The sequence below is a fragment of the Syngnathoides biaculeatus genome, chromosome 10, assembly GCF_019802595.1.
Source record: "Syngnathoides biaculeatus isolate LvHL_M chromosome 10, ASM1980259v1, whole genome shotgun sequence".
In the NCBI taxonomy this organism is placed as follows: Eukaryota; Metazoa; Chordata; class Actinopteri; order Syngnathiformes; family Syngnathidae; genus Syngnathoides; species Syngnathoides biaculeatus.
In genome coordinates this window covers 14877292-14947999 of record NC_084649.1, presented here as the reverse complement: position 1 = coordinate 14947999, position 70708 = coordinate 14877292, and the positions used below count along the sequence as shown (strand labels likewise).

Genomic DNA, 70708 nt, shown 5'->3' with positions numbered 1-70708 from the left:
CTCTACGTGTCCTGCAGTTTACTGGCAACCAGTTCAGTGTCAATACCTTGCTCTGCTCAAAAGTCAGCAGGGATAGGCTTCAACGTTCCTGCGATCCTATTTAGGATAAGATTTATAGAAAATGAACAGATTAGATACTTTATCTCAATGTCCTCCTTATAAAAGAAAGTTTCTAAAGTTTCTCGTTCACTAGCTATAATCACTTGCTGTTGTGTCCTTGTCTAATCTCTCATCTAAAATCGAATGTCTGTCCTAACTCCCATGGAGGTGCCACAAGGGTCAAGGTTCAGTCCCCAATTCTTGCAATGCATTCTGTCTTACTGCATCACATCATAGTCACAAACGTCATCAAACAGCCACAATAGAAACTGTCATCTAAATTTACAAACACACAATCCATCCATCCATCCATTTTCTTTGCCGCTTATCCTCACAAGGGTCGCGGGGAGCGCTGGAGCCTATCCCAGATGTCAACGGGCAGGAGGCGGCGTACACCCTGAACTGGTTGCCAGCCAATCGCAGGGCACATGGAGACAAACAGCTGCACTCACAATCATACCTAGGGACAATTTAGAGTGTCCAATTAATGTTGCATGTTTTTGGGATGTGGGATGAAACCGGAGTGCCCGGAGGAAACCCACGCAGGCACGGGGAGAACATGCAAACTCCACACAGACGGGTCTGGGATAGAACCCGGGACCTCAGAACCATGAGGCCAACGTTTTACCAGCTGCACCACCGTGCCGCCACAAACAATCCAGATAATGGATTGAAAAAAATATTATCACCACCATTGTGAAATCATACAAACTGCATTTTACCTTTCAAAACTATACATTTTAGTTGACAAACTTTTTTTAAATGTCTGAATAACCCAGTGTCATAATATCAAAAGATTTAGAGAAACTGTGGAAATCTCATAATCCGCAAGGCCAAAAAGCAACATTGATTGCCCAAGACCTTCGATCCCTCAGGCGGCACTGAATTAAAAACCCGCATCATTGTGTAAACGATATTTGTACGTGGGCTCAGGAACACTTCAGAAAACTATTTGTAAGTTAAAACTGTTCATCGCTACAAGTAAAAATGCAAATTAAAACTCTACCATGCAACGTGAAAGCCAGACTGCATGCTGTATCAACAATGCCCAGAAATGGTGCCCGCCGGCTTCTCTGAGGAGGAGCTCATTCAAGATGGACGGATGAAATGTGGAAAAGTATTCAGTGGGCTGACAAATCCACATTTTAAATTGTTTTTGGAGATCATGGATGCTGTGTCCTCTGGGCCAAAGAAGAAAAGGATCGCCCAGAATGTTTACAGGGCAAAGTTCAAAAGACAGCATCTGAAATGGTATTGTGAAGGCGCCATTAACGCTGAAAGGTACTGTACGTACAGGTTTTGAAGGCACATATGCTGCCATCCAAACAAGGGCTCTTTCAGGAACATCCCTGCTGCAGGTTAATGCCAAGAATGTTTTGAAGTAAAAGAGTGCGAGGACTAGACTGGGCTGCCAGCACTCTCATTGAAAAATGTGTTATGAACCACAAAATACAACAAAAGAGCTCCCTGATTGTTCAGCAACTAAGGTCGTACGTCAAGTAAAAATGTGTGTGTGGGGCGTGAAATACACCTACAAAGCTGCAATCATTAAGTGTCCTCAGTTCCCGACGCTTATTGAGTGTTGTTAAAGGTGATGTAACACACTGGTAAACATGCCTGGATCCCATCATTTTGGGGCTATGATGGAAGCATCAAATTCTAAGTTTGTAAATATTTTTTCGGGGGAAAAAAATAACATTTAATAGTTTCATTATTTTCGTGTGTGTGTGTTTGTACTGTATTCAATTGAATAAAGCTTCGGAGGTATTTGTAAATCATGGCATTCTGTTTTATTTACATTTTGCACAATGTCCCAGCTTCATTGGAATTGCTTCTTGCCTTTGGTAGTGGAAACATTGCTTAGCTTTAAACAAACACCTAATCGATCAAAAGTGGAAGTTGTGACTCTTGAAAATGCTGATTTTTTTTTTCCCCTCTCCCCCTTATGCAGTTCTGTTATTTTATGTAAGCAACACACTATGATAATAAATGTCCTCCGGTACGCCGGCGATGTTTTCACTCCTCGGGTATGATGACAGTATGGTGTTGCTTGTTTGGGTGTGATGCGTTCAAAGGCCGTGAGGGTGCACAAGCAAGCAACCGGTGCGCGCGCGGCGCCCCCTAGCGCCTGTGTCGTGCAGCCCCCGTTCGGTGGGGCGTGCAGTTGGCTTCCAACACCTACATATGCTGTTGCGCTGCAATCTTGCTGCCCATTGGCAGTTTTAGCGGGGAGGATGCCGGAGCTCCTCTGTTTTGCTGCACTTTTATCCACTTTTTTTTTTCCCGCCACAGTCAGTTTATTTTTGCTTGACAGTGATTTTTTTTTTTTTTTACATCAGTGAACACAAGTGAGTTTTAGTTTCTTTTATTTTATTTATTTATTTTTTTTTAAACGTTGCTGGTGTTTGGGTTTTCTGATGTCGGGAAGCAGATTTCTGGGCCACCGCCTTCTAAATTGCGCTCACTGAACCGCGCGCAAAACATGTTTGGAGGACCTTTGGTGTGACGCACGGACTGCGCCAATGGAGAGCTTTGCGAATCAAAGCGACTTGTGGCCGGCGAACGACTCGTGGTCCTCCGAGCCCAACCAGACGAACCCCCTGAAGAGGAACGAGGAGGTGGCCAAGGTGGAGGTGAGCGTCCTCGCCCTGATTCTCTTCCTGGCGCTCGCCGGCAACCTGTGCGTCCTGGCGGCCATCCACAGCGCCAAGCACAGCCAGTCGCGCATGTACTACTTCATGAAGCACCTGAGCATCGCCGACCTGGTGGTGGCCGTCTTCCAGGTCCTGCCGCAACTCATCTGGGACATCACCTTCCGCTTCTACGGGCCGGATCTGGTGTGCCGGCTGGTCAAGTACCTGCAGGTGGTGGGAATGTTCGCCTCCACCTACATGCTGGTGCTCATGTCCGTGGACAGGTGCCTGGCCATCTGCCAGCCTCTGCGCTCCTTGCACAGGAGGAAGGACCGCTTCTACGTGGTGTTCTCCTGGAGCCTGAGCATGCTCCTCAGCGTGCCCCAAATGTTCATCTTCTCCCTCCGCGAGGTGGGCTCGCCCGGCTCCGGTGTGTACGACTGCTGGGGCGACTTCATCATGCCGTGGGGAGCCAAGGCGTACATCACGTGGATCAGCCTGACCATCTACATTATCCCGGTGGGAATCCTGAGCGCGTGCTACGGTCTGATCAGTTTCAAGATATGGCAGAACTTCAAGCTGAAGACCAGGCGGGAGCAGTGCATCAGCCTGACGCCCAAAAGCGACAAAGGGGGCAGCGCCCTGGCGCGGGTCAGCAGCGTCAAGCTCATCTCCAAAGCCAAGATGACCACCGTCAAGATGACTTTTGTCATCGTGCTGGCTTACATCGTGTGCTGGACCCCCTTTTTCTCCGTGCAGATGTGGTCCGCCTGGGACCCTGCCGCCCCACGCGAGGGTGAGTCATAATCACTTTCCTTTTATTTTTGCCATTCTTTCAAGTCTGAGTGTCAAAGAAAGCCAACGTGTATATTTTACGGGAGAAAATCTCACGCGCACCACCAAGCAAGTCTCACGAAATTTAAATCAATATGTACATTACAGTATTTACCAACAAATGTATGAAATCTGAGTCTGTTGTGGCAAAGTGTGTATATAGGAAATCTGATGATACAAATCCAAACATCATGTTTAAGTTAAAAAAAAAAAAGTAGCCTACTGTGAACTGAAATATTATTGATCTCAAATCATAAATGTACTTGTTTACTCATGAACACAACTTTGTATGAATAACAACAGCTCAATTCAAATGTTTCCAAACTACGGCTTCAGGGCCATTTGTATGCTCCAGACCATTTTTAGTGGCCTGCGATTTGTATTGTACCCCCCCAAAACAACAACAACAACAAACAAACAAACAAAAAAAAACCATAACATTTGAGATAGCCTGCAACACTATTAGGTGTGGGTGTTAAAAGTTGCATGTGTCTCGGGGGTGTTACAACACCCACATTCCCCAAAGGGTGCAACACCCCTTACAGTTGCTACGAGTGACACCCCCGCACTGCATTCCAATTTGTAAATGCTCTCATGGACCTTGGTACTCAGACTTAGACTGCATTACACATGTCCCCTAATCTTTGATATTTCCACATTAAGTTATACTTTTTACAACGGACTATAGTTTGACGAAACTTTTGATACTGATGTTAATTATTTATCATTTCATTTCTTTATGTCACACCGTTTTGGATGTGGTATGGATACTGTAGAATTGGCAATGTAATTACCTTGTACTGCAAATACTATTTTTTGCAAAGAATTAAATTCAAACTACAACATTTTTTTGCTTTATAATGCCTCTTGAAATAAAAATTAACTTAGTTTGACGGCAACCGTCTTCTTTCACTTCCTACTCTGTCTCAAGGTCTGATTAATGACAAATTCTGATCCTCATGTAAACACTGCTTCAGATTTATTTTGGACCTGAATATAGAGATCTGGGCGGCAGGGTGCACGGCTGTTTAACACACTTGCCTCACAGTTCTAAGGACCCGGGTTCAAATCCTTTCTCTTCCTGAATTGCTACACACAGTCAGGAAACAACAACAACGGACAATTCTGGAACTAATAGACTTTGCCAATGGCATCTTAAGTGACACTTGAGATTTTTTGGGTCATGCATAAAGGTTGGAGAAAACTATAATCTGCTATTTCACCATCCAATTCCAAAGCCCTGTAAAAGATTATTATTTATTTATTTATTTATTTTGTCTGAAGTGTGTCCCAGTGCACAAAGCAAAGTTGACAAAGGCAGGCTTGGCTGCGTTTTATTTCGTTATCTGTTTGGCCGTCTATGCGTGCATTTTCACTCCTTGTTTTGTTTTCCAAAACGCGGCGAGTGTACCTTTTAGAATGCACAAGGCGCCCTCTCCCACGGCTCCCGTGTCGCCCATTCTGCTGCACAGTGTCAGACGGCTAATCATTAATCAAATTAGTGTGCGCGACCGCACGCCCACAAGCTTTATGTGTGCCCTCCGGGGCCGTATTGGAGCGCCTCGTTGACATTTAACAGCAATAAGCTGCAAAACGTGACATGCACTGTACGGTCCCCACGGTCATCGGTGTGCTGGACGCGGGCCACACCCAAAGTGCCACAGACGGCTGTCCGTTGGGAAGGTTGACACTTGGTGTTATGTCAACAAGTGAGCAGACCGTGATCAATATTTTACAAAGGGCTGTCGGTGTTTGGAAATAAACACTTCATTAGGTAAAACTAATTGATGAGATCCAGTCGTGAAGTTAAAAAAAAAATCACCTTTGAACAGGTAAGAAGGCTCTTTTTTTTTTTTTTTAATATAATCATTTAGGAATACAGTAAAAGGTTTCCCAAAAATTACTATACAAATTTTTTTTGGTATTGGGTGTCAATTGGATCCATAGAGCTGAGGCTTTCCAGTTCTTCTCAGTGTAAAAAAAAATTAAAAAAAAATCTCTTACCGATTGAAATTGGAGCAGCGTCGCACAATTGCTGCCTGGCATGAAGTTTTCCTGTTCCCGACTGCAGTACAGCAGTTTGAGAAGTTATTATGGACGCCCACACTGCTCCAAACACAAAGTACAGTTTACACGACTTATGGCAAGTTTCTCAATACTCTGCTACTCCCACCACTGATGAAAACAACAAAACCTCAAGAGCAGGCATTCCTGCAAAGCTAGGGGAAAGTCTAGCTACTGGGCTGCAATGGAACTCCGTATCAACAAAATATTCATTCAGCAGATGATTTATTTATATATATATCTTTATAAGCGGCATCAGCTGGTAAAGCATTCACCTCACAGTTCTGAGGTCCTGGGTTCAATCCTGGACCTGCCTGTGTGGAGTTTGCATGTCCTCCCGGTGCCTAAGTGGGTTTTCTACGAGCACTCCGGTTTCCTCCCACATCCCCAAAAACATGCAACATTAATTGGACACTCTAAATTGCCCCAAGGTGTGATTGTGAGTGCGACCGTTGTCTGTCTCCATGTGCCCTGGGATTGGCTGGCAACCAGTTCAGGGTGCACTCTCCCGCCTCCTGCCCGTTGACAGCTGGAATAGGCTCCAGCGTGCCCCATGACCTTTGTGAGGATAAGTGGAAAAGAAAATGGATATCTATATAACTCAGGTTCTTCAAAGGCTTCAACTGAAAGATTTTGATGCTCAATAAAAAAGAACAGAATTTCCAAGGGATCCTGCAAATGCCTGCTCTAAGACTCTGGAGTTAACAAATGTTTCACTGTCAAAAAGAGATCCCGTTTCAAGAAACCTGCCATAATTTGTACTCTGCGTTGGTGCATTTACCAGCCATGACGTTGCAGCGAGGGATAGATTTTCTTTATTTTTTTTGCCAGACATCCATTTTGCAATGCTACACCAGTGTTAAATGTTGAGCCATAGGCAAGGCAATAATATGCTTTCAAAAACTGCAAAGTCTAAGCTGTCAAATGCTGATGAGCAATGGCCTAATGTATGTTTGAATGATATGTAAAGTAGAAAAATTGAGAAATGTACTCTTTCATTCCTTTGGGAACACGCTGTGTGTTTCTCGTCGTGGTTTGCAGTTGTGGTGTAAAGCTACATTGCCTGAAACTGAGAGATATTCCATATAATTTGTCCCTCCTGCGTGGCTGACTAACAAAGCCTGTTCAGTTGTGTATATGGTCTGGACGTTTTGTTATTGTCTCACCACAAAGAGGAGCTATCTGTCTTGCTGATAACGGTATTTCCTAAAGCCGCATGAGAATAAAAGGTTTAGAAGAGAGTTGAATAATCTGTAGATCGGCCAAAACAAAAAGGTCAGGAAGTGTCATGGCAAGGAGACGGTAAACAAACTTTGATGGGGAAAATGATTCACCTTTTCTTTTTTTGTGCGTCCCATCTCTGTGAAAGGTTCCACGTGACTGTACGACTGCCATCCTTGACTCTCAAGCCACATTATTTGCTTTGGAGTGCGGTGTGGCGCCTTTTAGAGGAGCAACTTGGCAAACAGATTTTTTTATTTTTTTAATTATTATTCTCATGTCTGGATCCGTACAGGAAGGAGTCTGATGGCTTTCGTCCACGTGAATAATCCTCGGAAAAGGCCGCAATTGTCGGATCCACGTGCTAGTGTTTGCGTACCTTAGATAGGCCGGAGTGCAAGCTGCCTTTGTGTAGATCACTATCCATTAGACTGACACTAATGTCAACTCAGACAGACAGCAGACGGCACTCAACAACAAACCGGAGATTTTGTGTTCACGCGAATATCAATACAGTAGAATATTGTAGAACAGTTCATTCATTTTAGATTCTGTAGTGTATATCATGTGATTTTATATCTATATATTATACAACCTACTGCTTTAACACAAGCAACACTTCTGCTTAGTCATAAATACGACTACTAGCAACCAAACACAAAGGCGCCTGACTACAAAAAGAAAACAAACAATGGCGGAAGAAAGAAAAAGAGGCGTACGACGTGTGTTTCTCGAGACATCTCAGGAGGAAGAACGATGGAGAAAAATAAAGCAAAAACAGAAGACGCCCAAGAAGAAAAAAAATGTTATTCATCACGGCTCATTGAGAAAATATGAGTGTCTCTCTCACTGCTTTTTTCTGGGATCCGGGAGCAAGTTCAGAGAACTCGCGTTGGGCTGAGAGCGCATCTGGTAGCTCCACAGCAACTGTTCTGGAGGCTTAGTAGCAATAATCCAGATAGGGATCCGGATCTCCATCCCCAAGGCCTGCATCTTGCAAACTCCATGTTTGAAGAAAGAACGGGGAGAGGGGACAGGCGGTGGCTCAGCTGGGCTGAGCTGAGGTCACCTGGAGCCAGCCAGAGGGGAAAACCAAGAGAAGGGAGAAACAAAAAAGGAAGAGGAGGCGGGAGTCAGAGGTTAAATACCCAGGGGGACTGAAAAAGGAATGGAGGAAACCGGTGTGATGGTCTGAGCGCTCCCCTGTGCTGAAAAGTCCCCTTGTGATTAATGCGCATGCTTTACTAACAGGGGAACTCTGGGTACGTAGTAGACGGTTACTGGGAACCGCTCTCATAGTTCCCCTTCTACTACATAGAGCAAGCTAACATACGTTATATCCTAACCATAACCCAAACCTAGCCTTAAAACAAAAGAATACACATATCTGTACGTTCGCTGTGTTCGTCTTTCTGAGACGTCCATAGCGAACATGAACGCTCGGCGACAAGTTGTCGAATGGCACACGTTGAAGCATGGATGCGGATGTTTCAGACTGGTCAGAAGTTTACAAAATATATGCGCATGCGCATTAATCACAAGGAGACTTTTCAGCACCGGGAGCGCTCAGACCATCACACCGGACAAGACTATGCCCATCGGCTTGAATTGAATCCACAAATTTTGCCGTACAAGTGGTGTAACAATCATACCTTCATATAAAATACTCCCTCTTTGTTCTCTTCTTCTCAAGCGTATGGAATGATTGTTTACATTTTAGTCTTGGCAAATCAGATGTTCATGATTCAATCACATTTGATGCTATTTTACGCTTCAAATCAAGACAAACAGTCTTGAAAGTCCTGCAGCTGCACCTGTAATGTTGACACACTGACACAGACATCAAGGCATACATTTGGGACTTTGGGAATAATCAAAATGGACATTTTTATCTGAAGACAGAAACCATTCTGGGGTTGCAGCACTCTCGAACCCCCAGCACGCGGTGCCTCGCGTTGATATTTGAGTATTCAGCAAATAGTTCATTGCTGCATTTGCCTTCCGTTGTCGATCTGCTAGGTCCCCCGGGGAGATGGTCCCATCTTATGGCTGCTCTCAGTTCAAACAAAGAAAAGTACACTTTGATGACTGTGAGCCAAGATTTTGAGTGGACCTGCAAATAAATTTTCGGGTTCACTTGACATACGCCAGGCATCGTTTTAGTGGCGTCTCACAGAAGGATCACAGGAAAGAATGCAGTTTATCAAGTTGTGGGGGACGTTTTGGCAACTGGTTCAGAGTCACTCGAGGTTAGACTCCTCATAATCTCAAGTCATCATCCTATCAATCATATTGGGACACTTCTGTGTGAACTTTTATATTCTTTCAATGCACAAGCAATATGCAAGGTCCATAAAAGAATCTCTGGACAAGTTTGGTGTGGAGAAGAACTCGAGAGAAATACAATCGGTATGAACTATGACGGAGATTATACACAACCATCTGCTTTTATGACTGTGACTATGACTTCATATTTTTGTAATATTTCACCTCTATTAGGCGTAATGCCACCGTGCCCCAATACTTTCTATTTGCCATCTGAATTGTGTGCAGGTGACATGCAACACGGTGCACTTCATAATCTTTTTCAGCGATGTTTCACTAAGCGTCACTTGACTCACTTTTGCAATATCCTCTTCCAGCCGCTCCAATTGTTAAGAGCTGAAATGCTGGGTGAAAATGGCCCCTCACCTTCATGTTTCATCTATTCTTTGGCTTGGCTTCCACGGAGGAGCACATCATCATTACGGATTTGAGAAAATGATCAGCAGGCAGTAATTGCAAGTGCAAAAAACGCCCCATTAGCTGACACCTGCGATTTAACATTTAGCCTGTGTGGCTGGCTTTCATTGCGACAGAAAAGCGCTGGAAGCTGAACGCCAGGCCCAGATGCGCCATTTCCAAGATATTGGCGCTTAAAAAAATTTAAAATTAAAAATCTCACCCACCTGAGCATGCTGACTAACCCTGGCTGTGCTATTGATTTGCATTCAGCTCTTAATGGCCACCGAGCACAATGAGTTCCAGCTCGCAAGACTTGCTAAATGTCAACGCTTTTTTTTTTTTCCTTTTTTAATCTTTTGTTTCCCTTAATGTCACAAAGGATTCGGAAAAAAAAAAACAGTAAATGAATGGTTGAAACCGAACTGTGAGGATTTTGTTTTATTGTTTTTCGGGGCAGGGCCTCACGATCAGGGCTGGCTTTGTAATAGATGAACCCCCCACGACAGATTCATTTCCATTTGGCTTTCGGTTAATCACTCCCTGTGAAACCTTTCGAGGAGCGTATCATTATTTAAATGAGTTGATGTTGCCAGAGTTATTTTATCAGTGGCATTGTTTCATAAAAGACAATAATATGCACGCAGACAACGCAAATCATTCAGAATTTAATCAAACTTGGCAACTGAAGTAAGACATTTATCATCTTCCATAGGCAGGAGAGGAGAGCTACTATATTTTGTTTTTTCTCTCGACGCCACACAATTTCCCAGCCATTTGTTGCAGAATGTGTGGCGAGCATGAGGCCAATGGAAATCCATCCTTTCCTTTTCTGGACTGCTTATCCCCACGAGGATCAGGGGCGTGCTGGAGCCCCGCCAATGGAAATGTTGATTGATAACAGAGTCTCAACGCCTGTGAGATATAAACACAATCGGATAAAATAATACAAGATAAAGATATTTATTTGCGTTTGGGAATGTTTGCAAAGGTGCAAACGCAGCAAGGTTTTGGATGCAGCAAAAATGAAAATGCTGGAGGCTTGAATTGCACAGAGTGTAATAGTATGTATGTAGGATTCAATACTATGTACAATGTGTACTGTGTACTATGTGTACATATATGTATGTATGTACATATGTGTGTGTACTATGTACTATGTAGTATTGAATGGACTTATTTAAGTTTGATTCTACGATGGTGACTGCACAAAGCTCCGCTTTTGTGAAATGGAGAAATATTTTTTAAATATAATTCCACATATTATTCTCATTTAAAATCACAACAGTTCTATAGAATTCTAGATCAGATGTTTCAATGTGCAGCACGATAAATAACTGGTTAGCACACCTGCCTCGCATTTGTGGGACTCTCGCTCAAATCTGGACTTGCCTGTGCGGCGCTTCCATATTCCCTCCGTGCCTGTGTGGATTTTCTCCGGGCACCCAGATTTCCTCCCACATCCCCAAAACATGCAACATTAATTGGAAATTCTAAATTGCCATTATACGTTATTGTGAGTGTGAATGGCTGTTTGTTTCTACGTGCCCTGCGATTGGCTGGCAAGCAGTTCAGGGTGTACCGCGCCTCCTGCCCGAAGATAACTGGGATAGGCTTCAGCACACCCACAACCTTTGTGAGGATAAGCGGCTAAGAAAATGGATGGATGAAAAGATGGATGAACCCTATTTTAGAGTGAGTACTCTGATGACAATCATCCTGGAAATATGTGATATTAGAATGGTGAAAAATGAGCTACAGTAATTACCATCCATCCATCTTCTTAGGTGCTTATCCTCACGAGAGTCGCGGGAGTGCTGAGGCCTATCCCAGCTGTCAACGGGCAAGAGGTGGGGTACACCCTGAACTGGTTGCCAGCCAATCGCAGGACACATCGAGATAAACGGCCGCACTCATAATCACACCTAGGGGCAATTTAGAGTGTCCAATTAATGTTGCATGTTTTTGGGATGTGGGAGGAAACCGAAGTGCCCGGAGCAAACCCACGCAGGCACGGAGAGAACATGCAAACTCCCCACAGGCGGGGCCGGGATCGAACCCGGGTCCTCAGAACTGTGAGGCCAACGCTTTGCAGCTGTGCCACCGTGCCACCCCTGTAATTATCATGTGGGTCATAATGATGGTATAATTGTTACCCAACCTGTGTGTATGCCCCAAAAAGTTCTTACTCAGGGTGAATCTGCTTCTGTTTAGTCCGACACAAAGCTATCATTCTGTTGTATGAATGGCAACAGGCTGAAACATCTGCCTTTCACTATACATCACTGATATCAATAAATGAACAAAGATCTATTATTTGTAGTAGATGAAAAAACATTTGGGGAATGAATTGAATGATATTGGATAAGATTCCTTTTGGTTGGGGTCGCTGGACCATGCTCTGTTCTGATTTTTGAACTTACAAATTTGGGTTTGTGCTGCACACATACAATTTTGTCATAAACCCAGGACATCCTGTACTTGCAAGGAAGAAAACGCACGCCGAACAGGAGCCCCTTCCCCCCTGTCCCCTCAGAGAGGATTCATCACTGATTCTTGACATGGCATTTCAACATTTTCATCACTTTTTTTTTTTTCATATATATTGCTTTCTGTGCCCTTACACGTCAATTGTGCTGCACACATTACAGGAACGCTGCAGAGAGGCTTCCAAAGACGAGGAGGGAAATCACAAAGGTTAAATATGGGTTAGAAGACAATTAAGGAGAACCCGAACACATTTGTCAAATGCCACATGAAGGACAAAATTAATTGACACCGTGTAAATGTCATCCAGCAAGATCTGATGTATGGTTTTACTTATCTGCAAGGAATTTTATGTATAATTAAGTTTATATCATGAGGATTTGTTTCTTTCCATAGTCCCTTCGTCTTTTGCATTCTCAAGATTGAGGTCATAGTTATTATTGCAGGTGTCTATACGTTTACATTTTTTTTTCACATGTGTAAATCTATATAAATAGCATTTATTGATCAGTTTCTACTTCTCTGTAAATGGCAGAGCAGTACTGTATATCAACCATAATTGTTAGAGGGGGAAAAAAATCCTTGAAAGAGCTTTCCTACATTACATTGAAGAAGTCCGTTGCTTGGAATTCCTCAGTGTTCACTATGTGCATAAATATTGTAAATATTCAATATATTTACGCTTGTTCATGATCACAGACAAAAATAAATGACTCTTAGTAAGTCAATTGCAGACCACGTGATATTCAATGAGAATAATTTTGAGTGGACCTTTGTTGACTTTTCTGTGCGCAAGTAAAAAAAAATCAGGTCCAAAGATTTCCAGATGATCTTTTTGTCGACAGCACAGGTGTCAAACTCAAGGCCCGGGGCCCACCACATGATTTTGTGTGGCCCGTGGAGGCAAATCATCTGTGTCAATTTCCATGATTCCTGTGAAAATCTGGACCAAAATTTTTAATTGTCATGTAAATTATAATGTTGACATATTATCAGCCTTTTTGTGTTGCCAAACATGAATAATGGCTGGAAAAAACTCATTACTCTTGATTTGTGATTCCCAAACTAGTTCATAAATTTTGGGTCTAAATATGATGCGGCAATTAAAAATCTTTATGGTTTCAGTCATAATGCCGCACTGAGGAAAAACGGAACTACAATGTGGGCCGCGACAAAAATGAGTTTGACACCGCTGGTCTACAGAATTTTAGTCTTCAGCAACATTGTCCCGGTACGTTTGTCCAGCGTGACCAGGTGCATCATCAGTATTTTATAGAATGGAATGGAACATCAGAAGAATGAAAATCCTGATTATTTACAAAGTTATCACAGTTGAGTACATATGTTGTTTTTAAGGTTACAGGTTTGGTTTGATTTCAATAGCGTAAGGGACCCAAAATTTCCACAAGTATTCTCGTGACTGGCGTAAATCCGTGCAGAGGCAGGTTATGCATATTTTAAAGAGGGCACTCTGCGCCATAGTGGCCATAGCCAACTTCAAACCTGCCCAATCAAAGCGTCTCCTCTCATTCCCTTTAAATCTGACACGATGCCAGTTTCACGTCGAGACTTCTCAGTCAGTCTCGGACGGTCTTGTCAATTTGTCAGTCGGTCTCTCTTTTGCACCTCCCAATTGATGTTTCCTGTTCTGCAGCGATGCCCTTCATCATCTCCATGCTGCTGGCCAGCCTCAACAGCTGCTGCAACCCGTGGATCTACATGTGCTTCGCAGGCCACCTCTTCCACGACCTCCGGGAAAACTTGCTGTGCTGCTCGGCCCGCTACCTCAAGTCGGCGCAGTGCCGCTGCGAGCGCGACTTGGACTCGGGCCACAAGAGCATCTCGTCCTCATTCGTCATTCGGAGCGCCGGCAGCCAGAGGAGCATCACGCAGACGTCAAGCACGTGAGCGAGCACTCGCCCGACAAATCTACGAAAGCCCGACTGGGCCTGGAGGACGCTCAGAAAAGATAAAAAAAAATCATTATTTAATTTCAAATCCAGCTGTTTAGGATGTAAATAGAGAATGATTTATGGCTCTATGAAATCTTTGAGTGCAATGAATATTTTCAGGGCAATTAAGGACTAAGACAAGCAAATCGACAACAAGCTTGTTTTTAAGTTTTTCTTTGTTTTTATTGAACATTGTATATATGTGTATGCAAACATACATATTCCAAAAATAATCTTTTCTAAACTTAATAATGCTTAGTTGTGAAACAAACTATTAATTGGACATTTCATTCATAGTGATTCAACCAACCCTGTAAATGAAATTGATATGTAAATTACGTAAAAGCTTTCAATTAGAAAAAACTAATTGTTTCTTATTATACAGTATTCATATTGCCTAGCTATTTAAATTGTACTTGTGTCGTCAGTTCATCACGGAAAATTTGGAGGGCGACTGGAGGTTTTTCTCATATTTTGGTGACCTCATTTATAGTGACGAGAAGTCAAAATATTAAGAAGACCTCTCAGAGTGATGCAGTGGAATTCGATACTACAATAATAATTACAATTGGACATCAATTTAATATTGTGTGCATGTACATACTGTATATACTCGGTGTGCAGCCAATGCAAAAGAAAGTACCGCTGACGTTATCAGACCTGTGTGCGCGCACGTGTTATACACGTGTGCCGTATTGTGCTTCACGTTGTTGCATCTGCAGTTGATTCCATTGTCAAATATTTATATAGTGTACCGTGAAAAACTGTCATTTAAGAATGCTCTTATGAAGACAATAAAGTGCTATGTACACTAGGCAAGAGCTGTGTGGAAAAGTACTTAAGGTGGTGTGCTGGAAGCTCGCCGGAGGGATATTTCTCCAACGTTGTCACTCAGTTTCTACCTAGAAAGGTTTTGTAGGGGTTGGACACAGAATATCTTCAAGTGTGCGGCCAGCTGGCCTGAAATAACACAATTCAGGTCAACTATCCATCCATCTTTTTTCTACGCCGCGTATGCTGTTCGGGGAGGGAAGAAGCTGGAGCCTAGCCCAGTGGATTTAGTCCGAGAGGTGGGCGACACCCTGGACTCACTCGCTCACGCGGCGCATTTGGAGGCCATTGCCATCACGCTCAGATCCACACAAGCACACTGAGCGGAAACTGGTCAGGCAAAGGGTATCGCTACACCAAATACTGGGGTTCAATTCCGAGGCTTCCGTTTTTCAGGTCAGCAAACCTCATCGCCTCCCCGTGACTCGTTGTGCAATCAATCTGAACTGCAGCTCATTGATTGTTGCCGCCGTTCATTAGGAGTAATCGTAATGAAAGTTCCCAAAAGGCAATTTCTCCTTTTTCTCTCATTAAATATTGAGCCCAACATATACACTTTGATTTATATGCGAACTAAAACAATCGTTATCTATCTCGGCACAATTGCGGCAAAGTTTTGCCTTTTGTACACGCATTTTTGCTGTCCTCTCACATTGTTGTCTGAAAAACAAAAAAAAACTCAATCAATATTTCATTTTGTTGGGTAGAGAGAGAAGGTGTGGCCCAAGCTTGCTATTTTGCATTAATAAATGCTGCTAGCTGTTAGATAAAATCACCGAAAATGTTTCATTTATTTGGATACAGAATATACACAGTCCTATCTGCCTACTGTATATTGGCCTTTTCTATCGTCTAAAGTCTTGACCTTTATTAAACCTGTAATTACCCAGTTTTTCCCTGAAAAAGAACCAAAAATAATGTATTAATTATTATAGAGTAAATAACCAGACTCAAGCTGACAATTATTATTAAAATACGATAATGATGTTTTTGTTAGCATAGCACAGTGCAGTAGGCCAACAGTATTAATGGAATAAAGAATGATGTAGGAAATTATCTAAAATATAAATACATTCCATATGATGGATTATTTTTCCTATTAGAAATGTGACGAGTAGATCATCTTAACTGTATTGGTTCACTTTTCGTGACCGGGGTTCTGTTAATTGTGCGGATCAGGGCACCCGAGCGCAACTAAAAGAGGGATGTCCGCACTGCTTTGGGGGGGGGGTTCGCAGCCGTCTTCAATCCTGTCCAATCAAAGCGGCTTCTCTCATTACCTTTAAATGTGTCGCACAGTCTTGAACATGGCGAAATGCAACTCTGGGAGCCCAAAGGCCATGAAAATGCAGATACAGAAGTTTTTGCAATCCATCGCAGGTGCGCCGACTACAGAAATGGAGTAAATTTGAAAACACGTCTTCCAAGTCGTTTCCAAATGTAATGTCCAAACACAAGTGCTCTGTTGGACTTCTACAGAATGTCATTAATAAATACTTTATGCTGTATGGGGACAAATATGTTTTAATTTAAGATTTGCGTAAAATATCATCTGGAATGTGACAAAATTAATTATTTTTCGAGCATAAAGTATTGGTTATTACGGAACTGGACTTCTATTCATCTTTGTTGTTGGGGAGGGAGAAAAAAAACTTCCATTCCCACAGATCATTAATCATAATAATCCTTTAGCACTGCCATAATGCATTTTTATGCTGTCTGCACAGTAATAGAAGACAATTTTGCATCAACTCAAATTAAGTGACTGTGGAGACAGGAATATTGACTCTTTATGCAGTGATTCACAACCGCTGTGGGGGCGACGGGGGGTGGGGGGGGGCGGCGATCATCAGGTGTGCAGGAAATTTTCCATTTTTATTTAAGTGGCCAAAAAGATGATTGCTTATTCACTTCAAATAATGTATCTTTGTTGTTCGCGTATAGCGACAGGCAGAATTATTCAAAGCTCTTTCAGTAGATGGCAGAAGGTCCAATTGATCAGTTTATCCACCTTCTGCCATTTACACAACACAATAAATATTATTTTAATATAACGTATTATTTTATATATACTATCAAATATTCCTTTACATGAGTTTTCATGTAAAGGTGATACTGTATTTTAGTTTCATCCAGACATTTCACCTGTAAGATCAGTACGTATATCTTGAACTTTTTTTTGTGAGTACTTTCTACTTTGGCAAACGCTGCTTGAGTCATTCCAAAAGAGGCGAAAGGTGCACAACAGCAGCCTCATGTGGGTAATCGTGATTAACAAAGCAATCAGCTTTGAATCATGGGAAAAGACACAACGCTGACTCATATGGACGCTTGTGTTTAATAATTAAACAACGGCGAATTAGACAAATCCAGTCAGAAGAGATCCTCTGGAACATTTGATTTAACGGGCATTTAATTGGGGGAACAAGCAGATCCAACCGCATTTGTCATTGCGGACGTTTGGAACGTTTTGACATCATACGTGACACGCTTGCATGCACGCTTGTCGACGGCGGCCGCGGCAGCTGCGACAGCCGATTCGCTCCATCTGATGTGAATTATTGTCCTGACGCGTTGTGCACAGAGATCGAGGCGCATCATCGCGGTACCCCCACCCCACCCTACCCCACTGTTTGATAATAAGGCCTCAAGCCGCCTCCTGCAGCTGTCGCTGGTCTTCTGTGGCGAAGGCGCGCTGGGCACGAAGCTTTACGTCAACGTTACGTTGGGATTTCACAAAGGCCTAAGGAACACGTTATTAGTTTTCTCGTGTAAACGGACACTTCAATTATCAGGAGAGTTGAGAAATCCATGCGTTATATTGTATATGTCTGTGTGTGTGTGTGTGTGTGTGTGTGTGTGTGTGTGTGTGGTGTGTGTGTGTGTGTGTGTGTGTGTGTGTTCGTGTCTGTGGGACAGAGCGAGCCCACCCTACAGAGATGCACTTTAAATTAATGATGACACTTTCCACAAATGGTCGCTGTCCAATTAAAAATGCATTTAACCCAAGTTTTGTTTGTTTTCCTCAAAATGAAATAATGCAAAGTACTGATATTTTTCCTGACAGAATGAAAAAAACAGACAGAAAAGGCTTTTTTTTTACATTTTGGGGGTAATTTCTAAGCATTTCTTTCTATATTATTTTCTTCAAATGCAGTCACTCGATAACACTCGCAACAAAGCTGTGCTTTTGGTAGAAAATCTGACTAAATGAGAACAAATCCCTAAAGGATAAGAAAGTGGGGTGCATCAAGGTGGTGCAAATATGTCAACTTTCTCCTAATAACTGTACTTTTATGTACAAAATCTTTGTAAAAGAGGGCGGTGAAGTACATTGTCGCATGGTAAGGCGCCAATGTGGTGTAGAAAAAGATTCCAGATCTCATCTGATCTCACTATTAACAAGCAGTTTTTAGACTTCCTTGCGCAGCGCCACGCGTACGCCGCCGAAGAGCTTGCCCAGGGCTTCGAACAACGGATCGCAGAAGGTCTGAATGCAGAGCAAGTAGATGCGGCTGACGCACTGCGACTCGATCAAGCAGCTCTTGATGCAGGGCATCACGGCCCAGATGTGGCAGAAGGAGATGCAGGCGAACAGGAAGCCCCAGAGCAGCGCCACGGGGATGCCGAAGATGGCCGACAGAATGCGGTAGCACCAGTACTTGGACACGGTGAAGGTGGTGTAGCTCAGCTTCCATACGCCGTCCAGGCTGTGGGTGCCGTCTGGCTCCGCGATGACATCCTCAAATTCCACCTGGTAAGGAAATAAATTTATTGATCAATGTATCCGATTCAAATAATGTACTTATTTTGGTGGTGTCATGGTGGTACCAAGCTATGAGATCCTCAACATCTCAACTGCAGCATTTTTTTGTGGAGGTGAGGGGGAATAAAAGTGTATGTCAACAGAAAGTGATTAGCCACATGACAGATAAACCTAGCATGGCTTGCTACATGCTGTACTCTGACTTGTTTTAGCAGTGTCATGGCGATATCACGCTATAAGATCCTTGGCATCTGAACTATGGTTATTATTTTGTGTTAAATGTGTGTGTAAATGTATAGGGTTGGTGTTATGTGTCAAATGAGGCTTATTACAGACACAAATAGAGATAACATCATGAACAAGCTATGAGGTTTTCCACATTGTTGCCGTGGTAATATTTTTGCCTTATACAGTGAAGAAAATAAGTATTTGAACACCCTGCTATATTGCAAGTTCTCCCGCTTAGTATTCATGGAGGGGTTTGAAATTTTCATCGTAGGTGCATGTCCACTGTGAGAGAGATAATGTAAAAGAAAAAAATCCTGAAATAATAATGGATGATTTTTTAATGATTTATTTGTGTGATACAGCTGCAAATAAGTATTTGAACACCTGAGAAAACCAATGTTAATATTTGGGACAGAAGCCTTTGTTTGCAATTACACAGGTCAAACGTTTCCTGTAGTTGTTCACCAGGTTTGCACACACTGCAGGAAGGATTTTGGCCCACTCCTGCACACAGATCTTCTCAAGATCAGACAGGTTTCTGGGCTGTCGCTGAGAAACACGGAGTTTCAGCTTCCTCCAAATATTTTCTATTGGGTTTAGGTCTGGAGACTGGCTAGGCCACGCCAGAACCTTGATTTGCTTCTTACGGAACCACTCCTTTTCCTGGCTGTGTGCTTCGGGTCACTGTCATGTTGAAAGACCCAGCCACGACCCATCTTCAGTGCGCTGACTGAAGGAAAATCTCACAATACATGGCCGCGGTCATCCTCTCCTTAATACAGTGGAGTCATCCTGTCCCATGTGCAGAAAAACACCCCCAAAGCATGATGCTACCACCCCCGTGCTTCACAGTAGGGATGGTGTTCCTGGGATGGAACTCATCATTCGTCTTTCTCCAAACACAGTTAGTGGAATTATGACCAAAAAGTTCCATTTTGGTCTCATCTGACCGCAAAACTTTCTCCCATGACTCCTCTGTATCATCCAAATGGTCATTGGCAAACTTAAGACTGGCCTTGACATGTGCTTGTTTAAGCAGGGGAACCTTCCCTACCCTGCATGATTTCAAACCATGACGTCCTAGTGTATTACCAACAGTCACCTTGGAAACGGTGGTCCCAGCTCTTTTCAGGTCATTGAGCAAGTCCTGTCGTGTAGCCCTGGGCTGATTCCTCACCTTTCTAAGGATCATTGAGACTCCACGAGGTGATATCTTGCATGGGGCTCCACTCCGTCATGTTTAGCTTCTTCCATTTTCTAATGATTGCTCCAACAGTGGACCTTTTTTCACCAAGCTGCATGGCAATTTCTCCGTAGCCCTTTCCAGCTGTGTGGAGTTGTACAATTTTGTCTCTGGTGTCTTTGGACAGCTCTTTGGTCTTGGCCATGTTACAAGTTTGAGTCTTACTGATTGTATGAGGTGGACAGGTGTCTATATGCAGCTACCGACCCCATACAGGTGCATCTGATTCAGGATAAGACATGGAGTGGAGCTGGACTTTTAAAGACGGACTAACGTGTCTTTGAGGGTCAAAATTCTAGCTGAAAGACAGGTGTTCAAATACTTATTTGCAGCACTATCACACAAATCGTTACAAAAATCATACATTGTAATTTCTGGATTTTTCTTTTTAGATTATCTTTCTCACAGTGGAAATGCACCTACAATGACGATTTCAGAACCTCCATGATTTCTAAGTGGGCGAACTTGCAATATAGCGGGGTGTTTAAATACTTATTTTCTTCACTGTATTCTGATTCAACTGAAAGAATCTTTTGTCTCAGTAGTCGCTTCTGTTTTGGTTAACAATTCAAATGGACTCCGCAGTTAATTGTGTGTCTATAAAGTGAGCTAAGTATAGTTGCCACATGAGTGAGCTATGTCAGTATAGAAAGTAAGTAGTACAGTATCACGTGTGTATGTAAAGGTTACGGTGGAATCTACCAGTTGGTCCATTGGAAAATCTGTCCTGCGTTCCTGGCTGACTGGTGCAGAATGTTAATGAACTTTTCAGACAGGCAGGCAGGCGGCAAGCAGACAGCCAACACATCTCAAAACATTTTGTCTTTGTCTCCCAAACCAGCAGACAGCAGCCGTTCGGGGTGATTGTTTAAAGAAAGCAGTCTGGGCTCATCCTCGGAATAAATTGCTGAATTTTGTTACGCTTTGTCAAGGTCTGAAAGCAATCTGAAGGAGAGAGAATTGCACGAGTTCCCCAAGAAACAAAACTGTCTATGTGGTCATCACAGAAAATCGCTGTAAACAGGGAAAAAAAAAAAAAAAACTGGCTTGGCTTGCATTTTAGAAGTTAGATTGGCAAAAATAGAAACTTTTTATGAGCTATGGACTACATTTCCTTGAATCACAATAGTTTCATAATAGTCATTAATATTTTTGATGAGCTGGGGGGCTCTATGTATGTTCTGAACTCCTCCTTCCATTTTTTAAACTCATTTTTTTTATTTCATTTGAGCAGGTGTTTAGATAAAGGAGGTCTGAATGAATGTGATCAACTTCAGCCGTCGGTTTCTTCAGAAAGGCAACGAGTTGGAATTGAATTAAAAGCGCCTCCGATTCCGTCAGTCAACAATCACAATTATAACCATAATTTGTTAACCATCATGCTCATCCACATTCCCAACATCACTTGATAGTGTGACACTTATACTGCAATCCTAAACATATTTTTCAATTATTCCTGTCTGACAGTGCATTATCACTTTAGTGAATGTTCAAGTGTCCCTCACGCTGGGCCCTGTGAGTAAATATCTTTCCGATATCTTGTGTTTCATGTCCAGAGTTGAAATATGAAGCTGAGCGGACACTCGGCACACGCGACGATTGCAGCAAAATTTCATCACTGCGCGTATATTCAATTGCGTGCTGAAGGCAAACGGTTCCTCCCAGTGATGCCTGCTAACAATCACAGAATCAACAGTTGTCAAATCTAAATAAAACATGGATGGCTCCAGATATCAGTTACACATATAACGCGATTCCAAAAATAAGCGCTAGGTTCTGCACAGGCAATAGCAATACTTCCTGGTCTATTTAAAGAGTTTTGATACAGTACAGCAACGTGTTTTCCTAGCTACAACTTTTTGCATTTTCTTCCCACGCATGTGCTCATTGTGTGCATTGAATTATTCACATTTTTTTCAATCATTTTCCACAAACCTTCACCACGTCCTCATTGATCTGCTTGGGGTCTCTGTTGATGAGGTCGATCTCCTTGGTGTTGCTGTCCTTCAGGATCTTCTCCTCGTTGGTGTTGTACTGGTACTGGTCCGCCATACTTGACGCGATGAAGACAGTGAATGGGAGAGGCGTCAAAGCGCGCACTGCAGGCACAGCGGACCGCTTCTGAAGCCGTGCGTGCCCTGCGTTGACGCTCCCGTTGACACGCCAAGCGGACAGCTGCTGCACGCCCTGGTAAATTTGGAGGCCTGACCTTCCACCCCACATGCACGCACACACACACACACACACATACAATGCAGCGCGCACAGACAGTGAAATGATGCCTTAAAGGAGAGCTCACACTTGTGTCACATTTCACACGGGTTTGCGGGAGGTTGGCTGGGCAGGGTTGGCAGTTTGGCACCAACGTACGCCGCACACTGACACACAAATGCGCCCTCCCACATGTGGAATGCTGTGTTTTGTGGGTTAATTAAATGAGCTGTGCGGTCCAGAACATTTAACAGTAGAGGAGTTCTGGAACTTTCATCTTAGGAACGTGAACTGACCCATTTAAATATTTTCCACGGCACTGAAAATGTATTCAACAGATCATTACATTTATTGTGATTTGGGAAAAGGATCTGGATGCGTGTCATTTCTTTATTCAGTCAAATTATCAAGAGATATACTCAGCATTTCCGACATCAAGTACTCTTGAATCACCTAATCAACTCCCATCCTAACTTCTAAGTAAATATTTTTTTTAACTTGGATAGTATGCCCAGTTGATTATTAGTGTCAGAGAGGTACCGTAATTTCCGGCCCACAAGCCGCGACTTTTTTCACACTCTTTCAACCCTACGGTTTATGTGGTGATGCGTCTAATTTGTGCATTTTTTTCTAACGGTTGCAAGGGGGCACTCGAGAGGAAAAGATAAGAATGAGACCGGTGAAATATATGAGCTGAGGAAGTGTTGCTACTGTGTTATTGGCGTGTCAGTGATATTTACCAGTAAATTTTATTTTAACCGACCTTGATGGTGTTAGCAATATCGCCGTGCTAGCGTTAGCCCTAGCTTTAGTGCGGCGCTAGCGTTAGCGCTGCGCCAGCATGTTGCTGCTGTGTCACTGACGTGTCTAAGTGATATTTACCAGTAAGTTTTATATAAACCGGCCCTGTTAGCGTGAGTGCTAGCGCAGCGCTACCTTTAGCATTATACTCTTTCTGTGCATAGTCTTTGTAAATATCTTGTGTTTCAATGTCGGTTTCAATGTGAGCACTTGCAGCTTTTACACAGCTGCGGCATATGTATGTACCCTATGGTATGTCCTTTGCAAATGTACTCGGTGAGACTTGTAACCAGGTGCGCTCTGAAGGCCGGGAATTACGGTACTAGTTTATTGTTCTGGCTATATGCTAAAGCTACACATTTTAATTTAGGATATCAAAGAAGTCTTTGATGTTATGTCATTACAAAATCAGACAATTCCAAGAAAATCATTTTTCCTATCAAACATCTCCTAAATGTTCACACAACTGTAAAATTACTTTGAAACAGTATCATGCTTTGTATATACAGTGTTCAAAAAGATAAGAAAGAAGCGATAACAGGTGAGTGCAGTAGAACTAACCCTTGACCTCAACCAATTAACCCTTAACCCAGACTCTTCCAATGGTTCAAGTCACATCAATTGCACAGTCAGTGGATCTCACTCGCTGTCCAAACTTGGTCGTGACCACGATCGGCAAAGGCCGCCTCGTTGAATCCGTGATGCAATCTGACAGTTTCCCGGCACCACCTGTTTTGGACTCGTTCACGCAGTTGTTTTCTGCTCACTTTCAAGCTGAATCAAAGCTATATTAGCGCCAGTTGCTGTGAAATAACATGCTTGAAGACATGAGCGATGACTTTGTGATGCCGTCAACTCACATTGGGTCCTGACTGGGTTCACTGGAAATGGCACTATTTACAGTAAAATGTGTCTGGCACTTGTGGATTTCTGAAGTAATATCTTTTTTACCCTTAGTTTTTCATAGATTGTGTTTGATCTTGCGGCATCAAACGATGACCCGATTGGCAGTCCGCTGGTGGGCGTGGTTCTATTTTTGTGTAACTGGTGAATTCGTCAAGTGTCCTCCATACTTTGGGTTGTATCCAATAACATTTTTCTCTAGGCGTCCACCCTTCAGGATCATGAATAAAAATGTATTGTAGATCATTTTTTTTCTTTTTGTTTTATTTGAACAATCGATTGACAAAATTACTACATGGTGACTGTTGCAACCAACGTGTTGCTGTTTGTCACACATATTAAACATATAATGTGAGACTCGAGTGTTTTACGCCGATGGTGAACCCGTTTTCAGCCCAAGTATGTGGTGCATATAGCCTGGCCGGCTATATTAGGCCCGATAGTCCTCCCCAATTATGCAGTTGCTGCGATCAGTCAGAGCTTTCTAGAATAGAATGTTGCATGAAAAAAAAAAAACTCAGATGGGGTAATGCTACTGAGAAAAGAATAGGAAGGGAGTTTAGCAGTTCCCATGGGAACTCGGAAAATAAGGCAGCGAAGGGATTGTTGATTATTGGATATCATGTTCACGCAAATGGCATCGGGGGTATGCATTAGCATTTGCCTCCCTGTTTCCCAGGTGGACTAAACGGGGCGAGGAAAGGGCGGAGGAATGGGATCAGAGTGCATGGATCCGACCCAATTAGACGGGGAGCATTCCTGCTGCGGCGGGCCAGCGAGGAGGGAGATGGACGCAAATAGCTCAGCGGACAGTGAAGGTGGGCAGGCCTCGTCCACTCAGAGTCAAACCGAAGCCACCCGAGCCGGACACACGTCACACGGCCGCGCCGCGCCTAAAAATAGGCCCCCTTTAACTGTGTGATGGAGAGGGGAGCTGTCAGTAATGCAATTTAGTTGTCAAACAACGCGGACCCTTCAAAACAAAATGCCTCTTTGCTTCTTAAGCGGCCCTTCTCGGCATGTTTGAAGCCTTGGCTCGCATTTGCGTCACGCACGCCGACGTGAGCTGCGACAAGCTCAAACACTCTTCGCCTTCTCCTGAGCGCCGGCGACCCAAACGACCCGCCTGTTTCCGTCATTCACTTGCGTAAAGCGTGCAAAGCATAAACAAAATAAAGTGTGTGAAGACAAGAGGAGGGTTGGTCCCGGAAAGGCGGGATGCAGACCCGGCTTGCAATTTGAACAATACAGCAAACCTTGAGATGCGAGGGCCCGATTTAAAAGCTTCTTTTTTTGGATACAAGCCGTTGTTCTGGCCGATTTTTACCTTTGCTCAAAACCCTGAGCTATGACGCTGTTTGGAGGTCGTGAACTTTACTCAACTTACTTACAAAAAAGATGCTGTTTGGCAGTGAACAATTCTTCTTCTTCAAAATAAAAAAGAGGCTCCAAGCTGTCACTCCCAGTTGAAGTTTAACGTTTACTATTAGAAAAGTCCTTTAACATTAGTGCTCTCAAACAATACAAAACTCCATAGACGGGCTAACAAATAGCATCTGTGTTGCGGTGTTATAACTATTTAAGCAAGTAATATTTGAACACAATCAAGCAATACATATAGAAAGAATACACATCAACATTCACAACCATATAGTCCTTATTTTCTGCAAAGTATGACTAATATTACTGCATCTTAGTTGACCAGCTCCATGTATGTCCGTCTGTGTGCTGTAGTACCTCAGATGAAGTGCACACAACAAAAGGAGGACAATTTCCAGTGAAATGAAGCTAACAAATGTAGCATACGCTGTTTGATTATTTATCTTCTACTTGCATTCATCCATTTTCTTTTTCCGCTTATCCTCACGAGGGTCGCGGGGAGTGCTGGAGCCTATCGCAGCTGTCAACAGGCAGGAGACCGGGTACACCGTGAACTGGTCGCCAGCCAATCGCAGGGCACATATAGACAAACGGCCACACTCACAATCACACCTAGGGGCAATTTAGAGTGTCCAATTAATGTTGGATGTTTTTGGGATATGGGAGGGAACCCACGCAGGCACGGGGAGAACATGCAAACTCAACAGTGGGGGGGACACGGGATTGAACTCGGGTCCTCAGAACTGTGAGGCCAACGCTTTTCCATCTGACCCACTGTGCCGCCTATCTTCTACTTAATTGTGTCATTACTGTATATTTTGAAATGTGCATTATTGTGGGAGCTATATTTTTATATTTAACAACAACCAATTTTTTCATGTTGTCATTATTTCTGCATTTATTTTTGGTAGGCTGGAACATCCGGCCATCCATTTTCTGCATCATCAGGGTCACGGCTATGCTGGACCCAATCCCAGGAGGCGGGGCTACACGCTGATTTCACCTCATTAGGTTAGAGTGCTGGTCTTCAATGCTGTCAGAATTTTTCCCTCCTTTTATTGATCGGTGAGGGATAGGGGAAAAAAAATCTGTGCCAGGCTACTACATTCAGAAGTGGGTTGCATTTTACTGAGTTTTTTGTCACGTTATTAAATGTTGATTGACCATTACTACTATGTTTTCTGCATAGTAGTGATGGCTTTCTATAATTGCGACAGGATGATGGTGGAAGTTGAGTGTGTCCCAATTGAAGGCCCCGGTAGCAAACGTTGAGTTGGCCCGGGACTCCTTTCAACTGTAGCTAGTGGGTCAGGGGAGATACAGCAGCTTGTAAGAAAAATTGAAAAACAATATATGCCTAGAGCAGTGGAATGGTGGGGCAGCTGTAAAGAGTTGGCCTCACAGTTCTGAGAACCGAGGTTCGAATCCCAGCCCCGCCTGTGTGGAATTCGCATGTTCTCCCTGTGCCTGGGTTTTCTCTGGGCACTCGGGTTTCCTCCCACATCCCAAAGACATCCACAAATTGAAGACTAAATTGCCCCTAGGTGTGATTGTGAGTGCCCTGGAAAAGTTTCAGGAAATCATTGAAACAGAAAATGCCAACCATGCATTAATTCCCCGATTTTCACAAAGACACACATCGAAGAAAATAATCTTAGTGTGTGTTTTTTTGTGGCCGTTTGGGTTTGGTTCAGTTCCTCCTCGGTAAATACCAGCGTGAGCGCTCATCTGCTTCTGGACGTGCCCTGGGATTGATTGCTTGCCAGTCCAGTTCACGTTTCACCCAAGTGGGCTGGCATAGCCGCTCACAAAGGATAATCAGTGGCAAAAATTGTACAAAATGGATGGCAGGATGTTTGTTTGATAACAATAATCAGTATATTTTCTCCACAGTGAATGTTAATGATCCTCCTCCTCGACGCAACGGAGTAAACAATCCCACAGGACTGTGGCTTCTCATATGTAATCATATTATTTGCCTTTGAAATGCATCTCTTTTGTGTTAATTCATGCACACCCATGCACGATCCAATGAAATCGCGCGTGAGCTGCATGAACGTGGACTTCATAAAGATAATAAAGCTCAGTTTTGATTGACACCTGCAGTAAGGTATTCATTTTACAACCGCAGGAAGTCAGACAGAGAGACACTTGGGAAATCACTCCAAACACGACAATTTAAGGAGAATGAGGTGTGCATATTTATACACATTCTCTTTTACAATTAAATCCCTGTGCCATGTAAAGTATGAATCAGTCGTAAATATTGGAATGCCTAATTTAGTCCAGTTGGGGTCAGCAGTGCGCACAAAATGTAACAAATCCATGGGTTGACCAAACAGGTGGATAGCCTTTTCCTTTTAAAATAGCTTGCAGATTCCATATCGGAGACATATTGATCGTCTTTTAAAAGTAAGTGAACCTCTTGGCTAAGCGGACTCAGGTGTGTGCCCACCTCAGCAAATTTGTTGTCCAATCAGCGGCACGAGATTGGAGGAGTGACTTCGAGCTGCTCTGGCCACTACAAAACACAGCAGGTTGGAATCGTCTCCCGTCGACAATCGTTGCCTGATGTTTCCCGAAGATCTTTCACAAGGCCTGCGATTAAGAATTGTTGACTTGTATATCGATGGAAAAGGTTGTGAAATAACGCTATTGCTTCTCTTCCAAGGAGGGGGACGTCGTGTAAAAACACCCGCAAGATGAGGGCGCAGAATCCTCAGAGGTTAAAAAAAAAAGACCGCTAGAGTGTCTGTTCAAAACTTATAGAAATGAGTGGAACATGCCCATATCTCCTTTGACAAATTACCATGTGTAAAACGTTAAACAAACAAGAATGGGGTTCACGGGAGAACACCAAGGAGAGAGAAAAAACAAACTGCTGCATGTTTTAAGTTTGCTAAAGAGCACTTAGATTTTCCGCGGTGCTACTGGCAAAATATTCTGTGGACAGATGAAACCAAAGTCAAATTGTTTGGGAGGAACACAGGGCCACGTGGGGAGGAAAACTGGAATGCCACACTGACAAACAAACCATCATCCCAACTGGCGAACATGGTGGAGGGAGCATCAGGGCAAATCAGGACCTGGACAGCTTGCTGTCGTAAATGGAAAAATGGATTGATCAAGATATTTTGCAGAAGAACCAGAGGCGAGCTGGCCAACAGTTGAAGCTCATAAGCAGAGAGACAGAGAAGGAAATCAACAACAGAATGGCTTCAGAGGAAGAAAACACATTTTCTGTTATGTTAATATTTGGTACAGTAGCCCTTGTTTGCAATTACAGAGGTCAAACGTTTCCTGTAGTTGTTCACCAGGTTTGCACACACTGCAGGAAGGATTTTGGCCTACACCTCCACAAAGATCTTCTCGAGATCAGACATGTTTCTGGGCTGTCGCTGAGAAACACGGAGTTTCAGCTCTCTCCAAAGATTTCCTATTGAGTTTAGGTCTGTAGACTGGCTAGGCCACACCAGAACCTTAATATGCTTCTTACGGCGCCACTCCTTGGTTTTTCTGGCTGTGTGCTTCGGGTCATTGTCATGTTGAAAGACCCAGCCGCGACCCAGCTTCAATGCTCTGACTAATAGGGAAAGAGGTTGTTCCCTGAAATCTCACACTACATGGCCGCGGTCATCCTCTCCTTAATACAGTGCAGTCATCCTGTCCCATGTGCAGAAAAACACCCCCAAAGCATGATGCTACCACCCCCGTGCTTCACAGTAGGGATGGTGTTCCTGGGATGGAACTCATCATTCGTCTTTCTCCAAACACAGTTAGTGGAATTATGACCAAAAAGTTCCATTTTGATCTCATCTGACCACAAAACCTTCTCCCATGACTCCTCTGTATCATCCAAATGGTCATTGGCAAACTTAAGACTGGCCTTGACATGTGCTTGTTTAAGCAGGGGAACCTTCCCTACCCTGCATGATTTCAAACCATGACGTCCTAGTGTATTACCAACAGTCACCTTGGAAACGGTGGTCCCAGCTCTTTTCAGGTCATTGAGCAAGTCCTGTCGTGTAGCCCTGGGCTGATTCCTCACCTTTCTAAGGATCATTGAGACTCCACGAGGTGATATCTTGCATGGGGCTCCACTCCGTCATGTCTTGCTTCTTCCATTTTCTAATGATTGCGCCAACAGTGGACCTTTTTTCACCAAGCTGCTTGGCAATTTCTCCGTAGCCCTCTCCATTTGTGTGTAGTTGTACAATTTTGTCTCTGGTGTCTTTGGACGGCTCTTTGGTCTTGGCCATGTTACAAGTTTGAGTCTTCCTGATTGTATGGGGTGGACAGGTGTTTTTAAGCAGCTAACGACCTCACACAGGTGCATCTGATTCAGGATAATACTTTTAATGGCGGGCTAACAGGTCTTTGAGGGTCAGAATTCTAGCTGATAGAGAGGTGTTCAAATACTTATTTTCAGCTGCATCATACATTGTCATTTCTGGATTTTTCTTTTTAGATTATCTCTCTCACAGTGGACATGGACCGACGATGAAAATTTCAGACCCCTCCAGGATTTCAATGTGGGAGAACTTGCAATATAGCAGAGTGTTCAAATACGTATTTTCTTCACTGTAAAGAGGAAGGGTGCAACATGGCTGATGTGCAACTACAGGAACTGGAAGGAGGATCAGCAAGTGAAATCCAAGTGTTCAACATTCCTTTTCCTGCCACTGTATGTAGTGAAGTTTGGGCCTTGTTGAATAAAGATCTCATATTCTTTTCTACATGCAGTCTTTCTCCTCAGTGTGTGTTCAATGCACTTCATCAATGCTTCCATCTCACACATGCACCACCCATTTGTCCTTTTCCTGCCACATGTCAAAGGTCCTTCACAGATCGCAATTCCTTTATGATTCTGGTTAAGTTCGTAAGGTTCGCCCTAGAACCAATTTGGGAGTCACTGGACTTGTGGAGGCCGAGCGAAGTGTTCATGTACTGCAGATGGAGGACAACCACTGGTGCTTGTCACCCAAGTGGGACGTAATGTAGCCGTGATGTGTGGCACCAGGTGAACAGGCCTGTCCCCCCATGACGTTCTCCATGGGACGTCTCATTGAGACCTGTTTGAGAAATGGCCATCAGCCTGCAAAAATTCTATACAAGTCCTTCAGCGCCCCACCCCCTCAGTCGGTCTTGAAAATGTACTTTTAGGACCAATAGTTGGTCAGATGATATTACTCCAATTGTAAAGTTTTTACACTGGATCCCAGGAAGCTTTAGAATACATTTTGAAGTTCTGCAACTGGTCTATAAATCACTCACCGGTTTAGCTACTGAAGTACATGAAAGGAATGCTAATTGTATACAAAACCATCTCTGAGATCAGCAAGATCAGGTCAAATAGTTGAGCAGAGTCCAAAACAAGCATGGCAAAGCAGCATTTAGCTATTATGCGGCACACAAATGGAATAAATTGGCAATAGAAGTGACCTAAACCCAAATGTGAATGTTTTTAAATCCAGGTTAAAATCGTTCTTTCCTCATGCTTTTTAATGCATTTCCACTTTTAAATATTTCTTGCGCCGTACAATGTTTTAATTGCACTTCAATATATTTTCCTTTTGTTTTTGTAAACTTTTTTCTTTATTTTTGAATGCTTTTAATCGTGTCAAGCCCATTGAGTTTCCGTGCGTATGAAATGCGTTGTATGAATAAATTTGCTTGTCTTTGCTTAGTGCTAAGAGTTGCAAATTATGCATAAAAAAACGTTACTTGCCTCTTAAATTAAAATCCTTCAGATAAAGAGGCAGGATATAAAAGGTGTTGTTTTCGTGGTGGAGGGTGCCCTCTGGTGGGCATTTAGGATAGCAGTAAAGTATTTTCAAAAAGTTCATGAGTCATTTTCATAAAATGATACTTCAAGGTCAAAGTAACCATTTACCTGAAGTTTAAGTATTGTTTAGTGAGTGAATTCTCCTTCCGCGTGTACATAGAATATTTTGGCACCCAATATTTTTAGCTATGATTGAATTAAGACACATTATGCTGTCTGCTTGTGGTGACTAAAAGTTTTTATTTTTAGGTCAATTAGGATTACTGAATTTTTTTTTCTATGTGGTGAATGCCAGATGGCGGCTCGGTGGATCAGCTGGAAAGCGTTGGCCTCACAGTTCTGAGGTCCCGTGTTCAATCCCAGACCCGCCTGTGTGGAGTTTGCATGTTCTCCCCAAGCCTGCATGGGTTTCCTCCGGGCGCTCCGTTTTCCTCCCACATCCCAAAAACATGCAATATTAATAGGAGACTCTAAATTGCCCCTAGGTGTGATTGTAAGTGCAGCTGTTTGTTTCTATGTGCCCTGCGATTGGGTGGCAACCAATTCAGGGTGTACCCCGCCTCCTGCCTGTGGACAGATGGATGGAGGATAAATGCCAGAATAATGAGGATTTTTTTCATTTTTGTTTTTTTTAGACAAATATATATACTGTACTATAACCGACAATACAGTCATGGTCATGGGGTGCCAATACTTTTGAGCTCGACTGTATCCCCATGTGGCATTTTATGTTTGGTTTTGAGGTTGATGTAATCAGGTCGGGTTCGGGTTTTGGAACACTGTAACCAGCTTTGATTAGAATTCAGTCGACATGTTTAATCGGTCACGTTTTACAAATCAGTGGTTGATTTGGGGGTCCTTTTTAGAATTGCAATTAGGTTAGTGTTAAGTGTTCGGTTTAGGACTGAGTAATGGATGGGACCCGGAGTTTGGACTAGGTTTGGGGGTTAAAATCAATTAAATGCCAACACTTGGGGGGAGAGAACATAGTCACTTGTTGTGGTTCTCTAGTCGTATTCCCTAATACAACAAAAGCTAATCAAGACAGTAAACTAATGTAAAAGTGAAAAAGCCAACATTACATAAAAGATGTGCAAATCTTGGTTGGTGAGAATCGTTTATTTGACGTGGCTGTGACCACAACATGGTCTTCCTTTTATGAAAGACTAATACAAACAGAGGTGGCCATAAACTAGCACTTTGTCGGCCCTCTAAGAGCTTTATCAATGTCCTGTAGTGATTTCCATGATATATTACCATCACTGTACCTCGTAGTACATTGCTATTATATAATCAACCCATTTTCACATGTTGTTGAGACCATCTCAGCATTTAGGCTGCATACAGTTATCCATGCAGACCCAGACTAAGCAGACTTCAACCAGGATCAAACCTAAAGATCCTTGTTGCTATGTGACTCACTGGCTCACTCAATCGCCATGACGACCGCAGTAGATGACATTGGGCGTATCTGTTGCACACAGGAACTCGGTGGCGTTGACTCGGATTCGTGAGCGCTCGCCGCACTCCAGAGCCTGCGTGATGGGATCATTTATTATTCTGTGGGAGTTGTGCTATGCTACTGCTCCTCAAGTTACACCATTACCAGGCAACGATGACACGCAGTACTTGACAAAGCTCAATCAATAACTCTTCAATGGGACAGAAAAGATGGCACTTTAAAGCTGCTCATTTTCCTTCGAATACATTAGTGTCAATTCCTGCGACACATCCCATTACTTGCACTTTTGAAAACATGATTTATACATTTCCATGAATATTTTTGGGACAAATGTGTACATCATCATAATATTTTTGTTAATGGCATCCTTCGCTGTCCTTTATTTGCTGTGCGGTGAGCAGAGGTGTGTCGCTACTGTACAGTGGAAAAATGGCATGAAGAGATACTTTTCATTGACGTCACGCCGACCACGTGTTTTTTGTTTACAACCCCATTTTGGACGGCAAGATCGTGTCTTCATTTCACGGCTAGGAAGCGATAAGTGTATACTGTAATGTTTTGGCTACGGTTATCGTTTGATCTTTTATCTTGAAAGTCCTTTGACAAAACGAACACTGTAACCAGAGGTGATTGAGGCACTTGTGCTGGAGTGAAGAATAAAGAAAGAAGCCAAATGTGAAACTCGAGAGCAAGTATCATCCTGTTATTAGATTGAGCTGTAGTACTTCTCGTATATAGCAAGTGTGGAGTGATTGTGATTATGTCGGCATCAGCGAGGCGCGACAAGACAGGACGATAAGGAAGTGCGCTAGAGAGATTGGCGGGTGGGAAAAGCGAAATAAATATCACCCCCGTTAAAAAGTACAATTGGACTCACGTCTACATTATTCAATAACACAACAGCAAAATCATAACATGGTGTCAGATTGACAGTAGTATAACTATGGACGAACGAAGACGACGGATTGACCACGACGGAGGCCTACGTTCGGTGTTCCAAACACGGGGATGAACTGGGACTCATCCAATTTACCAGATGCGGGGCAGAGATGCAAGCAACATGCCGAACTCATGTTCACAGGACCGCTTAAAACAGAGCTGAAGAGGAAAAGTGCAGTTCCTCGTGCTGTGGATCGGCGGTAATACGTGGGCACTGACCGGAGACGAAGATGAGTTGCTAAAAACTTATTATGAAAAATTCTCTGGTTACCTCACTCCGAAAGCAAACCCCATATTTGCTAGACATACGTTTCACAAGAAGACGCAAGGTAACTGTGAGTCATTTGAGCACTTTGTTGCTGTTGGTTAAAGACTAACTAGACAAACAGCAAAAGTGCAGCTACAGGCTATGGCTAGCGACAGCCAATAGATTCGCGTTATCCACAGCAAATATGGAAAGCAAAGTTTCACTGCGGGAGCTCGGAGGCATATTGACAGCCCAAAGACCTCCGTAAAAATATGAAACAAGTGTGGCGGATACCACAGTAAATTAGCTGAATGCCCAGCAAAAGGTAAACAACGCCTGAAGTGTCACACCCCTTTTTCTGGCCGTTCTTACAACCATAAGCCACACAATGAAATACCATGATGAAAAGGCCGTAAGACGCTTATAAGCAAGCCAATATTCACAAAAAGATCACTAAAACACGCGAGTTGTATTGTAGTTTTGCCATCCAGTGGGCGTCGTAAACAAAAGTCATGTGACTCATGACGTCACGTGAAAAGTATCTATTGCCTCACCATTATTGAAATAAAAATGCTAACATTTACTCCAACCATGAAATAGTTTGTTATAGCCAAAGCACCTATGCCAAAAATTGATAGCACATCCAGTATGTAGTACTGCAATAAATAACAAAAGGCTAGTTGAAGTGTAATAGAAAAATGTAACATCAAAACATGAGACCTAATTGTGATCTTCTGGTATTTGCCCAGGGATCTTAACCCTGTGGTCCATATTGGTTTTGGGACTGGTGTTGACCCAGCTGGAGCGGGTTTCGGCTGTGCTGGTGGTTCTCTGAATGAACTGAAGGAAGTTCTCTTGCAGGGAGCCCTCGTGGCTGGAAACGCCTAAATCCGCGGGCTGGGTCAGGCAGCAGCGGCGAAACTTGACAAGCTCCTCTCTGATCTGCCTGTTCAGCAAACCATAGAAAAACGGGTTCACTGCAAAAGAGGAGAAGGCGAGCCAGTTGACCGCCTCTTCTAAGTCTCCCGGGCTGTGCATGGAGCCGGTCAGAGACATTTGCAGGTGGAAGATGAAGTAGGGCAGCCAGCAAGTCAAGAACTGACCCACAATGAATACCAAGGTGAGGGCCGCCTTGGCCCCGCTGAACGCCCTCTCCGGTGAAAGTCTCTGAGGCAGAGACCGGTTGGTGTTGATCATGGTGGCCTGGCTGCTGATAGAGTCGGACCGATTCTTGTCCGGGTTTGCACTGGCCCACGTCGAGACGGTCGGGACTTGTTGCAAGGCAGCCGAACGAGCAACCTTGTACACGGCGCAGTAAACGGCAAAGATAATCACCGAAGGGACCAGGAAACAGAGAACGCTGTAGAGCACTGCAAATACTCCTCTGAGGCGGCTGTGGCTGGCATGCAGAGAGCAGTGGGCCGCAGCAATTGAGCTTTGGTTTCCGTACGCCGGCCATCCAAACAAAGTGAACAAAGCCAAGAGAACTGACTTGACCCAGATCAGGAGCATGACACCGATGGCTAAATTGATGGTCATCTTGACTTCATAACGCATCGGGTGTACAATGTAGAAGTAGCGTTCAACGCTGATGGCCGTGATCGTAAAAATGGATAAACAGATGAGAAATACATTGAGGAAGAGGTAAACCTGGCACTCCAGGACCGTGAACACGACCGTGCCGAAAAAGGGCGAGCTCGATATGATCCCCAGGGGCATGAGGAGAACGGCGCACAGCAGGTCCACAGCGCAAAGGTGGCACACGAAAGCAAACCTCTTCAGGTGCGGAGCCCGAGCAATGGCCACCATCACCCCAATGTTGGCCAACAGAGCAATCAGGTTTAGTGTCACCATGCAAAATAAGCCAAAGAGGTCTTTGAGCTGAGACTGGGAGCTTGTGACCACACCCACGTCGGAAGGAACTGTTGGATCTTGCTCCCATGGGACAGTTGTCAGATTTGGCTCTGGGTGATTTGAGACAGAAGAAATCATGGGATCAAACCTCTTGGCCATTATTCTTGCATAACTGGATCTGTTTGTATCGGAGAGGTCTTTATGGGTGGATGTCCTGAGATCGAGAGACAAGACAGTTAATCACACAATCAACAAACTGCATTGATTTCAATTTGCTGATCGTCACCGGATTAGCATCTTTTGTGTATGGCGTTATCCATCCATTTTCTGAGCCTCTTATCCACACAAGGGTCACAGGAGTGCTGGATGTAAGAGAAACACTTCTAACTATAAATGCATATGTTGGAAGAAATTCTGTCCTTACAATCAACAATGTGTGATAGTTCCACTGGTTTCTATCCCTCCGAATGTAGTCATCTTAGTTTTATAAGATTAGCTGAAGTACTGCATATACTGGAGTTCATTTTAGGCTTAACCCTTTATTAAAAACTAAGCAAAAATACCCACCCATGACGTTTTGCGTGCTCAGGTCAAACCAGACAGCGTAATTGGAAATCAGCGTGATTACATATTGAATTTCCACATGACTAAGTCGGAGAATCAAGTGCTCTGGGTAAATCCGTCCTTGCGCAAAGTAAATTGCTTGCATCTCTTCCGGACGTCTGACCGAATACGACATGCTGGTGACAGCTTCATGAGGTCCAGATATTTCCAGTTAAGTAGCAGCAGTTGATCTCTGACTCCATCCTGATTTCAGATGATAAATGATGCTTCGTCCGTCTGGTCTGCTCCAGGCTGAGGCTGCCATTCATGACGAGTGCTGTGTACGGCACCGAGTGTCACACATTGTATTGTGCCCCCCCCCCCAGCCCTCAAAGTGACAGTGACACACACTCCAGTGTCTCCAGTCAAGTCCAGTCTTCCCTGGGTCCTACTTCCCACCAAAGTGAGGCAATACCAGCATTTGCAACGCATACCTCAATAGATACTTTTTACGTGACGTCATGAGTCACGTGACTTTTGTTTACGACGCCCACTGGACAGCAAAACTACAATACAACTTGCGTTTTTAGTGATCTTTTAGTGAATACTGGCTTGCTTATAAGCGTGTTACGGCCTTTTCATCATGTTATTTCATTGTGTGTCTTGTGGTTGTAAGAACAGACAGAAAAAAGGGTCTGCCACTTCAGGCATTGTTTACCTTTTGCTGGGCATTCAGCTTATTTACTGTGGTATCCTCCACACTTGTTACATATTTTTACGGAGGTCTTTGGCCTGTCAATATGCATTCTAGCACCCGCAGTGAAACTGTGCTTTCCGGGTTTGTGCTGGATAATGTGAACCTCGTGGCTGTCGCTAGCCATAGCCTTTAGCTGCACTTTTGCTAACTCGTGGGAGCGGGCTATGCAGATAGCTTTTTTCGAGTGTGAGCTCCGGCCCCCGGCTGAGTAACTTTTCGCACACACTTGGTTGGTAGCGAAAAAGTATGCGGTCTCTGACCATCTCATTGCTTGTGAAACTTATATTTAGCAAATACGGGGTTTGCTTTCAGAGCGAGGTAATCAGAGAATTTTTCGTAATACGTTTTTAGCAACCTGTCTTCGTCCCTGGTCAGTGTTCACATATTGCTGACATCCCGTCCTTTATCGCCGATCCACAGCAGGAGGAAACTGCACTTTTCCTCTTCAGCTCTGTTTTTAAGCGGTCCTGTGAACATGAGTTTGGCGTGTTGCTTGAATCTCCGCCACGCATTTGGTAGATTGGATAAGCTGGAATACCGAATGCCTCCTCGTTGTCCTCGATTTTTTTTTTTTTTTGTGAATTTGTTCTTTTTTTTCTCCTGAGTCCGTTTTTTTTTTTTTGTTCCTGTGAGTCCATAGCTATACTACTGGCACTCTCGAGACACCATGTTAGGATCTTGCTGTCGAGTTATTGAATAACGTAGATGTGAGTCGAACTGTACTTTTTAACGTGGGTCATATTTATTTCGCTTTTCCCCCCCAACCTCTGTAACTCACTTCCTTATCGTCCTGTCTTGTCGCGCCTCGCTGACGTCGACATCATCACAATCACTCCACACTTGCTATATACAAGAAGTACGACAGCTCAATCTAATAACAAGATGATACTTGCTCTCGAGTTTCACATTTGGCTTCTTTCTTTATTCTTCACTCCAGCACAAGTGCCTCAATCACCTCTGGTCACAGTGTTCGTTTTGTCAAAGGACTTTCAAGATAAAAAATCAAACGATAACCGTAGCCAAAACATTACAGTATACACTTATCGCTTCCTAGCCATGAAATGAAGACACGATCTTGCCGTCCAAAACGGCGTTGTAAACAAAAAACACGTGGTCGGCGTGACGTCAATGAAAAGTATCTATTGGCTGCAGGAAGCATATAGTAGCTTCTAATCCATTTAAAGGAAATATGGAAACTTCCTTGTGTAATTATAAATTGTATGTATTATCCAGGAGTTTACAGTAATGAGAGTAAAAATGCAAACTAAACACAACAAACAGTGAGCGGGACATATTTATTGGTTTTCGTCATATAGTGCAAATCACACCACGCGGTGCTACAGGAAGCTCCAAAGTCAAATACGATCCGTTCTGCGCGACAAAACCAGTCAAAACAAAACCATGTTTCCCGTTGGAAATAATACAAAGACAATTCGTTACTTCAAGGTTTCAACTGTGGCCACCATAAGACAACAGTATTGCAATACAACGTTTCAATTAGCATTGTAACATTCGTCACTGTCATACAAGTACAAAGAAAAGTAGTTAAACACTAAAATAAAAAAAGCTGACAACACAATGAATAAAGTGTAATGGCCAGTAAAAATGTTGGGAGAGCTTTGCAGGTCAAATTCATGCTTCATGCATGTCATTGTACTTCCAGCTACATGCTATTTACGTTAGCATCCGTTTGGTACAACGAATTTAAATTAATTGCGTTGCTCACTACGTACTAACCGTTCCAGGAAAATCCCGCCTCAACTCAAAATTGTACCACCATTGAGCCGTTTGACTTTGTAGGTTCCACAGTGTTTGTAAAACTTCAATACACAATCAAGGCAAGGAATCAACCCCAAATATTTATTTACAAAAGAGATATTGGGTTTCTTAACAGAAGCAGTTTCTTAGCAGCTCAAAAATAAACATGGTGCTTTATGATTAGTAGTAAGATTGCACTTTTTACCTTCACTTCCTGCACACGTTTTAATTACATTATGCTCTAATTTACAGAATAATTAAGGCAGTTTTCAAGAGGAATCAGAATAGGCATCATAACTATAAAGCACATCAAGTGAACCATTAACAGCATAAGCAGACAAAAGATTATTTCAGGCATCGGTGAAGATTATCGAGTTACCGGTCATAACGTGAAAGGGGAAATCCGCTGGTTTGCATTAACAGTGTATCCAAGAGGTCATGTAATATGTACTCTATTTTGACAATGTGATGTTAAATACTCTCTCATTTAATAGTGATTTGAGAAGATTTTTATCGACAATTACAAATCTTCAGGGGCGCTGCCATTTTCGCGAGTCACATGACCTACGTGCGCGGATGTGACGTGTCACAACAAAGGTTCAAATACATGGGGCACCATTTATGCCCAGCGCTGATTTCTCGGACTTATCCTCATCTGATGAAGAAATAGCAGTATCGGTGGATGGGAAAGACGGAGGAATACTTCCATACACAGCCGTGAGTTGCTTTGCTCATCAAAATCTTCTCAAAACACTATTAAATGAGAGCGGATTTAACATCACAATGTCAAAATAGAGTACGTCTTACATGACATATTAGATACATTGTTAATGCAAACCACTGGATTTCCCCTTGAAATACACCTACACGTTTCATTTACTGTGAGCCAAGCCAAGAGTTTTAGCCAATCAAAGGGCGCATCAATTAAGTAATTTATCTGTTGAACTGGATGAATAGATAGAGGCAAAGCCAGGAATATAAGTGGTCATCGCTTCTCTTTTTAAGGAAAGGGCTTTACCTGGGTTTACATCTTCAGCTCGAGCAGGTAGCGGAGACGACACTGACTCTCTTTGTAGATGAGATACTCACTGTTGCTGAAGTGGCTCTCAGAGTACTGCGGCTGCTTTATAGCCTTACCCTGTGGGACAGCCACCTTCTTGTCCTCAAGGGTGATGAAGATGTCTTTAGAGGGATCTGAAAACGCATACCTTTTTGTATAAACTTGTTTGCGGGAAAAAAATGCAGCTAAGCTCTATTTAAAAAGGTTTCACAACAATATGGAATTTACAATTTAGGAACCAGAGCCATCTTATGCAGGGTATCTAAATGTGCAATTTTTGAAGAAGGGCTGAAATGAATAAATAAGTAAATAAATAAATAGATGAATGAATGAATGAATAAATGAATGAATAAAGGACAACTTGTCACTAATCTGATCACCACATGGGGAAATGGTTCTTTTTTTCTGTATATACTCGTATACTCCATGTCTTCTCTTGCCAGATCATACAATTATGACAATACATGATTGCAAAGAATTCTCTCCTCCAGTATTTTCTAAAAATATATTCTGAACTCAGATATAGATGAAGCACTTGGTAATAACAATCACAGCGGTGAGAAAGTAGCGGGCATAAGATTGAGCATCAAACATAAGACACAATTTAAACAAGCTAATAATGATCATAAATAAATACCGCATTTTCCAGACTATAAGTCGCGTTTTTGTTTTTTTTTTATTCATACTTTGGCCAGGGGTGCAATTTATTCCCTAGAGTGACTTGTATGTGAAATTATTAACACATTATTCCATCCATCCATCCATTTTTTGTCATCTGTTATTTTCACACTGACAACCATATGAGGGCACTCTAGGCCCGTGTATCTGATAACGGATGGAGAGCACAGCTTCCAGGTGAATCAGCCATGCGACTTTCCGGGAAATCATTGATTGGCTCGACAAAGTATGGGTGGGCTTCCGTGACACCAAAACCATCCTGTCAGGATCCAGAAAGGCTGGAATAGGCTAGCTGTAACTGCAACCGATGAGGAGTCTGACCTAAGCGACGTAGAAGAGGAAGCGGCGCGTCCTCTACTGCTGAGGATGAAGATTTCATTGTGTTTTAGTTACCGGATATTTGGAGTAACACGGATGGTTTTGGTAAACTTCTTAGTATGTTATTTATGGTATAGTTGGCGGAATAACTCATAATGTTATGTTAACATAACAGGGATGTTCTCAGTCGTGTCATGTAACATAAGCATACCGTTCAGCCTGTTGTTGCCTCTATTCTATTTTTATTTTTAATTGTTCGTCATTTAAATTTTAAAAGACGTGTCTGTTCTTGGTGTTGGAGTTCGACTTTTATGTTTTTATGGACTTTATGGCTGTTGCGACTTGTACTCTGGAGCGGTTTGTAGTCCGGAAGATACGGTACTTGTAATGATTGTGTTTTCATTTGAATATATAAAAAGAGCCCTGTTGCCAATTTTTTGCATAGTCTACATGTGTGAAGTTGCTGATCATCAAGTGTCACTTGACTCGTATGAGGGCGCTGGGATGCTGAATTGATCACAGTGTGCATGAATGACATCACGTGTGTTAGCTGCAACACCCAATCTGCAGTTTTGTAATTGTTGCTAATTCTCAATAATTATATGCTCTAATACTAATATATGCTGTAGCGACTAGTCACCCTACAGTTACGGGAATTGGAGGAAGTATCTAAATATCATTTGAGGTAAGTGGAGCCAGTAAAAACGAAGGAGGAGGGTAAAGTGAGTTTGGAGCTGAAAAAATGTCAATGGCATCATCAACTACCCGATGTCGAACCCTCGGCGTCGCTTAACCTCTACGCTTTAGCGCTAAAAGTTGTGATGCTGCCCAAGTACCTGGTTCCACTTGACCTCGTGCAACTACAGAATCATATCCAGCGGGAGCCTTTTTCAAGGAACAGTCGTCTTTGGTGATGGTGTGTTCTTTCCCGAGGGCCACTTCGCTCAAAAACATCACACCGGTATTTTTAGACGTGCGCACTAAAAATGAGAAGGGCAATCATATTTGTCATCATTATCGTAACTCCAGTTGGGATTGTGACCAGTCGGCATTTATTGTGCTTTACCGTAACATGCTGACTTGGAGTTTTCAGATGCAAAATAGATACCCCGACCAACGCGCCCCCCTGAATGGGGCATTATCCTGAGACCGCTCTTCAGTATAGCGGCCACCACTGCGATGTTTGTGCCGTGCCACAGCAGACGACGGTTCTCCAGTGCGTCATTCTCCTGAAATCGCTCCCCCTGCAATGCATGTGCAACGGTTAATTCAATCTTCCTTTTTGTAGAAAGACCACCCGAGATACCGCCAAGATCCCACACCTCATTCTGTCTGTCGACTTCCCAAACATTGACAATTTTGGGCTCACAGTGACCCTTTGTTTGTTTTAGGTACGTTTCTATTATCTTGAACATTTTTGTGCCTTTGCCCATCAGAGAGAGGTTGCACTTCAGAGAATTGTAGTCCTGGTCGACGGGGTGAGGAACAGTCTCGATCATCTCTTCCTGTGCCTTCTCCGTCTCTGATTTCAGGGTCTGGGCCAGCTCGATATCAGCCAACACCTGCAAGGGCATTCAACAATTTGGCCGGGGAATCGTTTGAAGACGAGCCAACGGACATTCAAAATAACGAGAAGTTTAAAAAAATAAAATAAAATAAAAATACACACACAGAGTATATTTTACCATCAGCATCTCTTTCTTCTTTTCCACTATGTCGTTGTTGTCGATGGTCGGTGGTCTGCTGCGGCCAAAGTTATGGGGGATTGTTGTGAAGAACTTGGAGGAAAGTTCTTCGAGACGTGGCCTTCCACCTTTTTGAGTCAACGCTGCTTCGATTTCTTCCAGCACCTCGAAGCCCTTTGCAATTTGCATCTTGCTGAGCTTACCCAAAGGCATCTTCTTGACATCTGGATCAAGACACAAAGTCCGCGTTTGAGGTTTTGCCACATTGAGATTACATAGGCCGGATTTTTTACAAATTGCAGATGATGATTTGAACATTCATAGTTTCTATTGAATTACAAATTCCCTAACCCTTATTGTAATTGACAAGGCTTCTGAAAGGCTGATAAAAAAATAGGTGGGAAGTAAAGTCTGACTTTAACATCTGTAATAATGTTCAATCCTTCAAATTTTCCATTCAAAATTTTTATGGTGCCCAAACCGGTCTGTGCGCTGAGTCACACCCACCTAGGTTCATACATTCCATGGCCTCCTTAAACATGTCATTGCTGAAAATGAGCTTGATGAGTTCCTGTGTGGCTGCATTAAGGGTGCAAGGCAGGACGTTTTTCGTGACCTTGACGGTCGTTCCATCAACACTGTCAACCTGACAAATAAGACAACACCGGGTTTGTGTAAAGGCGGATAATGGACCTTTCCGAGCTGTACAATCACTCGTACAATAATAGTAAATCATTGTCTTAACCCCTGGCTTGACACGCCCCTCTTGCTGTCATGTCCCACAAGCAATCCTGGTTATCGGTCATGTGGGTTTTCAAAAGTTAATGTTACGAACAAAATGGTCCTCAGATGCGCTTGGGGAACGTGCAATTCTGATGAAAGATATCCTGCTGGGTTACAAGGGGCCCGCTTGATTCATTTTCCAAAGCCTAAAACACAATTGACGAAGTGGCTACGGTGGATTGAGGCTGGCGGAAGACCGTATGTACAACTAAATGTGGACAACGTCAACAAACACAAGGCTGTATGTTCGAAGGTAAGTGAGGGAGAAGTATCTTCTCTGAGTTTGGTTTCATTATTATCAGTGCCTTATACATTGCAGGAGAACAACTTTCACTTTGTTAGCGTATCACTGACCTGCTGAATAAAGTGTGGATTGTTTTATGCCGAAGAGTCGGGTTAGGGATACGTAAATGCGCCATGTCATGCAAGAGAAATGTCTACTTTCCTACTTATATCACATCGGACTTTTATTACAGACCACTGGGTTCCATTATGAGCCAATTCAAATGAATCCACCCACCCACTCACTTTCTAAAGACTACAATGATATAATTTGTGATCTTTCCAAGTAAAAAGTACCCATCCTGCTTTACATGATCAGTACGAGTCCACAATTTTATCCTGTTTGATTTCAGTATGAAGTTTGTGAGGCGTCAAACTTTTTAGCATCGATCGCCAACGTTTCGCTGCAACTCCGACATTGCGTCCTGCTCCGTCCAAAATCTTAATTTCGTGTGCATATCCTTGCATGAAATAGTTGGGACCTCTCTGTAGAACTCCCTTCGACAAGTCTGACGCATTTGGCAAAAAAACATACCGCAATACTATTTGGAATACGCGATAGAGAATCGACTTCAAACATATTCTGTTCAATCGCCATTTTGGAATCTTGTGGGACATCCTTAGGGGGCGGAGCTTAAGGTCGCTATTGGAAAGGTCCATTGATTTGTTTTCAAAATGTTTCAGTGTTGCTCTGATTGATGAATTATCATCCATAAAAGAAGGTCTACCTTGATCTCCGCATCCTGGTCGCCATCCACCTCGATCAAAGTGTACTTCCCAGCGTGAGACACAAAATTTGCGCGATCACTCCAGTTGTTCTTTGTCTTGTCCTTAAACTTCTTTTCAAAGTCCTTCACGGCGCTGTCAACATCCGAAAACGTATTCAGTTTGGATTGTCCGACCTCGCCCTGAATTGGAATGAAAGGACAATTGGGTTAGCAGATATGAAATGAAAAAGGAACACATAATAATGACGGGATAACTTTCTTGGGTAACTTAACCTTATTTTACTCAAATGCAAGACTTTTGACCCATGTAAACAATATACACTACCACTATACACATTCCATTATGAACATGTAGACCAGAGCTAATACAAGAGCTGTATCAGTTTTGATTCACAGTCACATTAGTCTAAATTCAACAAAGTTTGTAATTGCGCCACATCGTACTGCTGATCTTAGAGAAGTTTTTGCCATGACAAATAAAATACTGTATAATGTAGCACAATTTACCACACTGTAACATAGCAATTATTAAGCATCTTGTTGAAATAAAAAGATCTCAAGTTGGACTGTGTGCGACTCTGACAATCTCTTTTCATCTTTGCCACATCATAGCTTTACTGTGAAGTTAATGATTATATGTAAACAATGTATTTTGATTGAGTTTGAATCCTTCCAGCAACAGTTTGTGCACTTTGTATATTTATCATATCCATAACACATTACTTTTCATTTCATTATTTCTAATGTCGAGCCCTTTGTAGTTTTGTGTAATACGACTATTATGCATACATATCAAAATGTGCATATGAAGGGCTTCATACAGTGTACATATTGGGTCGATTGTGATTCATCCTTTGATCCTTCCAACCATCCAGGTTCTGAGCCACTGATCCTCACAAGGGTCGAGGGCGCGCTGGAGCCCATCCCAGCTATCTTCAGGGCGAGAAGTGCGGTACACCCTGAACTGGTCGCATGCCAATCGCAGAGGACAATCTATCACACTTACGGGCAAATAAATTACACCCAATAAAGTAGTGTATCAATCATATAATCACAACTTCGAGGAGATGGTTGAAATGACAAGACTTCCAAAGAAACTCACCACCCTGCCCCATCTGTTCCATGAGTAGTATTCTTTAGCTCCTTTAATGACTTGAATGACATAAAACTTGTTGTTGTTGTGTCCAATATTTGTCTGATTGAGCATGCAGTCGTAGTCTTCGTGCACCTGGAGGAAAACAACCCGGCATTTGTGGTTTTGCCCTCATGACTGTGCCTTGACATGAGTGAGTGGGTACTGGTCACCTCTGCCATGTTTGACAAGTCACAGTGCTCGTCCACCTTCTTCCTGCCTTTGACTTGAGGCCCCGCAGCCAGGAGGGCCTCTTTCTTAGAGGTGAAGGCATCCTTGGGCTTCGGTACCTCGGGCTCCGTCTTCACCTTCTTGCCGCCCGCCTTGGCTGCAGCAGCCGAGCGTCTCTTTGGTGCCATGAGGATGCTGTTTGTGATCACACAGAGCTGCCATGTTGCTAAAGTGGCCGCGATGTCCGGGCATGTTCAGACATGCCTTGCTAATACAGTAATACAGCCATTGCCATATTATTCAACTGTGTGTGACAAGCGGCTAGCCCTACTCTATAGCTTGTTGTTTGTTTTCCGTATCGTGTACATGTGAAAGATTGACATATTCAGTTACAGCGTTTAAGAATGAATCTGCGTCGCCATAAAGACGTCCCGACTCACCTTTGAACTTCCAATGGAGTCTGACGGGAATGAAGATGGTTTGTTATAAAAGAAGGCACCCACACATATATTTAAGAAAAAAAAAATATTTACAAGTGACAGTTGGAGTTGTCACCGCACCGTCTTGAAGATCTGACTCTCGGAATTCGGGAAGTTTTGCGAGTGTTTACAGTTTCAGGAAGAGGTGGAGCTGGACTGTAAAAGCAGCCAGCCAAATGTGTCCCGGGCTACAGCACCGCCGAGCGGCCATCCCGGAAAGGGCCCGCTTCAGCCCGCCACAGTTTTTCAAAGTGACAGCAGATGTCTGCAAAGGCTTGTTTGAATTCAACAATAAAGATAATCAGTCTGCTTTCGCGAAGGATTCAATGATATATATTAAAAAAAAAAAAAAAAAAGACTAGATAGCGCATATATCAGATATCCGCCATCTTGATAGTCCCAAAACAACCATGCCGACCTACGTTAATCGCCAGTTTCGTGGCTATGAACATGTATTTACATATTCAGTGTTAACACTTGGGACTACATGTCTGTGGAAAGATATTTCTAAATAAAACATACGTGGATGTCCCTTAAAGCCGATCTTACTGGTATGTTTTAAAGTTAAATTCCGGATCATGCTGGAGTATGTTGAGCTGAGTGGCAGCAAGCCTTCAGATTTCCCTTTTTGAAGGTAACATTTTTTTTCTTTTCCTGTTCACTTCTGATAAATCTTGACGTCAGGTCAGGAAACATACATTAAACCCTGCATAACTTGACACTGTTTCGGACCACAACTTTTGTGTCAACTTGGAGTGCAGGTGTCAAACTCAAGGCCCGGGGACCAGATCTGGCCCGGCACATAATTTTAAGCGACTCATCAGTGCCGAGATCTGTGATTCTTTTGTAAATATGTCCCAACATTTCAAATTGTCATATATCATAAATGATCATGTTGAGATTTTTGTTCCCAAACATGAACAATGGTTAAAAAACCCATTACCCCTGATTTCTGATTCCAAAAGTACTTCATAAATGTCATGTGTAAATATGATGAGGCGATTCAGGATTTCTATGGTTTCACCAATTGTAACGACAATGTGGCCCGCGACAAAAATGAGTTTGACACCCCTGATTTAGACAAATGTTGATTTACACGTAACCTTTTCAGTGGTATTATTGGAGACTGGGACCTCACTTTTAATGTTGATTTACGGTATATGTCAGCTAATACTGTGTCGAGTTATGAAGGTTTTATTTCAGTTTCGGGCTTTTTTCAGTTCCACGTTTTTCTGACGACAGTACCAATAGGCTACGGAAACCGATAATTTCTATGAAATCTGAATTGTGGCTCAAAAAACGTGATCTGCCAGTAACTTGGGGCTAGTTTCGGCTCGAACCACATTTAGACCTGTTCTTGGTCTCAGTGAATGATTGAACGGTTCATGTATAATGTCCTACTTAAAAAGTATTTCAGTCATATGAAAACAGTATCTACGTGTTGCAGGATCCATTTCTACAGCTGTTGTCTTATGCTGCCCGACAGAGGTCATTTGCCACAGACACCTGACACTCACATATGATAATACTGACACACGGGATTAGCATCTGGAGTTTTGCTGCAAACTCTCATCCTGTTTTGAAGTGCTGAAATAGTGTGGATATACAAATGGGATTCTGCGGGCGGAATCCCATAAATTTGGTCTACTTTACGCAGTTCCTGGGGCCACCCTGGCGAGATGGGGACCAACTAGCTTCAAGCAATCGACATACAGCTCGATTTATCGACTATTAAATAGCTGTCGATTGCACAGAACACACAAGAAAGGACCCGTTTGGATAAGGATAACTAGGAAATCGGGTGGTAAAATTACCTTGGGATTCAACACACTGAGGTCAGATTTCACACTGAGCAAGTAAATCTGTGATTAAATTGTGAAAATATCTTCATTATTTCACCATATGTGGAGTACTTTTGTGACATTTTTGCTTGGTGTTTTTTTTCCATGAGATTTTTCTCATGTGAAATGCCACCGAAATGATACTAGTGTCCAGATGCTGATTTGGTGCGTTATTGCATCACAAAGTACATAACAGTACTCCAAGAAGCTTGTAAAATGTAGTTTTTAAAATCTAGTTTTATCATGTGTGATTTGCTGTTGTCGATTTGAAGATCACATTGAATTGAAAGAAATAAAACACATACTCGTGAGATCAAATTTGTTTGGAGAACATGCTCGTATGCCCTCATGTTTACACTAACCAGATGGCATTCAAATGGTTTGAACACAAGATGGCAGTGTTAAATTTCTGCTGTGCCAGGCTTCCGTTTCCTCATCAATCTGACTGCATGCTGCAGTTTTTATACTGTCTACCTCAGTAGAGGACGACAATGTCTGCTTGCAATGTTAACACTTGGACTTAAAAGAATAAAAGTGCAACATTTGTACAGCGCAGCACTGTTATTGCATCTTCTCCAGTTGATTTGTGCACATTCATTCTTTTCGGCTGATTCCAGGCTCCAGCACTCCCGCGACCCTTGTTAGGATAAGCAGCTTGGTAAACGGATGGATGGATGATTTGAAAAGTCTATCCATCCCTGTGAAAATGTCAGCGTTAGTGAGTTAAAAAAAAAAAGAAAAAGTACAACTGCATTAATAGAAAGCGTTCTCGTGAGGATACAGCAGGGAAACAAATAATGTGAATGATTCATCTCAAATAAACTACAAATGAATTCTCATATTAATAAAAAAAAACCACATTTTATTTACATAAATTACAAGAAAGCACAAACTGTTCACCAAAATCTACATGGAAAAAAAACATCCTGTATATAATACATTGAACAGATTCACTATTATTGTCGCAGTAGAAACGAGGGCGATACTCTTAAGTGCCATCAATTTACTTTGTAATTGCTTTGAATCAAAAGAACAGAAGAAAATCATTGGGACATTGTACTCACAGCACTTTGAGGACAACAGAGTCAGGACAATGGTCCACTTTAATATCTGAGACACCTGATTGAGGACTAGTGGTTATACTGTACTGTATACTGTAATTGTGTTTACAACGTCTGCTGATCTTCACAAGGAAGAGGTGGTGGAGTCCACCACCTCTCGTCCGTTACACACCGTCGGAACAGCGTTGGAGGCCGGCGCCGACGCTGACGCCGACGCCGATGCTGCCAAACAAAAGACACGGACGCGTGGGTTTAAACAGCTGGACGCACAACGTGCCCCCCACCTGCCGGGAAAGTGTGCCAAGTACCTTGAGAGAAACTGGAAGCCGGGCCGGTGGTGACGCTGAAGCGGGTGGTGGCCACTCTCAGAGTGCTGACGTTCTTCTGTGGCTGGAACAGGATGATGTGGACTTTGGGGGCGAACAGGCAGCCCAGGACAACCGACCCGCTCAGACTGACCGAGATGCACATCGTAGTGGTCTGCACCTACAAACGGGTTCAAAGCCACCTTGTTGGAAGCTGCCATTAAATACACAATACTGCATGACTACCGTACTATCCATCCATCCATTTTCTTTTGCCGCCTATCCTCACGAGGGTGGCGGGGAGTGCCGGAGCCTATCGCAGCCTTGAACGGGCAGGAGGCGGGGCACACCCTAAACTGGTCACCAGCCAATCGCTGCGCACACGGAGACAAACGGTCGCAGTCACAATCACACCTTGGGGCAATTTAGAGTATCCAATTAATGTTGCATGTTTTTGGGATGTGGGAGGAAACCGGAGTGCCCGGAGAAAACCCACACAGGCACGGGGAGAACATGCAAACTCCACACAGGCAGGGCCGGGATCGAACCCGGGTCCTCAGAACTGTGAGGCCAACGCTTTACCTGCCGCCCTACTGTACTTGTCTGTGGTCATTTTATTTTTTTACACAGATTATGTGTAAGATTCAATTGAATGAGAAGCAGTGCACACAATATCACAAATAGTGTCTCGCCCTCGTGTGAAATATTGAGAAACAATAAGTGTGACCTAATTAATCAATCGATTGCACAATAGCGAGGGCAAAGGCTAAATGAGCCGCGCTCAATTCAGGAGGCGCTTAGAATACTGCATTGGAATGACTTTCCGGTGATTTTAATAATTCACAAGTGATGCGTAGGAGGAGGACAGGACCAGGAATCAGCTTTTGCAGTAACGTGTTTTACGAGACATCCGCGGCTGGAGGATGGGGGGGGGGGGGGGGCACGCCATGTAAAGCTATGCCACTTTCACACATTTGAGAGTGTGATTTTATGTCAGGAAAGGAGCACTGCTTTGCACGGTATAAATCGTGTCTTGGGAAGCTGTTGCTCTTTTTACTGTGCTTTGTGCTGTGCGGTTATTGAAAGGCTTTTTCGATGAACCAGCAAGAGAAGGTCTGGCGTGGACCTTGAATTTCATTGCCGGGTGTTTTGTTGGTTTGGCTTTCTATCGCAAGCTCAAAATAAATCTGCCGTGTCTTCAATGATTCATATTTTAGTGATACATTGGCAAACTATGACCAATCAACCAATCCTAGTTTGGCGAAACGAGACTTTTCCCGTGTTTTTAATAACGTTTGGTCAGAGGTTACACTTGAGCCTTCTTTTTTTTTCATGGAGGCGCTGTCTGTCTGTGACTGTTGGCTGTTTAATCACTTGTGTTTGCTGCCAAGATGAGACGAGCAGGCCCGACACACAAGACGAGACCTTTCTGCCTCGGGGTGCCGAGAACAGCTTCAATATTTCATATGATAATCAGATGAGCCATTCGTGGCTCACTGGATTGTATTTAATTTATGTTAACATTTCATGACGGACCACGGTAGAATTTTTTTTTTTTCCCCCCTCGCTGGAGATTTCCGTCCGGGTGTGACAACAATTTGAGAAGGGGTATTAAAATTGGGAAACACAAGTAATGTTTTGACACCACTGACTCGTGATTGATTGCTCAAAGGAGGTTTTCGTATCTTTTCGATGAGGCTGCTCTGGCTGCAAATTCCCCACAATGGCAGCAGGGGCGAAGGGGGATTCTTCATCCGAGCACGTCCACGCGGCCCCAGGACAGAGGGAACATCTGGGATTCTGCATTCTTGTCGTTCACACTCCATTCCACACAGCGATGAGCAGGGACACACTGGGACGTCCAGTTCCCTTTCTGCCTGCCTTCTCTTGGGTTCTGCAGAGGCAATTGTGTCAAGGGATTTCGCTCTCCGCACGTCCCTTCTGACTCCCTAATGCCGCAATGTAGTCGGATCCCAGGGGCAAAGACCCCGACAACTTCCCTCACGAAATTCTCTGGCAGTCTTATCATCTATGGTGCTATTTCAAAATGTTATCAAATGTTTGGTCAGGGCGGCACGGTGGATCAGCTGGTAAAAGCGTTGGCTTCACAGTTCTGAGGTTCCGGGTTAAAGCCCGGACCCGCCTGTGTGGAGTTTGCATGTTCTCCCCGTGCGTGCCAGTGTGGGTTTTCTCCGGGCACTCCGCTTTCCTCCCACGTCCTAAAAACATGCAACATTAATTGGACACTCTAAATTACCCCTAGGTGGGATTGCAGCTGGTTTTCCACCACGTGACCTGCGATTGGCTGGCAACCAGTTCAGGGTGTACCCCGCCTCCTGCCCGTTGACAGCCGGGATAGGCTCCAATACGCTCCGCGACCCTTGTGAGGATAAGCGGCAAAGAAAATGGATGGATGTTTGGTCAAGGATATGTTGACGTCCCAAGATTAGCCACCAGGGCAGTGCTTCTCATCCGTTGCCACACACGGGAGCCAGATTTATAGAAGTTAAGAACAATAAAGAATTTATTTTTTTTGGGGGCGTTAAGAATAGCCCTTGGAAACATGTAGAATATAATATTTTTAAGGTCGTTTCAAATGAGTTTGCGGTACAGCCAAAAAAGTACATTGCTTTATATTGTCTGCCTTTAACTCCACCGGCCACAAGCTGAGCTGCAGTTTGTTTACATCAGAAATTAGTAGGTAGAGTCCAAGGAAGTAACATTTCTTGTCCCTTTCCAATTATGTTTCGCGTGGGAACAGGAAAAAAAAAATCTGAATGCAAATACACGCTTTCCCCGCTAGTTGTCTGCGACCCATCAAAATGGGTCCACCACCCACTTTTCTCACCAGTTGAGGATCCCCACACTCGGGGAGCGCATTCACATTTCAAATTTAATACATTATTTTGAAAATCGTCAAGGTAATACTTTATCATGCTATAGCAATTATGTGATGAGCAAAAAAAACCTAAAAAATTCCCCACCCCATGGGCATATGCCAGATTTTTGTGGTATGAAATAAATTTGACCTTTAACCTATACAACTTCAGTTGAAAAAATTGGAAATCTTTTAGAGCAGGGGTGTCAAACACATTTTTCTCGCGGGCCACATTGTTGTTCCGGTTTCCCTCAGAGGGCCGTTATGACTGTGGAACAAAAATATTTAATCATCTCATCATATTTACATCATCAATTTATGAACTAGTTTTGGAATCAGAAATCAAGGTTAATGTGTTTTTCAATTATTTGCGTTTCGTAACCCAAAAATGTTTGTAATATCTCAACTTTATCATTTATGATATATGACAATTTGAAATTCTGGTACAGATTTTTACAAGAATCATGGAAATTGACACTCTAGATTTGGCCACATAAAATCATTTGACGGGCCAGATCTGGCCCCCAGGCCTTGAGTTTGACACCCGCATATTAGAGAGCGTATAAACAGCTGAGATATCGTGGTTGTACAAATGTGCACACCCTCTTTTAACTGGGGAAGTGTCTGTGTTCATAAGTATTAAATCTGAATCACAAAATGTCAGGAAAAGCCTATGAAGACATCGAAACTTTATTTGGGTTTGGCCAAGGCACGTTAAATGGTGGCGGGGGTGCGGATTTCCTCTTAACAGGAGATTAAATGAAATTTTGTGTGCACACTTGTACACCCACACGACCCGAGTTGTTTATTTTCTCTTTCCCTCGCTAAAATCTTTTCCGAACCACGTCCTGTTGCTGCAGTAACTCACCCTGTAGTCACTGGCAGTGACGTAGAAAATGGGCTGAAAAGCCAGCCAGATGATGCAGGTTGTGTACATGGTGAACCCAATAAACTTGGCTTCATTGAAGTTTTCAGGGCACTTGCGGGTCTTGAAGGCGTAAACCGTGCAGAGGATGATGAGGACGCAGTTGTAGGTGAGCGACATGAGCATGCTGGAGTCTTTGCTGTTGCACTTGAGGGTGACGACGTCTCTCTTCTCCGGGCTCACTTCCTTTCTCACTCCGGGAGCTTCGATGAGCAGCCAGACCACCACCACCACCAGCTGGCAGGAGATCAGACCTCCGCAGATGGCAACTTGCGAGGCCGGGCTGATAAACCGAGGTCGCTGGGCGCCGCCCTTCACGCCGTTGAAGATCCGAGCGATGCGATTGGTCTTGGTCAGCAGGGCCGAGTAGCACACGGCGAAGGAGGTTCCTAAGCCCAGACGGCGGAGTGTGCAAACCGCCGTGGAAGGTTTGGCGATGTAGATGAACGTCATCGTGTAGCACATCAGCACCCCCAGCAGGAGAATGTAGGAGAGCTCACGTCCGCTGGCTTTCACCACGGGTGTCTCGTTGTGTTTGAGGAAGAGGCCAATGACGAACAGCGTGCACGTCATCCCCAGACAGGAGATGGTGACGGGTCCAATGGCCCAGGCATCTTCCCAGCGGATGTACTCCTCAGGTAGGTCGTAGCAACCCGTCAGATTAGCCAGAGGCCACTGTCCAAAGCTGCAGTCGGCGCACGTGAACTCGTCCTGCAGGTATTGGTAGGACTGACACGGGATGCAGATCCAGCAGCACACGTCTCCGGGCTGCATACTCTTCACCTCGTTCTTCCTACAGGGGTCGCTACACTGAGAGGTGGGTGCCCCGGCCCAGGGGATGAGGCTGGTGTTCAGGATCAGACTCTGAGCCCAGTAACCGACCTTGCGGTAGCTGTAGCGTCCGCCTTCCTTGTGGTAGTGGAAAATGTTGTAGCGGCCGAAGCTGTCTCCGAAGGCGTCAAAGCGGACAATGTTGTCGGTATCTGGTGGACGGAATGGCGCTGTTGGAAATGAATGAAAGCTTTGTTAAAATAGAAAAACTCGAAGAAAACATATACAGTACATAATAATGACAAATACAGCTTTTCAATAAGACCTGTCCTCTGCGTCGACTGCACTATAAATTGTGTAACGTAGCAAAAATGACTGCAATGCATGAAAAAACAAACAAAAAAACATTTTCTCTAGAGGACCAGAGGAAGTGATGTCACAACTACAATTCAGTTCATAATTAAGATCCTTGGTGGTGGGAGTGCGAAGCTACTTAAGTCTTATAGTCTCATTTTTGAGCTTTCCAAATGAACGATAAGCAAAATCCACTTTGACATCGGCCATTGAATACTTAGCTCACCCTCAAGCTTGGTCTTAAGAATGTAGTCCCTGTAAAACTTCCTGCCGTTGCCAGGTTTGAGAGCGTCGCAGACCTTGGTGGAGTTCGGGCACAGGGCCTGTCTCATGTTGTGTAACGCGGTGGCCATCGCATAAACGGCATTCACCACAAACATAATCTTGGATTCTGGTTGAAACGGAGCCTCTCGCAGGGAGTGCTTCCCGCAGCTCAAATCATGGAGGCTACACTGGAACTGGTTCTCCCAGAACTCTCGGAACCACGGATTCCTGGTGTTGTTGTACGGATGGAGAGCCGTGAAGTAGTCGTTGAAGTGGGGGATCTGATAGGATGCCAGCTCGATGGTGAACGCGCCATCTGCGACAGCTTCGCTGCCCCTCACCACACTCTCCTGCGCTCCCCAACCGTCGCTGGCCACCCAGGTGAAAGTGACGTTCATGCGGTTGGCCGCCACCAGAAGCTCACGTGCGTCTTCGCTGCGGGTAAACAGGATGACCACCCTGGCGTTGGACTTCTGCTGCAGGGAGCGGATCACGTTCTCGTAGCTCCAGCGGCTCATGGACCGGCTCACCTTGGCCGAAGTGGCGATGCAGATGTGGCGGGCTCGGGCCTCCTGCTGAAAGGCGTCGATGCCGGTCTCGCCGTAGTCGCCTTCCGACGCCACCGTCGATACGTACGTCCAGTTAAAGTAACGGAGGATTTCCGCCATGGCCTTGGCCTGGAAGAAATCGGGAGGTACGGTGCGGGCAAAGTAGTCGTAGCGCGTCTTGTCGCTGAGTTTGGCACTGGTGGAGGCGTAACTAATCTGAGGGATCTGAAAGAGTCGCAGCAAGTTGGCCACCTGGGAAAAAGACGGGACCACGGGGTGAATATATTCAATCTACTATACATTCATGATAACAATTCAATGTAAAATACAGTGAGAAAAATGGAAGAGGAAGGGAACATGTGCCGAAATATGTTTAGAGGTTAAACAATGAGTCTAAAAGGGTGAGAACGTGACATTGATGGCTTTTTGGTCTTCGTGTGTGCTGTCTCTTGCCCAAAGTCAGCTGAGAAAGGCACCTGACCCTAAATGGTAGAAAATTAATGAATGCAATTTTGGATCATAAATATTTATAACGTTTTTGAGCTTCTCTTGCTCACAGATCATTTGATTTGGAATGTATTCACGCGTTGTATCAAAATTAATTTTTCATCGCAGGTTTGAATATTTGATTACTGTAACAAAATTTACAACTTTCCCATTTCGACTAGGGGTGCAACCCTTCACTGACAAATGGGGAAAAAAAAACATCTGTGTTGAAGATGAATAAAACTGATTTTAATCCTGAAGATAAATAAAAAAAAAAATTACAACACATGGCAGATGTTGCACAGAAAAGCAGAGCACAGACACGTTGGGATGTTACCGTGTAAAACCAACCAAACTGCAACTGAGGAATTTGGCACATTGTTTGAAGTTATTTCAACAGTAGTAGGAAAGCAGAGGACCATCTGTAACACCAAGTTTCTCCCATAATTTGCAGCCTATAAGGCGTGAATTTTTTCACACGCTTTCAACCCTGCGGCTTATGCGGTGATGCGGCTAATTTGTGCATTTTTTTCTAACAGCCGCAAGGGGGGCACTCGAATGGAAAAGGTAAGAGTGAGACTGAATATATGTGCCAAGGAAGTAACTTTTATCGATCCGGCCTTGTTAGCGCTGCGCTAGCGTGTTACTGCCGTGTCTCAGTGATTTTTACCAGTATGCTTTTTTTTTTTTTTTTTTACCTGTTCGCGAGGTGCTAGCATTAAACTCTCTGTGTACCATCTTTCTTTGTAAATATCTCGTGTTTCAATGTCGGTACTTGCGGCTTTTAAACGACTACGGCCTATGTATGTACCAAATGGCATTTCCTTTACAAATGTACTGGTTGAGGCTTATAAACAGGTGCGCTCTGTAGGCCGGGAATTACGGTATTTCTTTTTTGGACAACTACAACACCCAGTCCCAAATACAAAGTCTTAAAAGAAAACCACATACTGTAAGTGTAACAATTATACCAGGAGTGGGGATCGAACCCACACGGACACTTGTCCATTGGATCTTAAGTCCAACGCCTTAACCACTCGGCCATCCTGGTTAACAGCATGCCTTTTACAGAGATTAAACTACCGGGTAACAGGCGCCACCAGAATTTGCCATGAAAATCCAAACCCTGTCAGGAAGTCCCCACTCCGTGGAGGAGGGCAAAAAGGTGGAGGAGTGAAGAAGAAAAAAAGAATAATGACATTTTTCTGAGGGGTGGTGAAAGTGAGGAGTGTGCGCGGAAGAAGTGACAGACTAGTTTCAGCTTGAGGCGTCTCTGTGAAGGCCTCAGGGTCGCTCGACTGATTTGCAACGAAAAAAAAGTTTCATTCTGATTCATGCCGTGCCTCTTATCTTTTTTTTTTCAAACGATGCAACTGAGCATTCTAATAGGGGTTAAAAGCATGAAAATTCAAGGTCCAGATGACTTGAGTACTGATTGCAAAAATGCGGGAACATTTCTTGCGTGATCCATCACTGGGCTCAAAATATGGGATCTTTGCATCCATGCGCTATGCGTGGGAAGAATTTCAAATGAGTCAATCTAGCGGAAATTTCCAGGCTTCAACAATTGTTGGGTGTATGTATACACGCACGTGAAAAATGACGTAAACTCCTGGAGTCACATTTTCCTGTTGGCGCTCATCATTATCATGAGCAATTCAGGACTATTTCTGTCTTATCTAAGATATTTCAACCCAAATGAAAATCTAGATTGCTGAACTGCACGAGTGCACATTTCATATGAGTTCAAAGGGGAGGAAGCCGGGTCAGCCGAACAATGCGAGAGGCCTGATAACGACATTCCTGCAGAAAATTGTATTTATTTTTTTTCCTTAAACAGCCTTGGCATTGTTTGCCAACATGTGGCGAAGCAGCTGGCAGCGGTGCGTCTCCTCTCTTCAGAGTCTTATCTATTGTGGCAAGCTACACGGAAAAATTATGTTTAGCCAAAACCCGCTGATTAAAATCAGGAAAAATCGCATTGGAATCCTCCTCAAATTTGGGTAACAACGAGTAACCAGATTGTGATGTTAAAAGGCTGCCGTTGCCTTGCAGTTAGGTGTTATACGTAATTTAAAGTCTCTTCCTTTTTTCCCCCCTCGAGGATGTTTCATTAGCGAGAGGCTGACTGAACTGTGAGAGGTTTTAAATAAATTAATAACCATCCATAAATTGCTGTGAAACACTTTTTTTCACTTCCTGTGTAGTATGTGGACACATTCGTGCTTCCGTCGGTTTGTTACCACAAAGGCAGTCCAAAGGATGGGAGGACTCCTGCAGCGAAGTTGCAGAATTTTGTAAAATATGTAGGTTCAGATAAGTGGCTGCCGTGGAAAACCAGTCTGACGACCCAATCGGGTCTATTCCAGCCTCAGAGGCTTGGAGGAGAAACGGTGTTGCTTTGAGATGTAAATTCAATTGGTTCTGTGACCAAATTCGTATCCCAAATCATCTTTCCTAATTAAAATGAATGGAAAAGCAATTCATGCGTTCCACTCCACCAAAATACACCCAAAATTCATTTCCAAAAGTTTTTTTTTCCACAAGTAAAATTGTACTCTTGAGTATTGTCGTGTATGAAACACAGTAATAACATTTGCTCTCCACATAAACTGCAAACATGGCTAATAAAAGCAAAAAACAAGACTGTACTTAATGTATTGTATCTATCTTCTAGGACTATGGGCAATTACCAAATCATCTTAATGGCACATGACTGCCACTAGCTGTTTCCACTGCAAGGAAACCAATGTGAACTGATGGTGGATGCATGTTGTGAAGTGTGATACTGCCATCTAGGTAGGTTTGAATCAAACTTCCATTCTCTTTGCCGTTTATCCTCACAAGGGTCGTGAGGAGTGCTGGAGCCTATCCCAGCTGTCAATGGGCAGGAGGCGAGGTACACCCTGAACTGGTTGCCAGCCAATCGCAGGGCACATCGAGGCAAACAGTCGCACGCACAATCACACCTAGGGGCAATTTAGAGTATCCAATTAATGTTGCGTCCTTTTGGGATGTGGGAGGACACCAGCGTGCCCGGAGAAAACCCACCCAGGCACGGGGAGAAGATGCAAACTCCACACAGGCGGGGGCGGGATTTGAACCCTCGTCCTCAGAACTGTAAGGCCCATGCTTTCCAGCTGATCCACCGTGCTGCCACCTTTAAATGTATAGCAAAAAAAATAGCAATAATTGTGACTTTTGGTTTATACGTTTCGTGACTGACTGGCCGCCTTTTTGCCGGAAACCACCTGGGATAATCGGAAAATGTATCTTGGTTTATTTCATCAATTAGCATTTACATTTAGGAGTCAGCAGTCGGCGGGTTACACCCTGACCTGGTCGCCAGCCGATCACCAGGCACATCGAGACAAACAGCCGCACTCACAATCACACCGAGGGGCAATTTAGAGTGTCCAATTAATGGTGCATGTTTTTGCGATGTAGGCCGAAACCGGAGTGCCGGGAGAAAACCCACGCAGGCACGGGGAGAACATGCAAACTCGACACAGGCGGGTCCAGGATTGGACCCGGGACCTCAGAACTGTGAGCCCAATGCTGAGCCACCGTGCCGCCTACTATTACCATAACTAACATATTTGTCAATATTAAGAATGCTTACGATGTTACGCCCCTTTAAATACGATAAAGAAATGGATACATTAAAAATATACTTATGGCTTACAGTAAACACAACCACCAACTATCAATCAAGTAAATAAATAGCCTCTTTTTGAAAAAATAAACACAAATCACCCATTAGCTTCATATTAATTAACTTAAATTCCTACTGAAGTAGTACATATTTCCTGGATGTGGATCCCAAACGGTAATAGCTAGAATTCTATCTGTCTACACTCAAACCTTGTTCCACCTGACCGCAGATGGCAACTACACACAGGCGGGGCCAGGATTGAACCCAGATCCTTAGAACTGTGAGGCCAACGCTTTACCAGCTGACCCACCGTGCCACCTGAAGCAAACTTGTTTTTTCAAATTTCGCTTGTATCTCATAATAAACTTTTGCAACTGCTTGTATCAATCAATCAATCATCAATCAATCAATCAATCATCAATCAATCAATCAATCAATCAATCAATCAAATGTTCTTTGTATGACAGCTTTCGTGCATTTGAAACCCACATTTCAGCAGGAAATATATTTTAAAAAAATCCCTTCTATCCTCACATACAGTTTAAGTGTAAATGCACCCAATATATAAAAAAAAAAACCACATCTGCACGTACATACAAGCACAGCACTTATTGACTAGTTACTATGTCTCTATACTTCTCGTCACTAGTAGTAGAGAGACGTGGCACGGCACCGAGGATCCTGGGTGAGGAAAGACAACCTGGGAGAGGCGTCCACATTGAAACGGGCCATAGAGGATGCCGCGATAGATAGATAGATAGATAGATAGATAGATAGATAGATAGATAGATAGATAGATAGATAGATAGATAGATAGATAGATAGATAGATAGATAGATAGATAGATAGATAGATAGATAGATAGATAGATAGATAGATAGATAGATAGATAGATAAAGATATATTAAATAAATCAGGAAACGCAAAAAAAAAAAAAAAACAACAACAACAACAAAAACCCAGTTAATAGCTATGGCCAAGAGGTAAGTCCTGAGCTTCCTTATTGCGGCATCAACAGTCTCTTGCGTTCCCGATGCCCTCTGGTAGGCTCTTCCAGAGCCGTGGGCCACAATGCCTGAATGCGGCCTCTCTGTAGGTTTTGGTTCTAGTTTTTGGAATAATAAAAAGGCCAGGTGCCAGAGGACCTCAGGAGCTGTGGGGATATATATGATAGAGGCATATCAGATTGATGTGATGGTCCAAGACCAAGACATTTAAAAAGTAAAGGAGTAAAGGAACCTTAAAAAAGTCGTACAGTATACGCCAAGGCAGTCGTAACTGAAGGCACCACAGCATCATGGAAAGACGGCTGCACACATTTGGCCTGGTTGCTAACAACAGGCTTCTCTGTGCCATGTTCACTTTTTGAAAAGAATAATTTTCACGTTACAGGGACTTCTCCCATACGCAACAAGCCGTGCGTGCTCGCCACATAAAACACGTTCGGTGCTAATATCATCATGCCAAAGCCCGTAAGCAGTTCAAGTCGAAAGTTAATGCATTCTGCTCCCACAGCAATACTGTACTACTCTTTTTGAGGCTTTGCACTACAAAAGAGGCAGAAAAGAGTGAAAGGTTCCTGTCGGGATGCGATGATCCTTTCGACATGAAAAACCCATCCGCTCCTCCCCGAAGACCCGAACAGAAGAAGTAAGACAGAGCAGCTTCTCTCAGCTGTACACATTCTGTACACTGTATACTGTGTACGACCCAAATGGCGCGTTCCAATGGGGAGAGCGCGTCAGTCGTCATTTATTTATTTTAGCAGTTGCCTAGTTACTCTGAAGTGTTAGATCTACAGAATGAGGATGTTTTTGATCCTTGGTTTAGATCCCGGCCCCCCTCATCTTGCCGGATGAAGTACGTCTCTTCTACTCTGTACTGCGGTCGCCTTTGACAGCCCTCAAAGGAATGTTTGTACTGCATCACACGTTGACTCTGATTTGACAAATGCAAAAATCGCCACAATATGAGACCAAAGTCTGAGATTCTCTGTAAGGAACACAGGTTTTAGGTTTTGGATAAACACAGTTTGGCATTCTGCTGCCCAGCTAGAAATATTCATTGAGTAGCTAAAATGATCATCTGTATCGCTACGACGGAAATAGAATACCGCATAATCTAATCATATGTGAATTATTTATGATTTCATGAGCACATTCTTTACTTTTCTCCACAAATAACCAAGTACAGTATCACAGTGTGGCTGTACTGACACATTTCGTCATCGTTGCTCTTTCTTGGCCTGAATCCCGTCGTGTGTGTATCTACGTTGAAATAAATCCCCTGTTATGACTGATGTAGGCCACAAGATTGGCTTTCACATCAAGCTGCACATGAAGACAACGCTATAAAAAGGGTTGTTTGCGGTTGTTTGAATGAAACGACAATCCTCAGATCTGAAATTTAGCTGATTATTCCACGGCTATAAGATGGAAAAGTGCATTTATGTCAGGAGCTTTGGCTACATGAATATCGGTGTGCCTTCTTTTGGATACTGCTGCAGTCTTAATAGTCGGAAATGGCGAGGAACGCCAATCACTCACATTTGAAAAATGTACAAGTGTGGTCAGTCATGCTCGCAGATAAAGTCGCGGGTGTGATTAGGGATGGACTCTCGAGACCTTAAAATAACTTACTGGATTAATATAACATAACTGTAAATTAAAAATAAAATCAACAAATACATAACTAAAATGGAAAACAAACATTTCAAACTCAGAAATTATCATTTCCAATTTCAACTGATATTAGAACATGATAAAACGGTATTTAAAATTTTTCGTCAATAAAAATTCTTGATCTGACAAACTTTATCTGAATAAAAGGTAAAGGCACTGGCCTGTCAAGGAATAAACACTCATGTCCATACTCGCAATGTTTTGAAAATGCTGAAAGTTTAGTTCAACATAATCGGCGTTAGTGGCAACAAGCTAGCGATACATTGGAACAAACATTCCTGTCAGCAAGAGTGATGTATCGTTGGGGGGTGGGGGGGGGTGTCACGCACCACGGGACTGCCGTAAATAGGAGGCTGGCTTGCGAGAACGCGCCTTTATGTGCAGGTGCTCGACGTATTGGCCACACCTGAATCAAGCAACAAGGTGGATGATAGTCCAATGTTTTGTTTTGTTTTTTTTTTGGGGGGGGGGGCGCATTCGTCAAATGTGAGTGACTGGAACGCTATTTTTGTTTTGTAATAATAATGTTGTTATTGGCATAGGTATCAACAACCTTTTTATTTTATTATATATTTTAATTTCAGTGGAACTGTCTTTCACCCGCTGAGAAATAACAATTAGCGACCATTTGAGTGTTTGATGTTCCATAAATGTTCTTATAATTTGCACTGCTGATGTTTTTTTTTTTTTTTTTTGTGGGGGGGCAACAGACACTCTTTTAGCAGTGCATCATCACTATGGGGCTAAAAAGGATAGAGTGGAGTCGCTTTGCTAAATCGAAATCAAAAGACAGGCTTGAGGCTAATGTTGCTGGACTGAAATGTGAGCTCCATCTGATTAGCGCACGTCTTCGGACGAAGAGTCCTAAAGGAGCAAAATGCTGATGAAATACAGACACAGTGTTGGACATCTTGATAGATGAAAGCTTTTTTGTTTTTGGTTTGCATGCAAAATCAATATGTAAACAACCATCTGAACATTTTGAGCATCACACCTTCCTTTCAAACGCACCAGAGAATTTTCATGTCAAAGCTTTGAAAATACATAAATAAGAGCTTCGCTGAGAGAGTCCAGATGACCTCGCGAAGTTATTTGTAAAAAGCACAAGACGACGGGCCTTGATTGTCTCTCCCCTCCGTCTCCATCTCGCCTCCGCGTCTGGCCGTCACCGTTTCAGTGTTTCTGTGAAACGGCACCGTCATCTGATGCCTGCGTATCCTCCACGCGCATCCCTGCCAAAGCACCAGACTGCCCGGCTGCAACCACAGATGGGGAAGACAGGAACCAGCCCGGGAGAGTGCGACAGGACTTCGCCTCCGCATGTAACGGCAGCGTGGCGAGGACGCCAGGACTGCGATTGTCACACCTCCACAACAGCGCCACAGAAACATGCTCCCTTTTTGTGACGGATTTAGAGAACACTTGCCACCTTTCCAAAAAAAAAAAAAAAAAAAGTGTAATTGTAGTGTAGCGGCCTGATCCTACGCTTAACGATAGGGATTAATGCATGAATCATGCAGAATATCGTTTAGTCGTAAATACTTTTCCCTCTGCAGTAATTCTGGACACATTCCAACAACGCGAGGCAGCCCAGCCTTTGCCACTGGCTTTTTGCGTTGACATATTGGGTGTTTGTTCATTGCTTTCATAGTACATATTAACATGGGCGGAGCTACCTTTCAGCGTTACAAGCACAGTCCCAAATCAATGAGCCGTTTACAGTTGCCCGGTGATGAACAAACAAGTTGTCAGTTTAGGGTGGCCAAAATGCGTTGGGAAGGGAACTAGATTCCCTGGAACCACTTGGGGCCTTGCTTTGACGCATCTATGCATGAACTACAGCGGCACTTCAAGTCAGAAAAAAAAAAAAAGAAAGAGTGAATGGCAGGTATAAGAGGCGTTGTGGAAAAACTTGTCTCGATTCTCAAACAACACACAAACCTTTACTTTTAATCATCCATCCATTTTCTTTGCCGCTTATCCTCACGAGGGTCGCGGGGAGGGCTGGAGCCTATCCCAGCTGCCAATGGGCAGGAGGTGGGGTACATCCTGAACTGCTTTCCAGCCAATCGCAGGGCACATCGAGACAAACAGCCGCACTCACAATCACACCTGGGGGCAATTTAGAGTGTCCAATTAATGTTGCATGTCTTGGGGATGTGGGAGGAAACCAGAGTGCCTGGAGGAAACCCACGCATGCACGGGGAGAACATACAAACGCCACACAGGCGGGTCCAGGATCGAACCCGGGACCTCAGAACTGTGAAACCAATGCTTTACCAGCTGATCCACCGTGCCGCCTTACTCTCAATCAATTTACTTTTTAGTAAAAAGGGTTTGTCCCGAATGCGTGAAGGCACACCCCACTGAAAAACTGATGCTACAGCGTGCCCTTGCTGTATCACGGTTCACCTATTGTGATTTTTCTTCACCTTGATATAATCCATAACTATGTCTATTATTCATATTGCAGGATTGTGCGTGTATGCTACAATTTTGTTGCGGTAAAAGAAACGTTTTCTAGTCTAAAAGCCCCAAGTGTCAATGCTTTTAAATCAGGTTGAAAACTCTTCTTTTTTCTCATGCTCTTTAGACTATATCCACTTTTTCCATCATATTACTTGCACTGTATGCAGTTTTCTTTTTTAAAATACTTTGTTTGTCATTTTTATTGTTTTTATCCCATTTTAAATGTTTTATCTCTTTGTTTTCAAATGCATTTAATCATGTAGAGCGCATTAAGTTACTTCGTGTACCAAATGCGCTATACAAATAAATTTGCTTTGCTTTGCTTTAAAATAATAAAAATAATAATGATAATAATAAAATGGGGGGCACTGGGGGGGATTCATTAAAACACATCACAAGAAATAAAATCTACATAGTTACAGTACTACAGTGCATTACTGTATGTTTAAGAGTTTACAAGGAGTTCATAAGAGTATGGTCGAGGGTAATACGAGCATGGGGAAGATTAGTAAGAAATATGTATGCATAATCCCAAAAGTATATGGTGTCTACTTTACAGATTTCACCTATTGCAAGGGTGTTGCTAACCGTACCCCCGTTATAAATGAGGTATTACTGCACTTCCTATGTCATTTTTCTTACCGTTACTAAGATTTTAATGCTAAATCCCCAGGAGCCCGTGCATTCACCAGTGTTAGCACATTAAAGTTACTTACACTCGTTGTTAGGTTGTAAATTGTAACGAAATATATCAGCTAGCGTGGGTAGCTGACTGTCCTAATGGCCTCAAATGTCACACAGTAGATAGAAGGGGCCCCAGCTCAGCGCCATCGTTTTTTCAGAATGTCTTTCCTGTGCAACTTTTCTTGTCAAAAGCCACATTTCATTTGCTAATGTGCTCGGACACTACATGAGGGAGATAAATGAAGTTTCCCTGCCAGGGAAAACAAAAAGGCCCACTGGTCATGACTGAACTTTGTTACAATAGGGGGGTCATCCATGGCCAGAGAGGGAACGGTGTCCTGTGGTGCAATCCTGCACATCAGGAGGATTCTCTGGGAAACCACAATAGTACATCCATAAATTACAACAGTACAGGAACATTCTCGAAGGACCCCCAGATACAGGATCTGACTAAAATTACACCTCGTTCATCAAATCCCGCATTTCCAAAGAGCCTTTTACATCAGCAATCCATTTAAAGGCGCTCTGGATTCTCTTCCGACTTCATTTCCCAGGAGCTTGCTGTCCGTATAATGCATCACCGTGTTCTACTGTAAGCTATATATTTGTTTTGGGAGTCAAAATATTTGTCTTTTGCCCAAAAAAGATTGCACAAAGGTGTTTACGTGGTCATTTGAGGAAGTTCCTGACAGATGACGTACAGATGTACTGTAGCATCACGGCCAGATTATTACCCCGCAGTTACGCATCTGCGTTGACGTGTTCCGCTGACCTCTGATGGCGACGAACCACGACTAACCGCCATTTCCTGACCTTTGACCACTGAAGTCCATCCATCTTTTTCCGCTCGTCGGAGGTAAAGTAACGCTTCCAAAGCCCGCAGCTCTTTGGGGATGTTATTTGCAACCACCATGCAGATATTTCAAACATGATCCAAAGTGAAGTGAACCCTACATAATCAGCTGAGGCAGCGGACGCGGTCCTCAGCTTGCCGGGGCCGATGCACGGGTTGAAGTTAATGCTCCGAAGCAGCTCCCGTATATTTGTGCGTATTTACACAGCCCAGATCCGCGTGACACGCTGCCCCTGCCCCCAATGAGCTGGGATTACATACATACACGTTAGCGCCGAAGACTCCAGACCCAATTAGCGGAGGTTTCATCACATCAGCGCGAGGGAGCCTCCGCGAGTAAATCTGCCGTCACGAGTCATCCTGTCAGCCAAATCTGCGCGCAACATCTGCAGCATGTCAGCCTCTGACAAGCGCCGCTGTGTGGAAGTGCGAATTACAGACAAAGAAAAAGGCACGCTCCAAATTAGATCAAATTAGAAGCAGGTAAACAGATCCTCCTGATGAAAGCGATACTTATGACCAACCGGCGCTAACGTCTCACTTGGTGCAATTGCACATTTCGTCCTTTTAAGATCGTCCATCGTGGTCTCTTCGTTTGGTGAGGCAATGGTACACCTTTTGGGAATTGTTCCAACCGCTTACACTTTGATCACCCATCCATTTATTTTCTAGAACGTGACAGGCAATCATGGCTGACTCTGCAGACGCACTTGGCAGAGTACAACAGCGCTGACACAAGGGCTGCATTCACACTACATAATCGACCCAATTCCAATTGTTTATTTTTCATATGTGGTCCTGTTTGGATAAACAGTTAATGCATAAACTCAGAAGCAAGTTACATTTATCGGACTGATCAGAGGCAGTGTTGCGTGTCTATGAAAAATGATCGTGAGAAATTATCTTGTGCTGTCGAAAGTGTTCCGAGGTGGCTAACAACGGTAAACATGAAAACTGTTCGAGTTGGGCCAAGCCACAACGGACCGTCATTGTGACGGGAAACGGAAGGACAGCCAATCAGTGACCCGAAACTTGCAAAATATGCAGATATCATTAAGTGGTGTGATCACGACGCTAAATTAATAACAGATCGTGCGCTCTGTTGGCAAGAGGCATAAAAGTGGAGGAGTGCTTTAAAAGACGTTTTTGCGCTTCGAGGTTGTGCTGACGGCTTCCACCACGGAACATTTTGAAAAGCAGCACAAATTCAAACTTAACTTTGAAGTGATGAAATTGGATGTGTCACTGGAAGAAAAAAACATTACTGAGAAAATAAATGATCCCTCGGATAACTCTAGGAAAAGCCACTAACGGCGGTCGCGTTTTTGGACGTACGGGTAATTGACGACATTGGGCGGCCGGAAAACTGCTCTGGGAGCGGCTCGCGCAAATTGCCACCCGTTGAAAGGACTTTTGGCATCGGTGATATTGCATGACTCCTTGTGAGTGGTTTCAAGTCAACCCTCTGATCAATCAGAAGCTTCACATTATCGCAATCGTCTTTGTATGTGGCATTTAAAAAATATTTACTCAAATTGAAAATGTCTCCGTCCTTTCTAATTTTAACTAGGATAGTTTGGCACCAGTTTGTGTGTTGTTTTGCACCTGCCTTTTGGACGCGCTACTTAAAGATGTAGAATCAGCCATCGCAATATTTGGCAGATTTGATAAATCACATTCTGCATGCTAAATTCGTCCGTATACACTCATCAATCCTCCCATGACAAAAAAGCACAGACATTTTGTGAGTTCGGTCGACGCGATCCTTGTTGTGACTTCGACATCTGTTTGTGTGAGCAATCAAATGTGCGTCCATTTTTGCAGCCCCTTTTGGGTCTCTATCACGTTACAAACTTTCTTTCGGCTTGTCCACAGCATGTCATCTCAGTTGAAGGCTCATATTTGTTTGGCACAGTTTTTACGCCGGATGCCCTCCCTGACGCAACCCTTATTGGGGAGTGGAGACCCCATTGAGAAACGAACTCACGACCCCTGGTTTACCAAACCAATGCTCCAACCACTGAGCTCTATCACTTTAGAAAATATGTCAATTAATGTGTTAAAAATACATATGTGTTCATGCTGCTTGAGGTAGATAGCTTTGGACCGTTGGAGTAAGTTGAAACCAATCCAAACCAAAGCCGAAACCTTGTTGCTGCAATGTGTCGGCTACATACCTGAATAGAAACGTCGCTGTAAGATCCTCCGATAACTCCAGAGATGGCCAACGGGACTTCATCATGGATGGCGTAGGATCCATCTGGGCACGTGTACTCGCTGTCGTCCACTTTGGTGAGTGAAGCCCTGACAAACTCCAGAGATTGTTCTAGAGCGTATGTGTCCTTGGAGCACGTGTCCAGTATATGAGCTCCTAAACGAATTCCGGGCAAGATGCGTTCGTCCCTGTTGATTTCGTCGAGAGCAAGTAGCATGGCCTCCAGCCGCTGGATTCCCCGCTGCGCATTGATCTTCCCGCAATCCTGGGCGCCCTCGCCTTTCTGGTGCACGGGGAAGAGACCGCCGATCATCAGATCCCCCTCCAGCGTGATCTCCTTTTTGGAGTCTGTGTTATAACCCACCACAGGCAAACCCTGGGGAGCCTGGGCAAAGAGAGTCACGCGGAGGACCAGGAGGAGAATGTGGGACAGCCAGAGGGGTCGGGGCACGGGGCGCACCCCCAACATTGGCGAGTTCCCCAATGACATTTCCCTTGGCGGAGCAAGCTCCCGACTCTAATTTTTGTTTTTTTTTTCCGGTCAGCGTGTGCTCAGGTTTTGATGTCGTCGCCTCTGAAGGAAAGCACAGAGAGGCACAGCGGCGGCAGACCTCAAAATGCCAGCATTTTTATTCTGACATTGGCCATTGATACCGTCAAGCGTGATCCTCGTGCTCGGCCTTTTCTTCTGTGCTTTGGGAGTTTACGGCCTGCAGATCAAATGGAGAGAAAAGTCACTCCCAGTCTCATGCAGGACACAGCAATTCCTCTGTCTTAGTGCGGCTGCGAGGACCCGGCGTTCGATTGCTAGGGCAAGTGCATTGAAGGTTATTCATACCATCGGAACAAAGAAGAACCTATGCAGTAGCTGGAAAAAAAAACGTAAAAAATTACGCAGAAAAGCATTCGGAATGGACACTTAGCAAGAAAAATTAAGACTTAGGAAAAAGCCACTGTAATTACATGATACTTTACTGATACCTGAAAAAGTCAACAATGGAATTATGTACATACATTCTTTCTTAAATGTAAATGTGACATGTCATGTCATTATCCAAGTCACGTATCCTCACAAGGGTTGAGGGGAAAGCTGGAGCCTATCCCAGCTGGCTTCGGGCGAAAGGCGGACTACACCCTGAACTGGTCGCCAGTGAGTCACAGGGCTGATATCAACACCATCACTGAGCGGGAATCGATCCCACGCTGCCCGCACCAAAGGCAGGCGTGTGTACCACTTCATCATTAGTGACTCCTAAATGTGAATGCTAATTGATGAAATAAACCTGGATACATTTTCCGATTATCCCAGGTGGTTTCCGGCAAAAAGGCGGCCCGTCAGTCACGGCACGTATGAACCAAAAGTCACAATTATTGCTATTTATTTTGCTATACATTTAAAGGTGGCAGCACGGTGGATCAGCTGGAAAGCATGGGCCTTACAGTTCAGAGGACGAGGGTTCAAATCTCGGCCCTGACTGTGTGGAGTTTGGGTGCGTTTTCACTCCGGTTTCGTCCTACATCCCAAAAACATGCGACATTAAATGGACACTCTAAATTGCCCCTAGGTGTGGTTGTGCGTGCGGCTGTTTGTATCAATGTGCCCTGCGATTGGCTGGCAACCAGTTCAGGGTGTACCACGAATCCTGCCCGTTGACAGCTGGGATAGGCTCCAGCACTCCCACAACCCTGGTGTGGATAAGCAGCTAAGAAAATGGATGGATGGATATATTTAAAGGTTATTTCTTGTGTTTTCTCAGGCCACAAAATATATTGTATTGGATTAAAAGTTTATGTAATCTAGCCATCACCCCAACCCTCCCCCGCCCAATAAAAAGAATATCGCCTTGGTGGAGGCAATAATGAGCAGTGAACATCTTGATCAACAACCCACAAATATGTGCCTCTGATCCACTGCCAAACTCCATGAGAATCCCCAGACAGATGACACACAAATTGTTTGTATTTCTTTTATCGGCCGCGCAGCGTAAAAGTCTAAACCGTCTCAACAGCTCGGTCCCAGGTTTTAAATTGAACCTGATAATCTAGACGGTATTTCAAGGTTTTAATGCGTCAGTGTTATGTGTGGAGCTAAAGAAGATCCTGTTAATACACTGCAGAGGCAAAGGGTTATTATTCTTTGTCTTTGCTCTTTGTGTCGGTATTTTTTGGAATCCCCGAGGCTTAATTAAGCCCTCGGTTGACTGTGGGTAAAGTTGTATCGGAGTAAATCACTACTGAGCCAGAAGGATTTGTATCCTATCCAGCGTCTTAGCAAATCAGCTTGACAGACATGCAAATAATTAACTGCGCTGAAGTCAGATCATGGACGCTTAAAAAAAAAAAGCTGTGTTGGGGGGGGGGGTGTGAAGGAATCGTCGGGAATGGTGTTGCAAAATAGCAAGAAACTTCAAAACTCTCAACAGGAGTCAAGACTGCAGACAAGATTCTTTTGGGGTTTCCTGTTTCTTCTTTCTTCCTCCATCCCTCTCCTCCCTCTGCTCGCTGTTTCCATGGAAACTTGCTGCTAGACGGAGAGGCTGAAGAGGGAAGTCGAATGCAAGACCAAGACAAGTTGGTGTGTCTGGCCATGCGTGGTCTTCGGTCCTCTGGGGGGAACCGGCGAGCGTGCCTTGTGTGAACTCCGGTCACGGCTTCTCATCTTCTGTCGTCAACTGAATGCCTA

General features: G+C 43.6%; 5 protein-coding genes and 1 non-coding gene across 10 annotated transcripts; 1 reads left to right on the top strand and 5 right to left on the bottom strand.

Moving 5' to 3' along the window:
• The first annotated feature begins 2341 nt into the window (after window positions 1-2341).
• Window positions 2342-14788, top strand: oxtra (oxytocin receptor a). 2 transcript variants are annotated; one of them, XM_061832164.1, is made up of 3 exons: window positions 2342-2732; window positions 2804-3528; window positions 13714-14788. In XM_061832164.1, the coding sequence occupies exons 2-3, from the start codon at window positions 2826-2828 to the stop codon at window positions 13965-13967; spliced, it is 957 nt and encodes a 318-aa protein (XP_061688148.1). In that variant the 5' UTR covers window positions 2342-2732; window positions 2804-2825; the 3' UTR covers window positions 13968-14788. The 2 variants fall into 2 exon arrangements, with proteins under 2 accessions (XP_061688148.1, XP_061688146.1); XM_061832162.1 differs by having other exon boundaries at window positions 2342-3528.
• Window positions 14789-17738: 2950 nt separating this feature from the next.
• Window positions 17739-23835, bottom strand: cav3 (caveolin 3). 2 transcript variants are annotated; one of them, XM_061832958.1, is made up of 3 exons: window positions 23735-23835; window positions 22015-22288; window positions 17739-18596 (listed from the first exon to the last, which is right to left on the bottom strand). In XM_061832958.1, exons 2-3 carry the CDS (start codon window positions 22129-22131, stop codon window positions 18255-18257), a joined length of 459 nt encoding a protein of 152 aa, XP_061688942.1. In that variant the 5' UTR covers window positions 22132-22288; window positions 23735-23835; the 3' UTR covers window positions 17739-18254. The 2 variants fall into 2 exon arrangements, with proteins under 2 accessions (XP_061688942.1, XP_061688941.1); XM_061832957.1 differs by lacking the exon at window positions 23735-23835 and having other exon boundaries at window positions 22015-22350.
• Window positions 23836-32273: 8438 nt separating this feature from the next.
• On the bottom strand, window positions 32274-38111 carry gpr61l (G protein-coupled receptor 61-like). The gene has a single exon (XM_061833226.1). The coding sequence runs from the start codon at window positions 35818-35820 to the stop codon at window positions 34528-34530; it is 1293 nt and encodes a 430-aa protein (XP_061689210.1). The 5' UTR covers window positions 35821-38111; the 3' UTR covers window positions 32274-34527.
• Window positions 38112-38237: 126 nt separating this feature from the next.
• Window positions 38238-46229, bottom strand: parp3 (poly (ADP-ribose) polymerase family, member 3). Of its 3 annotated transcripts, XM_061833224.1 has the most exons (11): window positions 46090-46216; window positions 45997-46016; window positions 45559-45751; window positions 45356-45481; window positions 44254-44433; window positions 42968-43106; window positions 42461-42684; window positions 42098-42337; window positions 41842-42019; window positions 41612-41755; window positions 38238-39913 (listed from the first exon to the last, which is right to left on the bottom strand). In XM_061833224.1, the coding sequence occupies exons 3-11, from the start codon at window positions 45742-45744 to the stop codon at window positions 39744-39746; spliced, it is 1587 nt and encodes a 528-aa protein (XP_061689208.1). In that variant the 5' UTR covers window positions 45745-45751; window positions 45997-46016; window positions 46090-46216; the 3' UTR covers window positions 38238-39743. The 3 variants fall into 3 exon arrangements, with proteins under 3 accessions (XP_061689208.1, XP_061689207.1, XP_061689209.1); XM_061833223.1 differs by having other exon boundaries at window positions 45997-46229; XM_061833225.1 differs by lacking the exons at window positions 45559-45751; window positions 45997-46016; window positions 46090-46216 and adding an exon at window positions 45075-45254 and having other exon boundaries at window positions 45356-45466.
• Window positions 46230-48827: 2598 nt separating this feature from the next.
• On the bottom strand, window positions 48828-68515 carry grm2a (glutamate receptor, metabotropic 2a). Its single transcript, XM_061832095.1, has 5 exons — window positions 67988-68515; window positions 54397-55234; window positions 52989-54046; window positions 49246-49423; window positions 48828-49159 (listed from the first exon to the last, which is right to left on the bottom strand). Exons 1-5 carry the CDS (start codon window positions 68513-68515, stop codon window positions 49062-49064), a joined length of 2700 nt encoding a protein of 899 aa, XP_061688079.1. The 3' UTR covers window positions 48828-49061.
• Window positions 56437-56519, bottom strand: trnal-uaa (transfer RNA leucine (anticodon UAA)). The gene has a single exon. It is a non-coding gene; the product is annotated as a tRNA-Leu (tRNA).
• Window positions 68516-70708: the final 2193 nt, after the last annotated feature.

Coding starts and splice junctions, on each gene's coding strand:
- cav3 (XM_061832957.1), bottom strand. CDS start 22,302: ATGTGGGGTGGAAGGTCAGGCCTCCAAATTTACCAGGGCGTGCAGCAG. Junction 18,597..22,014: donor TCAATGAGGACGTGGTGAAG/GTTTGTGGAAAA, acceptor TTTCCTTACCAG/GTGGAATTTGAGGATGTCAT.
- parp3 (XM_061833223.1), bottom strand. CDS start 45,744: ATGGCACCAAAGAGACGCTCGGCTGCTGCAGCCAAGGCGGGCGGCAAG. Junction 45,482..45,558: donor ACTTGTCAAACATGGCAGAG/GTGACCAGTACC, acceptor GTTTTCCTCCAG/GTGCACGAAGACTACGACTG. Junction 39,914..41,611: donor ACGAGGTCAAGTGGAACCAG/GTACTTGGGCAG, acceptor ATGCGTTTTCAG/ATCCCTCTAAAGACATCTTC.
- oxtra (XM_061832162.1), top strand. CDS start 2,622: ATGGAGAGCTTTGCGAATCAAAGCGACTTGTGGCCGGCGAACGACTCG. Junction 3,529..13,713: donor CCCTGCCGCCCCACGCGAGG/GTGAGTCATAAT, acceptor CCTGTTCTGCAG/CGATGCCCTTCATCATCTCC.
- grm2a (XM_061832095.1), bottom strand. CDS start 68,515: ATGTCATTGGGGAACTCGCCAATGTTGGGGGTGCGCCCCGTGCCCCGA. Junction 54,047..54,396: donor TCTTAAGACCAAGCTTGAGG/GTGAGCTAAGTA, acceptor CATTTCCAACAG/CGCCATTCCGTCCACCAGAT. Junction 49,160..49,245: donor GGCTTCCAGTTTCTCTCAAG/GTACTTGGCACA, acceptor TTTGTTTGGCAG/CATCGGCGTCGGCGTCAGCG.
- gpr61l (XM_061833226.1), bottom strand. CDS start 35,820: ATGGCCAAGAGGTTTGATCCCATGATTTCTTCTGTCTCAAATCACCCA.